Raw genomic sequence first — 70,176 nt, 5'->3', positions numbered from 1 at the left:
TGTGTGTGTGTGTGTGTTCTTGTACTTGCGGCATACTGAGGACCAGTGAGGGTTTTAAACCAACAAAGTGAGGACATTTTTACGGAGTGAGGACATTTTTGGTCGGTCCTCACTTTGTTTTCATTGAAATCACTTCCTTAGGTTGCTATAACATGCTATACTCTGTTTGTCAAAAAAAAAAAAATTATCAAATTTTGGACGACATAGTATATAGTATGACTTTTTTTGTCAAATTTTGGACCAAACATTTAGCGTCAATTTTTTTTTCAAATTTTGGGTCCATTTTTTTTTTTTTTTTTTTTGGACCAAAAATTGTGCGTAAATTTTTATTTCAAATTTTTTACCAAACGTTTTGGGTCCAATTTTATTTTTCAAATTTTGGACCAAAAATGTTGCATCAATTTTTTTGTCTAATTTTTTTTCAAATTTTAGACCAAAAATTTTGGGTCAATTTTTTTTTAAAATTTTGGATGACAGTATAGTTTGAAGTTTTTGTCAAATTTTGGGTCAATTTTTTTTTTTTAATTTTGGACCAAACATTTTGGGTCACATTTTAGTAGATGTCATTCATTAAGTAGATATTTGTAATTGTGTTGATTTATAAAGTGGAAATGCTGGTCCTCAGCTCTTTTACCCGGTCCTCAGTATGCAGCAAGTACAAGAATGTGTGTGTGTGTGTGTGTGTGTGTGTGTGTGTGTGTGTGTGTGTGTGTGTGTGTGTGTGTGTGTGTGTGTGTGTGTGTGTGTGTGTGTGTGTGTGTGTGTGTGTTCTTGTACTTGCGGCATACTGAGGACCAGTGAGGGTTTTGTAACCAACAAGGTGAGGTAATTTTTACGGAGTGAGGACATTTTGGCCGGTCCTCACTTTGTTTTCATTGAAATCACTTCCTTAGGTTGCTATAACATGCTATACTGAATTTGTCAAAAAAAATAAATACATTTTGGACGACATAGTATAGTATGACTTTTTTGTAAAAAATTAATTTCAAATTTCTTTTTCCAATTTTTTTTCAACTTTTGGTCGACATAGTATACCATTACTTTTTTTCTCAAATTTTGGACCAAAAAATTTTTGTCAAAAATTTTTCACATTTTGGATGACATAGTATAGTATGACGTTTTTGTCAAATTTTGGACCAAAAATGTTGGGTAAAATTTTTTTTCAAATTTTGGATGACAGTATAGTATAACGTACTTTTTTTTGTCAAAAAATTTTCACATTTTGGATGACATAGTATAGTATGACGTTTTTGTCAAATTTTGGACCAAAAATGTTGGGTCCAATTTTTTTTCAAATTTTGGATGACATAGTATAGTATAACGTTTTTGTCAAATTTTTGGATTTTTTTTTTTAAAGTTTTCCAGCCCTTTTGCTCTGGGGCTCCACCTGCAGACATTTTATGGTACTGCAACCAATAGTTCTTTATAGATGTCATTCATGAAGTAGATATTTGTCATTGTGTTGCTTTATAAAGTGAAAATGCTGGTCCTGACTTTGTCAGCAACCCAGTCCTCAGTATGCAGCAAGTACAAGAATGTGTGTGTGTGTGTGTGTGTGTGTGTGCGTGTGTGTGATGTTTGTGTATTCATCTCCAGCCCTGCTGACACTGAGAGAGAGAACGGTGTCAGGATCATGAATATGGAGTAGACTGAGATTGGGAGGGTGTGATCTGTTGTGTTTCACATCAATTCTGTCTTGTTAAGCGGAGTCAGCAGAGTCATCCAACTCTCCTCCAAGGACACATCATAGACGCACTTATGCACCTCCCACATCCACCTTCTCCTGGCTCTTGTGTTTTTTTCATCGCCTCCCTCTGGCTCTCCCAACACTGCTCCTCGTCTTTTCGTGCCCCTCATCATCGCACCTTAACACTTTTTTTCTTGTCTTCTTTTTAAATAAACTGTACTAAACACTTGCTTATTTTATTTCTTTCTCCTCACCACTCCTAATGTCCACCCTTCTCGTTCTTCCTCTTTCCTCCTTCTGCTTCTACCCTTTTTTCCTCTGAAGGCATGGTGTGTGAGAAGGGGATCCAGATCCTTCTCACCACCGTGGGGGCATTCGCTGCCTTCGGCCTGATGACGGTGGCAATAGGGACGGATTATTGGCTGTATTCCCGCGCCCTCATCTGCAACAGCACGGCCAACGTCACCCAGGATGACCCCCACAACAAGGACAAGAAGGACCCGGGGGCGCTCACCCACTCTGGACTGTGGAGGATATGCTGCCTTGAAGGTATAGAGGAGAAGCCGTGGGAGACATTTTGGGTCTGTTGGACTGATGGGGGTGTTTTGTGAGCTCAACCATTAAGTAAAACAACTTTTTTTTTCCTGCTAAAAGAGAGTAGATTTGAGGAGTATGAGGACACAGTTAGTCATGTGACTTATATGTTTATTTGATGTATAGACAATACATACAAGGGCGTAAATCACAGCTCCCATTGTGCACAATAGCCAGAAGCTTAAGGCTGTATTTTTTGAGCTAAGTAAGTTTAATTAACAGAATTTACATTTTGATTCAACTTTTGATTATTTGGCGACTCACAATTTGACTCTTTGACTTGTGCCTCTGCCTGTTTTCTTCTCCAAGGCAACGGAGACAGTGATTCATGAAGGTTGTAGTGTTCAGACCCGTCCACCGATCTAGAATGAAAACAAAGAAAAACTGAATAGTAAACTGCTCCAGACATTATGGCAGTATCAGCTACAGCTCAACCTAAATAATGCAAAACTAAAGATACATTAATGACAGTCACTGACTTTTTCTTTTAATGAAGGTGCTGCTAATTCAGCCAAGTGGGACCACAAAGAGTCATCCTTTTACCAGAACCTCGGAAAACGTTGATTAGCAACCTGCAGCTCACCTCACCATCTTAGAGTCTCCAAAAGCAAGGAAATGCTGCTGGCTCCATTTTACTTTGAAAACTATGTGGCTGCACTTTGGCCAGAAATGGAGACCTTTAAAAAAAAAACAACGCACTTACCCGCAGTCACTTCCTGATTTGTTCTCACCGGCCACGACTCTGTATTACTATATCAGCTGTGCACAAAAACCCTCCTTTTAGGTGGTGGCACTGGGGGAAACATCAAAACAAATGTTTATGGTTCAGTATAATTACACGATGCCGGAGCGTAACCTTCACTGAAAACAATCCATTAATCATAGTCTTTGCCTCAGGTTTGCGATGATTTAGCACATGTGCTGATACCAGAGAAAAGAAATCCCCCTGACACTCATCAGCGCCACGAGATCAAAAAAAACAAAAAACTGGCTGTAGCTATCTCTCATCTCACTTTCTCACTGCAACACAAACCGCTAATTCATTATACACGGCACTGACGGGCTGACGCCTGACAGTAAAGGCTGCGCTGGAGCGGCGAAGGCAGCCGCTGCCAAAGTGGGTGGTGTGAGTTCCCGATCTGTGTCTTTGCTCACATGAGGTGGAGGCTCTTCTGTCTGCAGGAAAAACCTCCTGGCTCTCCTCACGAAAGCGTCCCCCCCGGCCCGTCCTGGGCTTGTTATTGTACAAAAAACTAATTTGTCCTCATCTCTAGCTTCCTGATAGCAAAGCAGCCAATTAGAGATAAGCTTTAGTCCTTGCAGCTCCACTGCAGTGCACCCCCACTCACTCACTCACTCACTCACTCTTTCAGCCCCTCCTTTGTCTCACTTTACCCCCCAAATCATTGCATTTCACTCCCCCTTCTTCGCCTCTGTCTCTGTAGTCGTCGTTCTCCGTCTCTCACGCTGCGCTGCTGTAAAGCTGACAGTGTCCTGGCTCGGCTTAGAGGTCAAGTATCCTTAATATCTGCGAAATGTTCAGCCAAGACGCTCAGTCGTCATGCAGTTATGCAGTGAGGTGTAGCTGAAGTCGAAAATGCAGGACATGTAAGCTCTCTAAAAGATTTATGCCTGCGGGTGGGTGGCACTGTGTGCTGCTGTGGGTAGAGAAATGTGTCCTCGCTTCATCTCCGGCTCTTCTGCAGGTTTAGTGATTTGGGGTTTTGCTATGAATTACCTCCCAACCACTGTGTTTACTTGTAACGCAGTAGTTTGATATCATTCAAGTCATTCAGGGAATACAGGACCACCAGTCCTCGAATGAGGAAATGTAACTTCATTTCATCGTCTTTTGTACACATTTTTCACATCCATCCATCTTCTACTGCTTTATCCTCCTCGGATGACATAGGACGATAGGTGGGGTCATACACCCTGAACAGTTCGCCAGTCCATCACAGGGACACATACATAGACAAACAACCATCCACTCTCACAATTTAGAGTGTCCAATTGACCTAATTCCCATATTGCATGTTTTTGAACTGTGGAAGGAATCCAGAGAACTTTAAGAAAACCAACAATTTATCTATTTACTCGTTGAAGGAGCATAATTCCCGCTAGACTATCGGCGTGTTTCCACCGCCTCGCCTCGCCTCGGCACGGTTAAGTTGCGTTTTCAGACGTCCGACACATAAATCAAGCTGAAGAGTGCCGAACTGTAGATCAGTTAAAAAGACTTAAAGGTGCCATATGTAAGAATGTGGCCAAAAACAGTTACTACATTCAAATTCAAAATACCGAGGTCTTTTTGGTTTAGTTTTCTGACGTAACTGGCAACCCGTGGTTGCTCGGCAGCTGAGACTCTACTGACTGCAATGATTGGTAGACGGCGGTAGGTGGCGCCACATGCCAAAACACGATTTCAAAACATAAACATGATTTGCAGTCTGCAAAATATTTTTTTTTGATGCAAATATTTTGTCTGTACTGTTGTTGTTGGTGAGTTCAGTTTGTTATATGAACATTACTCCTGAGTCTCTGTGACATATTAGGAGGATTTTATGGCCAGTTGCTTTAGATTTATTACATAATGCACCTTTAACCATCCTAAAAACGTGGGTTAATCTCCAATAATTACCAGGAAAAATGTCTAAAATCTCAGTATTTAACAGAGGAGTCTGGTGTATTTAGGGACAGAGTTTCAGTTACACTGAAAACAGCTGCTTTACGAGTCACTAGTCACTCGTCTGTGTGTTTCACGTGTAAAACAATGTCACGGCAGTTTTCAAGCAGCCGTGCATTGATGACCCACGTCGAGTATGTACTATTTTGTAGTGGTAAAGCTGGGACTGTAGTGGAAAAGGGTCATAGGTTACTTGACTGTATGTGAATGTTATGTTGTAACAGTGATATGAGGGTAAGTACATTTTCCGTTATAGTTTTAGAAAGTGATCTATAGCAGAGAGTGTCCACACACCACTTGTTGTCCGAACAAATATTAGAGGAAAGAGGAAAAAACAGCATATTATGTGCACCTGCACCAGGTCACATGACGAGTGATTCTAAATATACCTCATACTGTACTGTGTAGGGAAAGTACACGAAAGTTCATGGGCACCTCTGCTGATCTAAGGGACGGCGATAATGAAAACGCGTTGTTAAAAAACGCTGCAGCAACGAGCAAAAGGGCAGATGACACCAAAAGCCTGAGATGTGTATATATCGTTGCCCCTAGTGCTTATTCAAAAAACACCTTGAAGCAGCGTTAGAACATGTTTCACCTCTAACCGTCTGACGTCTGTTGAGTTTGTGTCACAACACCGACCCTCAGCCTCGGCTCACGTCCCCGCTTCCTTTGTTCCTTCCATCTGTTTCTTTGCAGGCCGACCTGTGGAAAACGTTACGAGCTGTGAGACAGAGAGAACCGGCTCGCTCCTCCACGTCCGTCCATGTCTCCCTCCGTCTGTGTGTCTTCATTCCATCACTCCATCTCTCCCTCACAATCCATCCATCAGCGACAGTGCGGCGCGCCGTCACCAGCGTGTGTGCGTGCGTGCCTCCTTTTCCGTCTGTCTGTCGACATGCAAGACCCATCGGGTAGTTACCTGTCTGCCTGTGCCTGTGTGTGTGTGTGTGTGTGTGTGTGTGCACTGTATGAGTGGACGTTACTAACTTTTCCTGAAAGAACCGTTGACCTTTGTGTTGTTTGTCATCAGTGTGTTGTGATTGTGATAATGAATGCACAGATATGATTGTGTTCGGGAGTTTCTCTTGTTTGTCGCTCAGGAGGACGTGTGTTGTTTTTGCTTTTCTTAAGGTTGCAGGTGTGGACTTCTTTTGTGTCTCGTCGTGTCTGATCACCGCTGTTTTCTCCCCGTTCTGTTCCTCAGGGGTGAAGAGAGGAGTGTGCTCTCAGATCAACCACTTCCCAGAGGACGCAGACTTTGACCACGACGGCGCAGAGTATGTCTTACGTAAGTCAACTCCAACGAGCCCGATCGTTCTTTCCGTTACCTGTTAAACGTGGTGTTTATAGCGTGCGTTCCTCACGTAACAATGTTCGGCAATAGAAATAAAATGTGAGGATATTTACGGGAAGACGATGATTGACGGGTCTCCTTATTTAGCGCTCGTTGCGCCTGCAGTGGTATTTTTGTGCTCTATGATATGCGACATGTGTGCGCACGTGCCAAAGCCTGTGTTCTGTTTACAATGTTGCGGAGACATTTTGCTGGCATTTAGGTGGCATTTTCTCTCTCGTGGCCTAGTTGTCCTAGATGAGAGAGTAGTGTTAATGTGTGTGTGTGTGTGTGTGTGTGTGTGTGTGTGGAGCGTGTGTCCATGGTTGGCTGAAGGCCACATGGGAAGGGTTTGATTCAATCATGTGCCCAGAAATGAGTAATTAAGTTCCTTCACCAAGTACAGTGTGTATATTTTTAATGAAGTCACTTCAACCCCCTTTTATTTGTGTCTATTATTCAGCCTCCGACATTGTCAAAAGCTCATTTAAACCTCATTCCCGCTGCTCAAAAAAACTGTTATTTCCTGAGTTTAAAACAGGTTCAGTGAGCCACTCTGCAATGTACAGTATGTGGGCTTTTATTTGGGTTTGTCCAGGTTCACAAATCCTGGGTGTACCCCCTAATTTTAGTGAGAAAGAGGCTTTTGTTGAAGGTCCAGTGTGGAACAGGAGGGTTTATTAGCAGAAATAGTACAAATAATTATATTTGTATAGCAGTGGTCAGCAATTGGTGGCCCGTTGGCCAAATCTGGCCCGCCAGCGTCAGTATTTGGCCCCCGGCAGATGATTTAACAAATCTGATCTTAAATTATTTGCTTATCTTCTCAAAATAATTGAAATATCATATCACGTTCAGAGCTTTTATTCTGAAAAAAATATATTCAAACAGATTCAGTTGCTACAGTTAACCTAAACTAAATGTTTGGTTTGAAAAATACAAATAAAAACACTGCTGTTGTCATGGAGACAGCCAGGTTTGGGGAGTAAATGTCCGTAACGACTTACATATGTTAGAATCAAAGAAGAAGCAGCAATTCTTAAAATTGAAATGATGCACATTAAATATTAACAGTACGAGTCTCGCGCACATTTGTCTTGTTAACAAGCTGCTGATTAAAGACAACGTCCACAACAAAGTGAGGTAATTTTTACGGAGTGAGGACATTTTTGTCGGTCCTCACTTTGTTTTCATTGAAATCACTTCCTTAGGTTGCTATAACATGCTATACTCTGTTTGTCAAAAAAAAAAAAAATCTAATTTTGGACGACATAGTATATAGTATGACTTTTTTTTTCAAATTTTGGACCAAAAATGTTGCATCAATTTTTTTTTCAAATTTTGGACCAAAAATGTTGCATAATTTTTTTTTCAAATTTTGGACCAAAAGTTTTGGGTCAAATTTTTTTTCAAATTTTGGATGACAGTAGAGTATGACGTTTTTGTCAAATTTTGGGTCAAATTTTTTTTTTCAAATTTTGGACCAAACATTTTGGGTCAAATTTTAGTAGATGTCATTCATGAAGTAGATATTTGCAATTGTGTTGATTTATAAAGTGGAAATGTCATGTTTGGGAAAGAGGATGAGCAGAGGAGTTGTAACCATGTGTCTCACCGTTAGATTGTCACTAATTCTTATACACTGGACCTTAAACAATTACAGATAGTGTTTCTTGACAGTTGTGTTGCCTGTCACTGCGTCTCAGTCAACTTATTGAGCCATTTGCGCAGCTCCATCCACGGTATTCAGTTCAGCTCTGACAGGATGAGATAGAGAAGAGAGAAAACAGTCAGCAGTAACATAAAGATGAGACAATGATTAGAATCATTCAGGAATACACCTTAAAATATTGTGTTTTTTCACATGCTTGTACTCCTTTTGCTTTCTAGCATTTACTCTTTGTCATTATTTTTTTTCCCTCTGTTAAGGGGTAGTCAGGGCTTCCAACATCTTCCCGATCCTCAGTGCCATCCTGCTGCTGATGGGAGGAGTGTGCATCGCTGCTAGTCGTTTCTATAAGAGCAAAAGAAACATCATCCTTGGGGCTGGAATACTTTTTGTGGCTGCAGGTATGTAGATCTCAACGTACATGTGGTTATACCATTTTTTAACAGTGCCCATTGTACTTTTGTTCTCAGAAACCTGATAAAAGAAAATTAAAAATTGAGAAAGTTTTATCTTTTGATGATCTGTTTCATGTATTTAAAGGTGAATTATGTAATAAATCTAAAGCAACTGGCCATAAAATCCTCCTAATATGTTACAGAGACTCAGGAATAATGTTCATATAACAAACTGAACTCACCAACAACAACAGTACAGACAAAATATTTGCATTAAAAAAAAATATTTTGCAGACTGCAAAATATTGTGGCGCCACCTACCGCCGTCTACCAATCATTGCAGTCAGTAGAGTCTCAGGTGCCGAGCAACCACGGGTTGCCAGTTACGTCAGAAAACGAAACCTAAAAGACCTTGAATTTGAATGTAGTAACAGTATTTGGCCACATTCTTACATATGGCACCTTTAATATTTAGTATATACATTGTTTTATTTAAAATGTGTGTTTGCACTGCAGTGCAGACACAAACTGCAGACTGTAGAGTGTTGAGCATTAAAGCAGCAGTCGTGTTTATCATTAGTTAAACTGTAATGAACGGAGGAAGAAAATAAAATGTGATGCATCCGCTGCCCTGATTTGTAAATATGTGATGCATCAGCTTTAGAAAAACCCATATTGGTGTTTGTGTACGTGTGTGTGCATATATGAGTGTGTCTGTCAAACATAATAGTCTTCTAACAAGTTTACCACTGTCACGCATAGTTATGTTATGTTTAGACTAATCCTTCAGAGGATTTTTTACTGCCAGTTGTCTTTCCTGACAGTCACAAATCATTGTGAAATGTTATTTTTAGCACCGTATATAAGCTTGTTCCACTGAGCGAATTTTATAAACACCGCGTTTTCCATGCTTCCTCAGGTCTGAGTAACATAATCGGGGTGATCGTGTACATCTCTGCCGCGCTGGGAGACATCTCCCCGAAGAAGGACGAGGACAAGAAGTGGCAGTACTCGTACGGCTGGTCCTTCTACTTCGGCGGCCTGTCCTTCATCATGGCCGAGATGGTCGGGGTGCTCGCCGTCAACATCTACATCGAGAAGAACAAGGAGCTGCGCTGCCGCTCGCGCACCGACATCTTCAAGAGCACCACGCACGCCATGCTCCGCCTGCCCAGCTACCGCTTCCGCCGCAGGTCCCGCTCCTCGTCTCGTTCTACCGACCCCTCCCGGTCGCGGGACCCCTCGCCCGTGGGCGGAGGCGGGGGCAAGAACTTTGGCCTGCCCCCGTCCGCGCTGCTTTCCCAGGGTCCCATCTCAGTGTCCACTTTGCCTAACCCGCACTCTCGCTCGCACACGGCCTTGGCCGGAGGCGACATCTCCCTCTACACCTTGTCCCGCGACCCCAAGCTGGGGGGCTTGCCGCCCATGTACGGAACAGTGGACCGGGCCACGCTCTACCAGCTCCACAACTGCTTCCCAAAGGACGGGGGAGGAGGGGGAGTGATCATGAGCGGTACACTTCCCTCGCTTAAGTCCCACAACCCCTCAAATTCTTCCAACTCGAACGCGCAGATGCCCAACTCTGTGGGCTCCGGCCCGCCGCCCTTCACCTCATCCACCGTCGACAGGGAGAGAGGGATGGGAACTCTGGACAGGCTGAAGGGAGACAGGGAGAGCAACTCCAACACCCTCAATAGGAAGACGACGCCCGTGTAGAGAGAGGTGATCAGAGGGAAAGGCAAAGAGGAAGGGAGGAAAGAAGGATGTTAGTGATGTGAGGAGACGGATAGAGAGGAGCACTGTGTTTGTGTGACTCAACAGGAAGTGAATAGGAGAGCACACAAACGAAAATGGTATATCCCGCCCTCCCATGTTCACTGTTACTTAGTCGACTCGAGCTCAACGAGAAACAAGAAGAAGTGTAATAACAGAGCGATAATAACAACAACAATGAACTTTCACAAGAAAAGTATTTTGATATTTTAATGTGCTAGAAATGATTTATTTTGTTAATGATCAAACGCATTTAACCTTGGGCTATTATGAAAAAGTGTCTCACACATTCTTTGTGCAATATTATCGCTAATTTAACCTGATCAGCATTGATGTAAAATTGTTGTTGTGATTATTCTTAGCGTTATTACAGGCTTAGCTATCTTTGCAAAACGCTGTAGATCGAATGAAGTGTTGGTTTTTTTCCGCGTTCGTTCGTTCGTTCGTCGTTTGTTTGACTTTTCATTTTTCGATCTTGACGATGTTTACTGTGAATTCTTCCATGTGCGGCCGCTGCCACTGTCGGCGAGCTGTGTGAAACTGTGTCAAAAGTGTCCAGCATGAGTGTGCACAAAAACGTGGGAGAATGTGAGCCTGTGTTCTTTTTTATAACCCCCTATATTTCATTTATAACATGAAGTCAGATGTGAATACTGTAAATTGTCTTCCAATATTGCTACAGAGAGAAATGCAACAATAACGCGAGCGACTGAGACAACTGACCAACTCCATTGTCCTTTGGAGTCTGTGTTTTTTCGCAGGCTTGTGTTCGTCTTATTTTCATTCTTATCAGTGTTAACAGTAGTACTTGTAGCTATAGTCGTGTTGAAGATGTTTGTTCTTGGGCATTAACATAAACCTCTGACCAGAGGGAGCAGAAGAAAAAAAAAGGGGACATAATAGAATAATACATGTGTACAGAATCAGGTAAAGGTTGCTGCCTGAGCAGAAAACAACAACAACAACTTTAAAAAAAAAAAAAAAAAAAATCAGAGTTATGTTTTCTCTATGAAAGAGTCCCAAAAAGTGACACATGCAACTCATCATTTTTCAGTGGCAAAAAAAAAAAATATATAATATGTATATGTGGGATGAGAGGGTTCAAAACACTATAGAGAAAAAACGTTTAAAGAATTCCTGTACATTGTAATTTAAGCATACATATATTTGTGAAGTCTACACATACGTCTTCGGGACCACTGTTCAAACTGGTTATGCATATGCGGGTTTGGATGAAGTGTTTTTGTTCCTGATGCCTTCCTTCGGACTCATGCTGGGTGATTTCATCCCCCCCCCCCCCTCACCTCCTGCCCCCAGGGTGCCACTCTTGGCCCCTCCCCTCCTGATATCAGGTCACATGATCAGTGTCCCCCCCCCCCCCCCACCCCCACCCCTACTTTGTCACATTACCCTTAACCTTTTCACTGTGCTTCCCCCCCCCCCCCCCTGTGACGGCTGACTCTCGAATCTGAACTCTGAGGCTGTTCTGTTTATGTTGATGAGAATGTAAACACGTCGAGTCCAAACCCTCCTCCCTCCCTCGCGTCCACTCTCTCTCTTCTAAACCACCCGGTGGTGACTGCAGACCACCGGGACCCTGCAGAACCATGGACACACACACCTGCTACACGATATAACAAAGTCAACAAAAAACAAACGACCAGATGCTTCCAGATTCTACAAGTTTTTCAGTTTCTTTGAGTTTTGTTTTGAGAAAAAGAAAAAAAATGTGATAAAACTGCACACAGATAGCATTTATGTGGGCAATATGAAATAGTATGTAGTTGAGATTAGATATATCTAGACAATGATTATGGTTTATCTAAATGTGTGATAAACTTAAACACTGTATTGCACGAAGTTTATAAAAAAAAAAAACAATAACAAAGATATTCACAGAGTGCTGTGTTTTTGTTTCTTGATCTGCTCAGAGGAGTTTTCTATAAAGGACCGACTGAGGTCACCAGCACTCTCACCTGTTTTACGGACAAAGCGGAGCTCCGCGAGACAACAATTACATGAATTTAGCGCATTGTGACGTCCAAATGAGCACGGAAGTTAACATCGCGTCCTCTGCGTAGCAGAGTCCTCTGCGTAGCTACGCAGAGCCTGTCGAAGAGCCTCTACGTCGTCTCCGACTGCACGAAATATTTTTTAAGTGTCCGTCACTCCGTCAAGGGACAACGGAGACGGCAAGAGCTGCGATTGGTCCTCAGGACAGGCCGAGCGAAGCTGCTCTGTGCCGACCCACAGTGCGCACCGAGCGTCCACAGAGGCGGAGCTGATCACCGCCGACAGCGTCGCTGCCAAACTATAAATACGTCATATCTTAACACACACAGCACATGTTTAGACTCTAAATGGCCAATTTCTCGCCTCAAATTATCTTAAAACTGCGTTCCGTGACACAGAAAAGTGACAAACGGCCACTGTTTCAACAACAACAGTCTTTCTCCCTCGGACGCCATTGCTCACTGTAGCCAAAAGCACAACAACCTTGCGCAGCGACCCCTACTGATCGGGCGGGAAATTGCAGCGCGTGTCCGTCACCATGACGCAGAAGTATAAAGGCTCGAGGCGTCTCCGTGGTGACGCAGACGGATAACGCATACGCAGTCGGAGAAGTATAATGTGGCCTTAAGGAGGACCACAAAAACATGAGTGAGTCATCTTTTTTCGCACTTTGGCGACTGGTAGGACCTCCAGAGTCCCAAATATAAGGATTTGAAGGATTAAAAAGTTGATTTTGCATAAGATGGGACCTTTAAAGGTGCATTATGTAATAAATCTAAAGCAACTGGCCATAAAATCCTCCTAATGTCACAGAGACTCAGGAATAATGTTCAAATAACAAACTGAACTCACCAACAACAACATTGAAAAAAATATTTTGCAGACTGCTAATCATGTTTATGTTTTGAAATCATGTTTTGGCATGTGGCGCCACCTACCGCCGTCTACCAGTCATTGCAGTCAGTAGAGTCTCAGCTGCCGAGCAACCACGGGTTGCCAGTTACGTCAGGAAACGGAACCTAAAAGACCTCGGTATTTTGAATTTGAATGTAGTAACCGTTTTTGGCCACATTCTTACATATGGCGCCTTTAAGTTCAGGTGAAGAAACCTGAGTTTAAAAAAGAAACAGTAAATTAAAGTGATCTAAACCTACAGAAAGAGTGTGAGAGTGACAGTGTGTGGGGAGTTTGATACACTGTGGATAAAACTTTAAGAATGTTAATTTAAACAAAAAATGACCAACTGGTAGTTTAGTTGAACCAGTTGGCAAACAGAATGTTTCCCTCTGTCACGTATGAAAGCATCAGCTAAAATTAAAAAAATGTCCGCCCATAAGAAGCTCAGTTTTAGTTAAGTGCTGAGTAAATGTACTTTACATCACACACAGAGAATTCAAATATTGTTCTAAGTCATTACTTAAACTCAAGGTCTCTCTGGTGTTATGTGTGATCCTCAAGTCTTTGACCTTCTCTGTCAGACCTGAGGCTAATATTTGCAAATATATGGAGATGGTGCCAGATGGGTGATATTTGCCACATAGGATAATGAGAAAAGCAAGTAGACGTTAAATTAGTGTGGCATTTTTTTTTTTTTTTTTGTTAAACGTTGCACTTCCTGAGTACATGAAGTTTCTCCCCGCTCTGAAGGGCCCATCTGGTACACGCATGACTTTGAATAAACATTTATATTAAAATCCTGTCAAGGTCTTGCTTTGGGCACTTGAGCCCACTGGGCAGGTTTTGCTCGACCTCAGAGGGATTATCGCTGACAGGAGGCGAGAATGTGGGAATACGTCCAACGTCAAGCTGGAAGAATCCGCTCAGAGACGACATGTGATTTAGACGCACCGGGGACAGCGTGAAGTCAGTGTTAAATCACTGACAAGCAGACGGAGATTCCTCACTGTGCTCGGCGCTGCACCTTGAGGATTACTCGTCGCCGTTATTATAATACCCGCCGCAATCTCGATAGAGTCACGGTGGAGGCTGACAGCACTCACAAGCACCAGGCAGCGACGTTCTGTATCGTCTGGAATCTTCAAATAGATGCGATATACGAGGGTTTTTCCCTTGTTCGACGCGCCCTCCAGTGTGTCAATCTACAGGTCTATCAAGAATTCTGGGAAGTCCACTTCCATTTTACAAACAAGCACCTCCTGCCCATGCACCACTTGTCACTTGTCCCAGTAACTATTAACAGCTATATATACAACCAGGATAGTGTGTCATGCGGGTTCAGTTTCAGTCCACCGGGAGTTTAAAACAGCATGTGCTTGCGAGTGCGTGACGGTTTAGCATGTGAGCAAAATGTGACCGTCTGGACTCCACCAGACTTCCTGGGTCACTGGGACGTCGCTGATTTTTTTAACAGTTGTCTGTGTGAATGAGGCCGAACAGTGCAGTATTAGGGACTTTTTCCACAGACAGCAGGGAAAGTGACGCAAGGGGGGGGGAGGGGCACGCAGGTATGAGGATGTAGGGTTGGTGGTGGTGGTGGTGGTGGTGGTGGGGGTGGGGGGGGTTACATAGTTGAAATTCAAGGGTAAGGTTTCCCAACCTCTGCAGTGAAATGCATTGCGCTAAGCTCGGGGCCTAATTTTAGCGTAGCGGGGTACGAGGGGAGGTGGTTGTTTGGCAGAACGGTTACGAGTCGCCGCCGCCGAGAAAGGGTGAAAATTTGTCAAAGTCTAGCTGGACGCGTCGGATATAGAGTCGCGTAGAAAAAAACAAAAAAAAAAAACAAAGGGAGACAATTCTCTTATGTCAAATCCCTTTAATGAAAAGCAGACGCCGTACGATGTACTGAATTTATACATATATATATATATATATATATATATAGAATTTGAATAGAAACAAGCACAGTGTATTCTGTAAAATAGCATGAAATGAGCTTATACTGCGTGACACAGTGCAGACATTATTGCAAAACAAATCGACAAACGGTCACCATTCACCAAAAATAGACACATTTATGTTATATACAGATCTTAGCTTATTAAGTGAGTCCATACAATACTTTGATATATATATATATATATATATATATATAAAAAATGGTATTTAAAGCTCCTCTCACAGTTGATTTAATTCACCCCATATTCATTTACTGAAGCAGCGTTCATCCAATAATTTTGTACAACAGACGCGGGTAAATAAATATTAATAACCTATTAACAATAGGACTGACTGCTAGAATATGTGGCACACGTGACATGACACTTCTCTGTGATGGAGACATCATTCACACTGACTGCTAATATTATCGTGAACATGTTTTTTTTGACTACACTGATGGTACACAAGAACCCTCATTTCTGCCAGGAGGAGGAAGAAAAAAATAACACAGTGAGTCAGAGTTTTGAAAGCGTACGTCAAAAAAAACCTGTAGTATAGCAAACACGGTGGCAGTGGATGGATGAGTAAACCAAACATGAAATGAACCAGTTGTCTGTCTCTTGTCAAACTTTCCTCGTGTTTTCTTATTGTAGAAACGACGTCATAAAGATCCTCAAACCGACGCAGCCGTTACAAACCACAGCATTTGCATACGTTAACTCAATCCCACTAAACCTAACCAAGTTTAACTAACGCGCAAACTAAACTTTAGTATCATAAAACAGGAGAATTCCTCAACTGTGACTTGTGATGTTTTTTGAAAGAAACAAACACGTAGTTTCATCTATTTCATTGATCTAAAGAAAAAAAAAAAAAAAAACTTTTTATTTATTTTTCCTTGGCAGAAATAAGCCTTCATGTTTAAAGCCCCCTAGAAAAAGTTAGATAGTATAAAAATGAATTTCTTAAACTTGAAAGTAACTGAAGTAAACTGAAGTGAACACACACCGCAGGCGGTTGTAGCCGCGTTCACTTCTTCCAACCGTTTTCTACCAAACGTGCTAATGACTTTTCCTCCAAACCTTTAAGATACTCGGACAAATTAAATTCCAAGAGCAAACCTCAAAGTCACTTTGCACCTCAGCAACTGTTAAGCAAAAATCACGTTTGTGGTGTTAATGTATCACGTCTCAGTGTTTAAGTGCTAGGTGCTGCTGTTTTTGTGTGGGAAACATCTCTGCCACGGGCTGAAAGGGAGAGAGAGGATGATGAAGAGGACGCCACCGAAAATAAGAGTGACCCCCGCTGCGCCCACGCAGGCCACTGACCAGGACAGTTCGTGGTGTAAAGGTACGGAGTGGTCACTGGACAGCAAGGCCAGCACTGACTGATGGAATATCAGGATTGAGAGAAGGACCAGTGCACCTGCACAGAGGGAGAGAGATGAACAGGTCAGTTATATCAACAGTTAAAACCAAATCGTTCACTATTCTAGATTCCTCCTTAAATCCTGAATCTGGTTCCAGATAACCACAAAAATCTGTTTATTTAAGAGATCTAATCTATGGAAGTATATTCTGTGCCATCTGAGTTTGAATTCGAATTTCTAACACTGAATTTTTCTGCATCGAAATTAGACTTTGAATTTTAAAAACCATCAAATTTCAAGCACTGTTTTTTTTTTGCCATTGATTTTTTTTTTCAACGTTGAAATAAATTCAGCGTAAAAAAATTTGATGTCTCAAAAAACGAATTGAATTTTTTTGCGACTGAATTTTTGCAAGTGAATTTTTTGAGACTGAATTTTTTGAGACATTTAATTTTTTGCAACGGAATTTTTTGAGACATCAAATTTTTTGCAACTGAATTTTTTGAGACATCAAAATTTTTGCAACTGAATTTTTTGAGACATCAAATTTTTTGCAACTGAATTTTTTGAGACATCAAATTTTTTGCAACTGAATTTTTTGAGACATCTAATTTGTTTACACTGAATTTATTTCAACCTTGATAAAAAAATGAATGGCAAAAAAAAACCAGTGCTTGAAATTTGATGGTTTTTAAAATTCAAAGTCTAATTACGATGCAAAAAAATTCAGTGATAGAAATTCGAATTCAAACTCAGATGGCACAGATTTACTTCCATACCTAATCTTCCATCCAACTTCTACCGCTTTATCCTCTCACACGAGGTTCGCCGGGGAGGAGCTGTGCCGAGCTCAGCTGACATAGGACGATAAGATAAGAGGGGTAAAAACCTGGATAGTTCGCAAAGTCCATCGCGTCGACACACGTAGAGACAAACAACCATTCACTCCAAATATTGCATGTTTTTGGACTGTGGGAGGAAGCCGGAGAACCTGGAGAAAACCCACGCAGAGTTTGGGTCCAACGGCAAACTCTATGCAGAAAGACCCTTGGGGGCTCGAACCCGGGTCTTTCTTGCTGCAAAGGCGAAAAATGCTAACCACTACGTCAACCGTGTGGCCTAATTTCCTCCAAATCTGTCCCTGGCCTTTTTAACTAGAAAAGCACTCGGAGAGCGCAGACCTCAGCCAAGGCTGCTCAGTGCCTACAAAATACACCCTGCCGGCGCACCTGGAGGTGGAAAAAGTACTAAAATCCATCCATCCATCCATTATCTACCGCTTTATCCTCCACCAGAGGGTCGTGGGGGGTGCTGTGCCTGTCTCAGCAGACATTGGGCGATAGGCGGGGTACACCCTAGACAGTTCGCCAGTCCATCACAGGACCACATATAGAGACAAACAACCATTCACTCACACACCTACGGTCAATTTAGAGTGACCAATTCACCTAATCCCCATATCGCATGTTTTTGGACTGTGGGAGGAAGCCGGAGAACCCGGAGGAAACCCACGCACACACGGGGAGAACATGCAAACTCCTTGCAGAAAGGAAGGCCCTTGTTCCGAAGATGTTCCAAACGGGGCAGGAACCCAGGAACCCGGGTCTTCTTGCTGCAAAGGCAAGAGTGCTAACCACTACACCAACCGTGGGCCCAACCGTACTAAAATATTGTACTCAAATAAAAGTACCAATACTTTGATGAAATATTACTCAAGTAGAAGTGAAAGTAGTCATCTGAAAATGTACTCAAGTAGAAGTAAAAAGTAGTTAATTTGAAATGTACTTTAAGTAAAAGTTACTTAGTTACTTTGCGTGTGGGGTGTGAGGGTAGTAGAAATATGACAAGGGCTCAGAAATCCAAAACTATTCTGGAGCTCACGCGTCCGGCGTGACACAGGATATTACGTCACTTTTGGCGTAGCGCCCTCTATGTTCACGCGTCAGTGCTGGTGATAATCACATCATCATTCGTCTGGTTCTGGTGTATATTTTCTCCCTGTAGGTCTTCATTGTGCTGAATGTTTATTTTTACTCAGTAACGGATAGGATTTATAGTAAGTTTATAGTAATAGGATTTTATAGTTAAGTAACTAAGTACAATACTTGAGCCAATACGTACTCCACAATCCTGATTTTAAATTGTACTTAAAAAATACAAAATACACAAAAAAAAGTATTCAATACAGTAACTTGAGTAAATGTATTTCGTTACTTTCCACCTCTGGTTGTAACCAGTGATAGTGATCACTAGTTAATCACTTGTTCCTGGTCCCATTGTGGACATTTCCTGAACATCCATCCATTCATCCATCTGTGACTTTTCCAGTTTTGTTGCTAACAAGACAAACAAACTCCGGCGAAAACATATACCTCCTATAGGTGGAGGTCAATTATGCTGCTCTTAAAAAAGAGAGAGACAAGCCCACAAACGTAACGTTGGCAAAGGTCATCAACTTCAACAACTCTTACCAAGTTCCAAGGGGTTTTACGCTGCACTATAAAGCTCAATTGTATCAGCACCTTGTAAAAATTGTGATTATTGTGATAGAAAATGATATCTGTTCTAATTCAAGTGGATCTGTTATCCCTGGACATACATTGTTTTCCATTCTATACGATGTGTTATATAAGCTTCCTGGTTAAACGTCTTGTGTGTGCGATATCGCCAAGTGATGACCCCGATGTCACATCTCACCTGATAGGATGAAGCAGAAGGAGGCCGGCTTCAGGAAGAACTGCACTCCTTTGCTCAGGGACATGGCGATGCAGATGGAGCCCATGACCATCATGGTCAGACTCAAAAGAGCCAAGATGGCCGCTGCTAGATTCAGAGCTGCAAACGAGAGCAAAGAACGTCATGACGAGAAGAGAAAAAAAGAATACATAGAGTTTGGATCTATTATTTTATAAAATCGACAATACTCTATAGAGTTATTTTGACTGTGTGCAAACTGGTGCATTTTAGCAACTTCACAAAGAAAGAAGTGCATCAAATAGAAGACGGGACAACGTTGTGCCTACTCCAGCGCTGGCTCTGTTTAAAACATATTTTATTGGCATTGTAAACCGGAGCAGGTGACGCCGCCAGACAAACATCTAAAAGAGTTAGAGCCAGTTTATTGTTTCTGACACCAGTTCAACGAATGATTATTTAATCCAAGATATACAACAGAGAAAGGCTTCGCTGATAAGAGGAAGAAACAACAAAGAGGGGGATTTATTTATTTACGTCTCTTTGTTTTGGAATTATTTTTACGTCTATCACCTTTAATCTAGACATCATTTTAGTACACAAACATGCTCAACCAAATGGTGAACATAAGAACTGGAATATTACCACAAAACTGTTTAACACACCTTACTAGGGTTGTAACTGAGTGTTAAATAGAGTCAAAACTGTATAATATAAATATAATTGGTTTAATTACGTCTACAAAACAAAAATAGATTTACATATGTTTTATTTGGCCTGTTGATGAATATGGACAAAAATGTCCATATACTGTATATTACGGTGGCCCTGAGGTGCAAAACACAAACACAAATCAAAAACACAAACGCAAATCAAAAACACAAACGCAAATCAAAAACACAAACGCAAATCAAAAACACAAACGCAAATCAAAAAACACGAAAACTTTCACTCAAAACGGAAACGCAAATCAAACAACACAAATGCAGAAAACACCAAAACATTAACTCACAACACAAACCCAAAAGCAGAAAACATTAACTCACAATGCAAACACAAATCACACAACACAAAAGCATAAAATACGAAAACATTAACTCACTTTTGTGTTTGCGTTGTGAGTACATGTTTTTGTGTTTTCTGCTTTTGTGTTTGTGTTGTGAGTTAATGTTTTTGTGTTTTCTGCTTTTGTGTTTGTGTTGTGAGTTAATGTTTTCGTGTTTTCTGCTTTTGTGTTTGCGTTGTGAGTTAATGTTTTCGTGTTTGCGTTGTGAGTAAATGTTTTCATGTTTTCTGCTTTTGTGTTTGCGTTGTGAGTTAATGTTTTCGTGTTTTCTGCTTTTGTGTTTGCGTTGGGAGTTAATGTTTTTGTGTTTTATGCTTTTGTGTTTGCGCTGTGAGTTAATGTTTTCGGCTTTTGTGTTTGCGTTGTGAGTAAATGTTTTCGTGTTTTATGCTTTTGCGTTTGTGCTGTGTGATTTGCGTTTCCGTTTTGAGTTAATGTTTTTGCGTTTTTTGATTTGCATTTGTGTTTTGTGATTTGCGTTTGTGTTTTTTGATTTGCGTTTGTGTTTTGTGATTTGCGTTTGTGTTTTTTGCGCCTCAGGGCCACCGTAGTACGTCGATAAAATCAAACAGGACCAAAAAAAAACGTGGGTCGCCAAAAATAAAATGAAAACACAACAGTTTACATTAAAAGGATTTTCTGAAGTGCGTTTCCGAGACACTTGATGATGAGTTTATGTTCTCCGTGATGTACGAGCAGCTCATCATCAGCCTGTGCTGAGACCAGTGACTTCCTGAACACTAAGGTAAACACATTAATCAGCCTGATAGCTTATGGCTTTAACTTTGGAAACCGGGTGGCAGCAGAAGTTAATGGGCTAAAACATACAACAACAACAACAACAAGAGAAAAAAAAAGAAAAAAGCCCCGTTTGGGAACTGTGAGCACAGCAGTGAACGGCTTTATATTTAGAGCAGCTGTTGCGAAACTGTAACTTTGTATGTGTACATCAGAAAATAGCAGGGGAAGAAGGTGTGATGTCTCACTCTTGTTAGTCGTCTTCTTGAATATGACTGCGTTCTCCCCAGAGGTGAAGAATTTGAAGTAGGTGCAGTTGGATTCTGTGGTGGAGAGGGGAGGGGGGGGGGTGAAAAAGAGAGACAAAAGAGATCACACATGTGCACACACACACACACACACACACACACACACACACACACACACACGCTCTCTCATGGATGGCTGCTGGTCTTCTGCGATGTGCCTCCTATGCATCCATGCACTCTGTCCTTGCAGGCATCATTCCTATTCCTATTTATATCCATGTGGTGAGCATTAGTTGGAACACCCAGAGACACACACACACACACACTGCTGCACACACACACACACACACACACACACACACACACTGCTCAACAAGGCACACATGGTGCCGCCAAAGAGGGTGAAAGACAGCAAAACGTTGAGGGGGTTGCAAGACAGAGAGGTAGACGAGAGAGGAAGGGCAGATGGAAGAGGGAAGAGGTGAACTGAGAGGAAGAGGAAGAGGGTGAGCACAAGAAGAAGGGGGTGGAAGAAATATATGGACAGAGGTTCAGAAGGCAAGATGGCAGATGGAAGGGGTGGTGAGTGAAGGGGAAGAGCAAGGGGAAGCCACAGATGAAGAAGAGATTTCAAGAGGGGGGGAAGGAAACAGAGGGTTTGTTTAAACACTGCGTTAAACACTCTCTTTCTCTCTCTCTCTCTCTTTCATTCCCTTAGTCCTTGCTCTGTCTCTCTTCCACGATTCCCCGCTCACTATATTTAGACAAAAACTGTGAAGTAGTCAGATTCCACTTGGCTTCACGAGCACACGATGACCACATGCTCGTACACACACACACACTCCTCACACGTCGCGTCTCAAACGTGTTCGCAAACATGTTTTTGCCGAAGCAGACACTCGATTTATCAGCCTTGTGGTTTTAATGTGACGCTATCGCGGCCAATTTTTTTAAATTTCGCTCTCACTGCTCCTGCCCAGGCTGCGATTGTTGAGCCAGTTGATGTTCCTGACCGAAACAGACGGGCGAAGACGGACGAGCTGGTTCTTCGAGATGACGCGCTTTGATCGGTATCAGTGGGACACATTTTTGATCGGGACAAGAGCCAGAGGCGCGTGAATCGGGGACGTGAAATACAGAAGCAGAGACGGCAACAACAACAACAACAACAACAACAACAACAAAAAACAGTTGTTTTTTCTCCAAACGTAGCCCACAGCCATCTGCGACAGGCGGCGTGGGCCAATAGTGTGAGGGAGATAGTCAGAAAACATAGTGGCTCTACACACACACACATACACACACACACACACACAGGTTTGTGCAGCAACTCTTCTCAGGACACTGCATTGACTTCCATTCATTTGGATTAGTCTTCATGTTATCAAAGCATTATACGGAACCTTAAAGGTGCCATATGTAAGAATGTGGCCAAAAACGGTTACTACACTCAAATTCAAAATACAGAGGTCTTTTAGGTTTCGTTTTCTGACATAACTGGCAACCCGTGGTTGCTCGGCAGCTGAGACTCTACTGACTGCAATGATTGGTAGACGGCGGTAGGTGGCGCCACATGCCAAAAACATGATTTCAAAACATAAACATGATTTGCAGTCTGCAAAACGTTTTTTTTTAATGCAAATATTTTGTCTGTACTGTTGTTGTTGGTGAGTTCAGTTTGTTATATGAACATTATTCCTGAGTCTCTGTGACATATTAGGAGGATTTTATGATTTATTACATAATGCACCTTTAACTTAGGCATAATATTGTTCAAATTGCACTTTTTTCTCTCAAGAGATTTCAGGTTGTAATGATATGTTACTTCATTAAATGTAAAGCAAAGGGAAACATTTGGAGTTGTTGTTGTTTATAGGTTATAATGCCATTATTTTACTGGTCGGGGGCCGTACGTGGCCCCTGAATGAAAATGAGTTTGACACCCATGTCTTAAGGACTACAGGTACTGACAGAGTCAGTGTTTATGTCATAAAAAGATCCTAAAGAGGTAACAAATAAGAGCACATGCACACAAAGCATCGTTCGTCTTGGATGCAGGGGAGACAGAGGCCATTTGACAGGAACTGAAAATCACACAAACACAATACTACTGCTCTACTGACACTACTGGAAAGTATGTGAATAGTAGTTGATTAAGTGGTCGTTATGTACATTTTTCAGTGCTCATTATTAGCTACATTATCTATAGGATGACCTACATACGTATACTGTATATGCAAAGAGCTTCACTCTGTATATTGATGTGCAAGGTTAACGCGCAAAGAATAATAATAACGTACAAATTAAAGATTTAAACTATGGCGATGGCACGGTTTCCCTGCGTCCCGTATGGCTTCAGATAAGAACCTACAGATGTACACACGTTCCCAGGGGCTTTATATCATATTAGTTATGCCCGCGCCCTCTGTTTTCACATCAGCGATGATGATGATGGCACAGAGTTTGGCGATTGCTTCTTTCACAATGACTGATTCGCAGCCTCTCAGAAGCATCTTTTTTTGTAATAAATTCAGTTTTACACTGACAGTATTTTACATTGCATTGTTTCCCAACCCTGGTCCTCAGGGAACACTGTCCTGCCATGTTTTAGATGTTGCCCTGCTCCAACGCACCTGATTCAGATGAAACATTACATTTTTGAAAAATAATGGACAAAATTTGGAACATTAAATTAAAAAAAATCGTGTTTTAACAAAAGTTGAAATATAAATTTTTTGGAAAAAAAATTTTTATGAAGTTGAATTGAATTAAATTTTTTGTGAAAAAAAAAGACAAAAGTTGAAATATAAATTTAAAAAATGACAAAAGTTGAAATATAACATAAAAAAAAAAGACCAAATTTGAAATATGAATAATTTTTTTTTAAATGACAAAAGCTGAAACATTACATTTTTGGAGAAAAAAAGACAAAAGTTGAAATATAAATTTAAAAAATGATATAAGTTGAAACATTGCATTTTTTGAAGAAAAAAAAACTGACACAAAATTTTAGATTTTTGATAAAAAAAAATTGCAAAAGTTGAAACATTCAATTATTTGAATTTTTTTTTTTACAAAAGTTGGATATCAGGCTTCTGCAGAGATTGATGCGGAGCATTTATTTGAATCAGGTGTTTTTTGGAGCAGGGCAACATCTAAAACATGGCAGGGCAGTGGGTTGGGAAACACTGTTATATTGCATGGCTGCGCTGTTTGGTCGTCTGCAGAGTGAGAATGACCACACACACACACACACATAGGTCTCACCTCCAGGTAGTTCAGCAGGGCCGCAGCTCAACCTCTCTGGGTCTATATCAGCCACCCATAGTGTGCGGATGCAGCCCTTCCAAAGGCCATAATGGGCCATCTGGCACGTCTGGTTGCCGCTGAAATTCTTGGGTTGGGCCAGCACTGCCCAAAACTCTGTCCCCATTCCCAAAACTGTCAGGGTCACACCTATGATGGCGACAAAGAAGGCCAGCTTGATCTTCCCCTCCTGGCTGTCGCTCATCTTGGGTGGTCGCCTCTGCCCTCGTCCTCCTTTCATTCCACCCATTCCCCCGACTTGTCCGGCCCCTGCCACACCGTGACGACCGTCCTCATCCTGCTGCACGAAGAAGTTGGACCACATAGTGATCTCAACTGGCCTGGCCCCGAAACCAAGAAGGGGACCGGATGGGACTACGGGCTTCGATCAAGTTTAGATGAGGATAATGAAGGGAGATTAAGAAGGAATTGATAGATTTGGAAGCGATTTGGAAGCTTTTCACACAGCTGTCACCAGTCCTGTGATGGATGTAATCAGAATGACAAGAGCATTGAGCGAAAAAGACTGAAATTTGACAGAAAGCGATACGAATGGAGCTACAATTAAGTGGAGGGCAGATGACGATAGGTAATGATAAAACGGGGAGGACGTGGAGGCAGGTCCAGGACAGCTGATGTCTGTTTTTCTTCCAGTCGTCTGAAAGAGAGAGATGAAACAGAAAGTTGAAAGAGCAGCCAGCATATGCTTCACAGGAGCAAAATCCTTTCATCGCCAGCGCAATATTTAATTTCCCACAGCTTTATCAGCATCTACAGTATCCCCCTCCCTAAAAGTCACATGACGTGCTCTCAGCCAGCAGTAGATAAGCACATAGGGGCATCATTTTTCCCTGAAAGGCAGATTTTTTGCTCCAGATGAAGAAACAATTGTGCTGGATGAACTAGTGGTGAGTTGGTGCAGGGTCAAGGTGAGACAGAACACTACAGATGCCGGACTGGACCGTACCATCTTACATTTTGACAACAGACCTCATCCTGGAGCAGGTACACACTATCTGCAGCTTATAGGCGCAGATCCCGCTTTGATCTGAGGGGATAATAAGTTGCCACAAACACCTCCCATCCTACATTACATGTGCCAACAAACACTGGGAATCTGCAGCCATTGACTGTGTTTTTCACTGCGTGTGTGCGTGTTCTTGTACTTGTGGCATACTGAGGACCAGTGAGGGTTTTTAACCAACAAAGTGAGGTCATTTTTATGAAGTGAGGACATTTTGGTCGGTCCTCACTTTGTTTTCACTGAAATCAATTCCTGGTAAACATGCTATAGTCTGTTTTTAACTAAAGTCCTCACAGTCTCTATGGTACGATATTTATTGCGATATTTTGAGAGTCTATGGTACAATATTTATTATGATATTTTGAGAGTCTATGGTATGATATTTATTATGATATTTTTAGAGTCTATGGTACAATATTTATTGTAATATTTTGAGAGTCTCTATGATACAATATTTATTGCGATATTTTTAGAGTCTATGTGTGTGTGTGTGTGTGTGTGTGTGTGTGTGTGTGTGTCCTGGCTAATAAAGTTGTTTCTGTTATCTCAGACTGTGAGTGAGGGGCCTTTGCAGCAGTTTAAACGGCGTGAGTGACAGCGCAGACCGGCGTCGCCACTCTGTGCAGGGTGCATGAGAGGTGATAATTCATGCCTGAACCTCCTGATACGGTGTGTGTGCGAGTGTGTGTGTGTGTGTGTGTGTGTGTGTAATTAACTCTGCTGTGCAGAGCAACAGGTCACATAATGAGGGCCAGGGGCCCGGTTAGTTAGGAGGGCAGCACCAGCAGGCGCGCACACACACACACAGTTGGTAGATTACTTAATTCCGAGCTTTGTGCTGACTGCATCAGAGGTTTTATATAGTCGAGGCACCGCTTGAACCTCAGCAGAAGAAGAACTTTGGATTGAAAAGTGATCCATCGATCTATCTGCCACTTTATTAGGTACACAGGGTTCCTGCTCCGAAGTTTGACATGTTGTTGACGAGTGGTTATTTCATTGACTGATGTGTTTCTATTTTTCTAAGCCAGTCTGGGCTTTTACCTTTAACCTCTGGGAGAACCTGTCACTTTTATGGAGCATTCTCTGTAAACTCTACACGACGGTTGCATGTTAAAATCCCACATTATGAGCCGTTTTTGAAACACTCACACCAACAAACGACGATGTCACATTCAGAAAGCAACACGAATCACGTTTCTTCTCCATCGCGATGCTCAGTTTAAACATTAGCCGGTCGGTTTGACCATGTCTACATGCCTGAAGACTGTGAGGTGCTGCCATCTCATTGGCTTAATATAGATATTTGTGTTAACAAGCTGTTAAGCAGCTGTACCTAATAAAGTGGCTGGTGTGCAAATCATATATGAAATAATGAGTGCACTGCAGTTAAAGAAGTTACTACAGGACAGAAAAAGTATTATATATGTGTTTAAAAAAAACTGAAAAATCATTCTTTGACAACATACATTTGTGGCTCAATATAAAGTTTTATCATCATGCTATTATCCTGTCAGACGTAAGTAAACTATATAACGTTATTGTGCATCAACAAAAACACTGTAAAAAAGGTTATAGAGCACAATGTCCATATGCAAGAGTTTAATTAACCAAAGGTTTGGAATATCAGCCATTGCATTAGAATACATTAACCACTATTAAGTGTAATGAAGAATATGAAGACTGCAGCTGCTGACAGCCAAGTTAGTAATCGTAGAATTACAAACCTCGATCACATTACATCCATATTAACCACAGGATGATCGTAGGCGTTAGAGTCTGCCAGGCGGGGGGATAAATCAGACAGATGCTTTCTTTATGATTAAGGATTGGTGTAAACTCTTGTTTGTGCTTCAGAATGCAGAACTAAAGCTTGTTGGTGCACGGGGGAGAAGTTTTGCACACACGGGCTTAGATCGATCAAAGTGTGGACCTTTTTAAATACAGACACAGTATCACACTAACAAACAACTGTCTGCAACAGCCCTGCTCATGCGCCGGAGTGAAAAGTAAAGAATAAATCTGACCTGTTTGCTGTGTTGCTCAGTTCAGGAGGAAGAGACGTGTGAAACTTAATAGACGGGGAGAGTGAGAGTGGAGAGAGAGAGAGAGGGAGAGGGAGGGAAAGAGAGAGGGAAGGAGGTACATGAGAGTTATGGAAAGTAAGTGTAAGAGGGGAGGGGGCAGCAGTCTGGTTGGTTTATTTAACCATTAACACTGTTGATGGTTAAATGTGTGCTTTTGTATTGGCGTGTGTGTGTGCGTGTGTGTGTGTGTGTGTGTCACACTCTGCCCTGCAACACACGTCCAGTCCAAACAGCAGCAGCAGCACACACTCCCCACGTCTGAACTCTTAAATCAGGGGGCTGAGGGGGCTGCAGGGTGGTCCGCTCGTATGACGACAGTCCAGCAAGCGTGAATAAACGCATGTGTTATCTGTGACAGCCAGCGTGAGGGAGTGTGTGTGTGTGTGTGTGTGTGTGTGTGTGTGTGTGTGTGTGTGTGTGTGTGTGTGTGTGTGTGTGTGTGTGTGTGTGTGTGTGTGTGTGTGTGTGTGTGTGTGTGACTTGCAGCATACTGAGGACCAGTGAGGGTTTTTAACCAACAAAGTGAGGTCATTTTTACGGAGTGAGGACATTTTGGTCGCTCCTCACTTTGTTTTCATTGAAATCACTTCCTTAGGTTGCTATAACATGCTATACTCAATTTGTCAAAAAAAAAAAAAAATACGACATAGTATATAGTATGACTTTTTTTTGTCACATTTTGGACCAAACATCTTGCGTCAATTTTTTTTTCAAATTTTGGACCAAACATTTTGGGTCAAATATTTTTTTTCAAATTTTGGACCAAAAATTTTGCATCAATTTTTTGTCAAATTTTTTTTCAGATTTTGGACCAAACATTTTGGGTCTAATTTTTTTTCTTCAAATTTTGGACCAAAAATGTTGCGTCAATTTTTTTTTCAAATTTTTTGACCAAACATTTGGGGTCCAATTTTTTTTTTCAAATTTTGGACCAAAAATTTTCCGTCCATTTTTTTTTCAAATTTTTGGTCCAAACATTTTAGGTCCAATTCTTTTTTTTCAAATTTTGGACCAAAAATTTTGCATCAATTTTTTTTTCAAATCTTGGACCAAACATTTTGCACCAAATTTTTTTTCAAATTTTTGACCAAAAATTTCAGTTCCAATTTTTTTTTGTCATTCATGAAGTAGATATTTGTAATTGTGTTGATTTATAAATTGGAAATGCTGGTCCTCGCTTTGTCAGCAACCCAGTCCTCAGTATGCAGCAAGTACAAGAATGTGTGTGTGTGTGTGTGTGTGTCTATTTTAGAGAGCCACCTGTTAATGACATTAAGTAAGGGTAAAGGAGGAGCCTGTGTTTATATGAGAGGGGCCAGGACAGCGTTTTTTACGGCAACACAATACACCGGGACAGGACACGGAGAGAGCGAAAGTGAAAAAACGACGGTGGAGCATGCAGATGTAGGCATATAGTGGGGGGGGGAAAAAAGAGAGGAAGAAAACAGGTAACAGGACACTAAGGTGTGATGACGATGGAGGAATAGATAACACTGGCTGAAAATGGGGGCGAGGGGGCCGGGGGGGGAGAGAGAAAATGTGCAGCACTGCTTCATTCCTCACTAAAACTAAGACTGGGCCTGATTTTGTGGAAATCTGTGCTCGTGGCCCAGCCCCTGCTCAGCTCTTCCATAGTTTAGGTTACATACGTGGCACGGTGAGAGAGAGAGAGAGAGAGAGAGAGAGAGAGAGAGAGAGAGAGAGAGAGAGAGAGAGAGAGGCCAAACCCCAGCAGCCACATACACTGTGGAGAGAGAGAGGGGGAGTGGAGGGTGGGGGTGAGTTGAGGTAAAGGGGGGGAGACAGAACAGGAGAGGTTCAGCGAAAGAGGACGAAACAGGCTGTAGGGCTGTGACAGGAAAATAAACACCTACAATGTCCAGAACGATCGAGCCCATGTTCTCTTCTACTTTCTTTCCATTTTTTGTTTTTCCTTTTTTACGGGAGGAGAGAGATTCACATGGTGGATGGTGGTTTTGGTAGAGGAAAAAAAGATGACACGACAGCCATGATGCATCGATTCAGCAGGAGGGGGGGGGGGGGGGCACGAACAGTGAGCATAACTTAACCCTGCCCCTATAACCAGAGGCGATTCTAGAGTCTGTAGGGGCCCTAGGCAAACATTCCCAGGGGGCCCTTCCTTCCAACCAGTGTTCATCACCATTATGTTCTAAATAATCTGACACCAACGAAAAATGTATGGCTTAAAAAAAAAAAAAAAAAAAAAATGAATGAAATAACACGGAAAAAACTTGTAATTAAAAAGTATGTGAAAATATAAATGTAAAGAACAATAAAATACTGTAAATATTTTTCTAAAAAACTATATAAACTTAGTAAAAAAAAATAAAAATACATTACACTGTAAAGTACGGAAGCGTATTGCATTCACTTGAAAAAAAAAAAGAAATCCTGTTTTTCTCAGTAATTAATTTTCGGTTTGATTTTTTGAATAATTTATTTTCTGTTTTTCTGTCAAAATTTTTTTCTGTTTTTCAGAGTAATTTTTTTTTTCTGTTTTTTGTGCAAATTTTTTTCCCCTGTTTTTCGGAGTAATTTTCCGTTTTCTGTTTCTAAAAACAGAAAAAAAATTATTCAAAAAATCAAACCGAAAATTAATTACTGAGAAAAACAGGAGTTTGTTTTTTTTTCCAAGTGAATGCAATACGCTTCCGTAGTAAAGAACCCACATTATAAAACAATATAAATATATAGAACAATAAAATACTGTAAATAATTGAAAAAAACATATATAAACTGAGTAAAAAAAGATATGCATTACACTGTAAATAATCCTCTTCATTTTCCAACTTGCAGAACGATAACTTCACAACGGTTAAAGTGAGGTGGGGCCCCTTTAGGGGGGGTTTACTACTGAGATGTCATTGCAAATCGCCAATTGTTGTTTAAGGGGGACGGTGGAGGCGGCTGGTCACTGCACATTTCAGTAAAAACAGCCCTCAGGCTCCGAGTGTCGGGGGGCCCCCCTATCGGCTCGGGGGCCCCAAGCAGTTGCCTGCCCTGCCTGTTCACAAGCTGCGCCTCTGCCTCTAATTACACAACCTACAGAGCAACTACTGAGTTGTTGGTTCAGGTCAAGAGCTGCGGTGCACACGAGCAAGGCGTCGTCCAATCCCAGAGGTCAAATTCACTGTCACTAAAAAAGAACACATTCTAATCCTAATTTCCACATCCCTTATATCCCTCCTCCATCATGTGAGATTGATGTGAGGTGTCCGCGCATCACAGTCTGAGGCCATCAATAATCTACAGTATGCTGATGCGAACAATCTCGTCTCCACATCGCTCAAGTGCTTCCGTCAGCAAAACTAATTTATGCTTCAGCACATCGAGCCGTGGCACATGTGTATGAAGCCAGGATGCACGTACAAGCTGCATGTGATGTGCTGCAACGTCCATTTATTTTTCTTGCCTCACGTCCTTTCTTACTTGAGGTCAACAACAATTCTGGTTGCTGCTGAAGCTGAGCATGAAGATGCTTAGTGCTGTGTGAAGGTGATCAAACTATACAATTAATGTGAAGTGTGTATATGTAAAAAAAAAAAAAAAAAAACAGCCAGACCACAAAACCTTTCTCTCCTTTAAGTAATCACATTATATTACACATGGTCCACATTTAAAGATTTTACCGTCCTTGGATACAGACAATTACACACCATTGCTGTTGGTCTTTAAAGGCGCCATATGTAAGAATGTGGCCAAAAACGGTTACTACATTTCAATTCAAAATACAGAGGTCTTTTAGGTTTCGTTTTCCGACGTAACTGGCAACCCGTGGTTGCTCGGCAACCGAGACTCTACTGACTGCAATGATTGGTGGACGGCGGTGGGTGGCGCCACATGCCAAAACATGATTTCAATAAAACATAAACATGATTTGCAGTCTGCAAAATATATTTTTTTAATGCAAATATTTTGTCTGTACTGCTGTTGTTGGTGAGTTCAGTTTGTTATATGAACATTATTCCTGAGTCTCTGTGACATATTAGGAGGATTTTATGGCCAGTTGCTTTTAGATTTATTACATAATGCACCTTTAAATGAAAAACACATCTCTGATCTTACTCACTAACCTTTATAATATTATCTGACGCACAGGAAGTGAGAAAAATAAGCACTCTCGCTATTCAAAAAAGGGCTGCAACGCTAAAGCGATTCAATCCCTGTTGCAGAATACAGTACAACTCAATAGCGTAATAGAGGCCTTTGTGTGCGCAGCTGTTGTTTCTGACTGCAGGTACGGTTTTTAGAAACCACAGCGACTTCCACAAAGCTCCCTGCAAAACCGTAGTGCTGCACCCAACCTACTCCAGTGTTGCACTCTGCTGCCACTGCTGCAGTGTTGTATCTTTCTGAATGAAGATCAATGGCGAGGCACTGCCCAGAATGACAATGATGATCACCGACGCCTTACATTCCACCACTAGAGGGGGATGACGTAGTCACAAGCTCCTCACAGTGCCGCAACAGGCCCAGGGAGGGCTGTGGTAGTAACGTTTGAACAGGTCTCATGTAAAGCAGCCTGGATGTTGTGACGTACGAGAGAAAGCACGGTGCATGTTTCCTCTGGTGTGTGTGTATGTGTGCGTGTGTGTGTGTGAGGCTTCTTCATCAGCCTGAGAGAGCTGCTGTTTTATCTGCAGCCTCAGGGAACAATAACACTAACATCAGTGGCTCTACACTGCTGGCTTTTGTGCAGCGATGCAGATGGAGATGGGCAGTACAGAGCTGACACAGGACATCATTTCATGGCAGGGATTTTGTTGCTCTCTTTTAACAAGGAACTCCCAAATGATGAAAGTCCCAGGTGGATTCACAGCCTTTGTGGCGGTTAATGCAGCAGAACGAGGTTGCACTCGTGGGATCTGGGTGAAGTGTGAGGGGAGCGAGAAAAAAAAAAACACAGACAAATTAACTGCAGTGGATTTCAGGGTGGATTTTGACGCAGGATTTATGTTGCTGCAAGTGGACAATATGATGATTCCTGAGCGAGTCATATTTACCTTTGAGTTGAGCTTCAGTTATTCATTTAAAACAGAGCATCAAACATATTACTATGGACTAACAGGCAATGCAAGGATGAGAATATTAGTTTTCTGAGTATTTCCATCACCTATTAATCAGGTATTTTCTCATTATGTTTATATATTACACAAAATGTAGCTTTAAAGTGATGACCATAAATACTCTGTTTTGTGCATAAAACAAATATATTTGGCTTATGGTCTTAAAAGAGCAAATAAACCGAACAATCACATTTAAGAAGCTGCAACAAAATAAACAAAATAATGTAACCCAACACTTTGCAACCTCTGCAATTGGCTAAATGCATTTTGTCACGGTTGCTATTTTGATTTAAGAACGATTAATTGTTCATCCGCCATTCATAGTTAGCATGTTTATGTGGCTTTTGCTATTTTGCACAAGAAAAAACGACAAATATTAAGAGTGGAAATGTGAGCGAGCTAAAGGAGAGCTCTGTCTGCTTATCAGACCTCGATTTAGCTGTTCCTTAAATGTGTGATAGCAATGTTATTTTAGTACATTGGATAAAAAAAGAAATGCATTTCCTTGAATAAAAAGCGGTAAGAGTTGTTTTTAAAAAAAAAAGAGAAAAGAAAAAAAAGGTTTTTCTCCCACTAATCTACAGAGCATGTTCTGACTGTAAAATGGCTCCATCATTTGGATGTTACCATTAACTACAGCACTGTGATAAATTATGCCATCAACTGAATGAAACTGACTACACATGACTCCGGTCGACTCCATCTCCATAATTAACTGTGAACATCGTCCCTCACTGGCTGGAGTAAAACCGTGTCGCACTCTGGTGGCTGCTGGTTGAAAAAGGAAGCAAAGAAGTAAAAAGATGACGTCATGTAAATTCAGTTTTTAATCAACATTTGAAAACAAATTGGACAAACCAAAGACTGTTTCTTCTTTTATAAACTAGATGTTTTTGTCTTTTTTTTAAGGTTTTAAATCATTTTACGAAATCACATTTTTTTTTTCCTAGAGAAAAAAAAAAAGAAATTAAATGACAGAGAGACACTGAAAAGCAGACTTTCAGGAAAGCAAGAAGTAACATCTCAAAAGTGTTATCACTGACACGACCTCTCTGCAGTGCTGTCTAAAGCAACCCAAAGTATCAAATGAAAGCAAAGTCGCAAGCCCCATTCAGAGTGAGTATGTGGTCCTCGGAGAAACAAGGGCAGAAGATGAGGGAGATTAGAAAGCTGGTTTTAAATATTAATAACGGTTTCAAACATCCTGACAAAAAGCCCCTTAGCTAAAAAATAAATGAAAATACCACCAACGCTGAAATAAAACCACCATTTAGGTTTTAACTTATGCAAGTGTATAATCGGAATTCATTGTCTGCAGCCTTCCCTTAACAAGTCCATCATTTTTTTTCATTTTTATCGGTTTATGCTTTAGGCTGGTAGTTTATAGAAAAGCGGTAGTGTTGTTGCAATGATTTCTTTTCACTCTGTAGAACAACACGAGTCGTGAATATTAGTCACATGTTTATTTGGTCTTGTCAAAGAGGTGAGATGTCGCACAAGAAAATGGATTCAACACACAACAGATCCTGAATCTGCAGGGAAACAATAATGAATACTGGTAATGCAAAGCCAACAGCATGAGAAAGTGACATGTATGAACAAAGAGACATCTTCACTGGATTGGCCAAATTTTCTCCTTTTTGTTTTTTTTTTTTAGAATTGATGTGTAGTAGCATTAAGGCTTTTTGGTAAGGAAGTGATAAATCCCCATTAGATACCAATCTGTTTGCCTCACCCAGTCTTTCTTTATTACCTCTTAAATTAAACCAAGACTAAACTGCTGAGACAAAAACAATCACCTGTTAAAATATGTGCACAAAAGATGGACATGAAGAGGTTACAGAAAATAAAAAAAAACAAAAAAAAAGAAAACTGAAAAAATAAACTTGTCATGTTGAAAACGTTCTTTTCTGCAGTTCTTGTTAATGTGCAGCCTGATTACAAGACGAGATTACAGCTTAACTCAGTGAAGCTACACACAGAATCATAACAATTACAGCTGACATTCAGATAGAGTCCAATTAGACAAACAGTCGTTGTGACGGGGGGGAGGGGGGGGGGGCAGTAGTCTGATGGAAATGAAGAACAGAGGGAAATGTTCAAAACATAAAAAAACCAACTGAAATGAAGAGTCTCCTGCGACTTTCTAGTGACGACGGCAAAACTGAAGTGGATGTTACAGCTACTGTATCTGTATCTACATTAGATGGTCAAAAAGGCTCATCTTCCTCTCAATCTCCCCCACATCTCCCGTTCACAAACAAACCTCATCCAATCAAATAATCCAATTACTTCCCTACTGCAACGCTTTCCTAATGTACTTAAAACAGGCTACTTCCAATTAAATATAAACCTTGAAGTGTGGTTGCCCTCCCACCGCTCCCAACCCCCCCCTCCCCAAATGACATCCCAGATCCACAAAGTATAAAAATGGTTGACCTGGACCTATTATTACACATATTTCTCAAAAATCTTATCGTTGATGCCCCCACCCAGCCAGCTACCCCCTCCCCCCCTTCTTTAACACGAGTGTAAACCCTCTCCAGTCCAGGTTTTCAAACATCTGTCTTACACGGCCCCCACATTTCACGTAGATCCGCAATGATAAATCTGATGTCACCATAACCATTAGTCAACTGCTTAATAATCTCAAATCTACTTGAAATGTCACTCACTGATTTGGAAATAGGCGGGTACATTTTCCCTCCCTTGAACCCTCCCTCCCCACCCCTCCCCACCCCTCCCCATCCCTTTACTCTCGACTTCATGCTTCCTCTACCAGAAGTCCCGGCGGTGGTAAGCGTCTGGATCGCAGTATTTGGTCACCACCACCCTGTTGGCAAACTTCCTCCCTGTCAATCCTTGCATGGCCTTCTGGGAGTCAAAAACTGACGTGAATTCCACAAAGATCTAGATTGTGGATAGACGCAAACAAACAAAGCGTTAGAGGACGTTAGGTTAATCACTTGACATATTAGAATACAGTTATAACACTTCAGAATTTCCTCCCTCCACACCAAAGTCCATAGGGAGTGTCAAAGGAGCTGGTGATCCACTGCTGCCTCCACCAATTCAAGCCTAATGACAGGAATTCACCAACGGAGGCAGTAGAACAGCAGCTCCTGTGTCCCCACAAGTTAAACACTGATTTATTTCAATGAACTTTGGTTCAGGAGAGTGACAGGCTGAAAAAAAAGCTGACTATAGGGATATAAAGCAGCAAACGTATCGTAATGATATATAATACTTGAGCAGGCATAGCATTTATTGTGTAAAGTGACTATATTCTGTTTTTTTCTTCTAAACCTGCTTCAGTCAGAGAAACTACATAATGAGTGTTGAAAATGTGTGTGAGATAAAGGTTCCCACCTTGCCAGTTCCAGGCACTTCCAGGCCATCCACGGGTCGGGGGATCTCGATGCTCTTGACTTGACCGTACTTGCTGCACTCGTCCCTGACGTCCTCCACGATCTCCTCGTACTCCTCGTCGTCCAGCAGCTCCTCGGGTGCCACCATGTTCATGAGACACAGCACCTCGGTGGGCAGGCCTCCCATCTGAGTTACCGAGCTGTTCAGACCTGGCACCTGCAGCGTCACCGGGGTCTGGTTCATACTTGACTGAAAGGACAACTTGTTTTAAGTATATTGTCCAAAGTAGAGTGACATGTAAAAGGGCATTAGTCAACAAAAGTGGGGGGAAATTGAACACGTCACATTTATTCATCTTATCTACTTAAGTAGAGAGGGCATTTCCCAGAAGTAATCAAAATCAAAAACATAAATGTACGACTCCTCCACAGCTAAATGTCAGACAGCTTTGTAGGTTGAAAGCTGAATGATATTTTGTGTGAAACACTGGCTATTATTCAAATGACTGTGTCCATAATAGACGACACATGATGTTTTTTCACATATATTCTTGCACAAAATCAACTATTAACTACTTTACTCAAAAGAATAAATCCCAAAGTACATTTGTTGCTCAAAGATTAGCAGACTAATGGCTGTAGTGGATCTGATCAGGAATCCATCTTTATCCATTACAGAAAGTCTATAAGAGCCTCTAGCCTCCCACCACACACTGCTGTAGTCTGTCCAGCTCCTGGACACTCACCAGAGTGGCGTTCTTGGATCCCACGCTGGCTCTTTGCACCAGGAGCTTCTTGTCTCCCAGCTGCATGCCGTTCAACCCAGCGATAGCCTGAAAGAAAAAAAGATTTGAAATTTTACTCTCGAAAACTTATCGTAATACACATTAAAAATCGGTTTCATTATCAAACAGTTGTATGCCTCTATCATATATTTTATATCATTGTCTGTTCACAAGATGCAGTTGATTTGCAGGAAATTTAATAAAATGCATTAATTAAATCAAACTTTCATTTGTGTATCAGAAAAATTGGTATTGGTTACAGAAAAATGTGTCTTTCATTTGTAGTGTCGAGAAAAATATCTATACGGCTCGATCCTTGTGCTACTCCTTTGTTATAATACTCAGTTATCAGGATAGGTTCGGGCGACTATTGGAGACCTTGTGAGATAAACATGTGATCAAGGTTAAGAATTTCCCAGGAACAGGAAGCACAGCATCAAGGACTCAGTGATGTACATAAGACTGTGAGACATGAGACCACAATTTATTTTTTGTTGTGTTTTCTTTAAGTATCAGTATGTTCTCTGGTCAATTTGCAAATGCATGGAAGCCAGATCTCTGTATTTTGCCTCTCTGATACTAATTTCACCACAGTCAAATCCTTGATGCATGTGCACACATACTGCAATAAAGCTAATGAAACAGTTAAAACCACAACTGTTGACGCATTAAATTAGCATTAAATTTAAATCCGTAAATTTAATCTGCCAATTCTTATGAGCAGACAACCTGAAAAAATAATGCTTACTGCTGCAGCTGCCATGAAGGAATAAAAAGGGGAGTGGTGCATGTTATAAAATGTCCTACTAACATGTTTGGCCAGTTTTTAAGGTTGTACTACTTACCTGATCATTAAGGTTGACATCCACATATTCACAGAAGGCATATCCTTTAGATAAGCCTGTGGCGCTGTCCTTCACCAGGTTGAATGCCTTCAGGGGGCCAAATGACGTCAACAGCTCCTTCACCTGAGACACACGAGACCAATGAGTGATTGACTGTTCGATCACGCTGACAACGCAGCTCATAGTTTAACATTACTGCAGAACCACGCATGGTACATTCACTGTAGAACAGATTGGAGCTGTTAGATGCAGAAATGTTTACCTGGTCATCATTCAGGTAGTTGGGCAAACCACCAATGAAGAGCTTGTGAGCCGAGTCAGGCACCACTGTGGACACCACACCTATATGACGGGAAAGGGACAAGAAAGGGAGACATAAATGGAGAAGTGCAGGGCAGGCTACCCCGGAGGCTTATTTTGTGATTGTAAATTTTGCCACAAGTACTTAGAGTTAAAAACCATTAATTGGCTGTGTACCAGGCACATAGACACTGGGATTCTCGCTCATGCCCGGCAATGGTTGGTAATCATGTGGACGACGAATTTTGAGGCTCTGGCCTTGAAAGATGATACCATCAAAGGCCATGGCCTGAGTCGTTTCATCCACTGAACGAAACTACAAAAGACACAAGATTACAGGTGATTCGTTCCAAAAAAGGTTTAAGTGTTAGACCGGTGCAGCCAACTGAAATTACATGTTTATCTCACCTCAAGGAAAGCAAAATTCTTATCCTGATTGATTTGAACAGCAAGCACAGGGTTTCCAGGGGCCTGAGTAAGGCCACCCAAACGCATCTGAGCATTGAAGAAGTCCATCATGGATTCCTACACAAAAGTGATGAAATTAGTAAATGTACTACTTGTTAGAAAAGTATTATATCAAGACATTCACAAAATAAATTTCATTTACAGGCCACAACCTGTGCTCATGTTTACAGCCAGTAACACAGTTCATACCACTTCAACACATGGGATGCCAGCAGAGCAAGCAGAGAAGCTAACGGCTAGGCATTGGAAATACTGATACCACACCTAAAAAAGACTCACTAGCCTTTGGAAAAAGTCTCAAACAGAGGAGAAGAAAGATGGAGATGTGCTAAATATATGTGGCTGAAAGCAAAGAGGAAGTTGATGACAGAATTAACCGTTATTATTTTTATTTAACTATTATTGGTGAACAGATAAAAACGGAGTTCCCTGATCCTAAGTCAAGTACTGTCCCGTTCCCTCACCTCTGTGATGCCAAAGGGGATGTTGCCCACATAGAGCCGACGGGCCTGTCGGGTCATCTGGCTGCCCACTACAGGTACAGGTGTGGGAGTAACAGCCAGGCCATCTGGAGTCATTGTCGGCAACAGGGCTGTGGCTGGGATCTGGCCTGCAGCTGGGGAGCAAAGACACAAACATTCAACAAAATAATGACATTTATTTTACTCAGTAAACAGTCACTTTAGGGTTAAGTTTAACGACTTTAGAACAAAATAGACTATCTGAAGACAGGAGACGTATCAAAAAAGGATTAAATAATAAAAGGCTATACGAACAGCAACTAATGATTATTTTCATTATCTTATTAAACTGTCAATTACCTTCTCAATCAATCTATCAGTTGTTTGGTCCATAAAATGGTGATTTTTGTTGTTGTATGAACACTCACACACCAATTCATCGATTCTCAAAATAGTTGATGAATATATAAATATCTGGTTAATTGTTACCTTGCATGGCTTTGTACTGCATGGGAGTGATGTGCTCGAAACCAGGTGGAGGAACATCCCAGTACTTCTTCACCTTCTTCTTCTTTTCACGATGGGGTGAGCGACTGTTGGGAGTAGGAGAGAAATTAAAAAAAAATGCCCATGGACACACGAGCTTCAACTGTATTCTAAAATATCAAGGAGACTGAGCGGACTTGCAACAATCATCAAATTGTACAGAAAGAGAAAACCCAATCCAGGCAGATTCAACACAATGAATCAATAGTGTTTACAACCATAGAAAGATCATTGAATTGCAGTTGATGCACGAATGCATAGACCGTCTTTGTGTTAGTTTTCTGTATATTACCTTCCAGCATTGTCCTGGGGGTAGCTGGCTGGTGAGCTGAAATGACATTGGAAGGGTTTCACATTTCTCTCAAATCATGACATTTAGCAACATTCCCACTTCACATATCTGATCCCGTCAGCAATCCTTTACTGAAACTGTAACGACCCCTTTCAAATTCAGGAGACAAACTGGAATTTTCAGTAAATCATGCAATGATTTAATAATGATGATAGATATTGGAGTACATTGGGTTAGATATCAATAGATTCGAGCTATTCAATATAACTGGGTAATTGTATTTTCATGTTTATGTGTGTGTGCTATGTAATGCATTAACAATGTGTTGTTGGCCATATTCTGCAAGGAGGGGTTTGTATGGAGTGAGCTAAAAACAAAGACACATTTTGAAATAGACATCAGCCACAACATTAAAACCAGTAACTGCTTTTACTGTTGTGGCAAATTTGTTTAAGTGAGCTTCCAAAAACCTTAATATAAAATACTGGGTTAAGAATGACTTTTTACCAAACAGGACAGTGATGTTCATAAATGGCCAGTTTTTGGTTTTAAAGTTGGGGCTGAACTTCCAATGCCAACATGACCTGTGGCTAAAAAATGACCCAACCCTCTTCCGTTCAGATATTTACCATGAATCAGCTGACAGCCCGTATTGATATCAGACTGAAAAGGCTGCATTGGTTCGTCCCTAAATTTTGTGAAATAGCCAGCGTGCAATAACACTCTTAGAAACAACTAATGGTATAAAAGCAGAGACGACATTCTCAAAAACACAGCAGCTGCAAAGGGAAGGAGTCAAATATCACATCTTTTGAGCAAGTGCTCTGACTTGGTGCCTCTTGGGAACATGCTTAAATTTTGCACCGACGGATGAGACGCAACAGTATTTACAGCCAATAAGGGAGAGGGACGGTGACAAACTACACAAATGTATGCATGTTAAAATAAATGTATTGAAGTGATCACTAAAGAGCCATACATACATTTCACTATCAACATATTTTTTTAAAAACTATTATCCAACAACTCTAAATGAAGTGTGGTGCTTAAAAAAGTAAGCACGTGGCCCAGACAGTAGATTGTCAGGCAGATGGCAGGTAGTTATCGCTAGTTCTGGTGCTGTTCATGAAAAAAATTATGCCTATCCGAAAATGCTCCCACTTTCACCAAACAATGCAACTCTGGCTAGTCGTGGGATCAGTATGCAGGGATGTGAGAAAAGGTTGCACCAGCTATCAGTTTATGTTTTCAAAACCTTGTCCTGCATGTTTTTACATTCCAGGGGGTGACAGGACTGTGGGCTGAGGGAAGGAAAACATTTAAATAAAAGTAATCTAAAAAACACTTCAATCAATTTGATAGTAAAATGTGTACGTGTGTGCGTTTCATTAATATTTTAGCTCTAGGAACCTAGCTAATTGATAGAACCTCAACAATAATATACAATCTTGCACCTTGCCATCTATAAAACTAACAAAAAATTCAAAACAAACTACAATGAATAATTCTCATTTCATTTATTTACATTTGTTAACACTATGTATATCTCCAGATTGTCTACTTTTATTTTATTGTTTTATTTATATCTGTATATGTAGCTCTTGTTTCCTCGTGCTGTATTTCTTACGCACTTTGCACAGAGCATCTGGAACAAAAACTATTCCCCCCCTGAAATGAATAAAGTATTCTGAATCTGAATACAACGGTAAACGACAGATGTGCTTTTGAGTCCTGTTTTAGTTACTTTTACATTTTTTTATGTTTTTAAGCTTCTCAAGCCTTTTGATGCTAATAATTTATGCACAGATTAACTTTGTTTCTTTAACCATTTTTAATGGATGCTCGGTGTAACCTTCTGTGTGCATATGGTTTTGTTTGGAATATACAACCACCTACTGTTCAGTAGATGCCAAGACCAAGTCACTGGTATGAAAGACACATGCTTATGTGTCAAAATGTGTGCATACATGTGTATCTCTGTGACTCACTAGAGCACTTAAATTCACACAAGCATTTTGAAGCTCTGTGATTCCAAGGACAGCTGCATAAAGTACTAACCTGCGTCTGTGCCGGCGCTCCTTACTGTCCCCACGACGGTCTCTGCTGCGTCTGTCCCTGTCTCTGCTCCTCCTTTTCCTGTCTCTGCTGCGGCTGCGGGACGAGGACCGGCGGTGATGACGGTTTTCTTTGTCCCTTTCAGCTGCAGGGATAGGTTTTGAATCGTCATTGAACAAAGCGTGACATTAAAAAAAACAGTTACTAATCAAAGATATTAGGAGTTTTCCAATAAATTTCTTCAAGATGCACCTTGGAGTAGGAATGAGCTGATGCAAAACTATTCAGTTAAATTCACTAGACTAGTTATCGAAAAGATAAAAACGCCAAAACCCAAATGTCACACCAATGCTTCACTGAGCACAATCTTTAAAAATATAAACAAATTAAAGTTATGTTGTCGTGTTGGGACTGACGACATGTTATCTTGAGGTTTGATGGGTTAGAACTGGCTGGTTATGTGTAGGTGGCAAATGCATCAGCTCCAATGCATTCTTAATAGCTTAGTGCTTTCATTTGTGGTTAAAGATGTAAAATGACTGTATCAGAGTGACATCAGTATTGGCTGATGCTCAAGACCAATAATGTATTGGACACACAAAAAAGCCATCCATTCCTCAAATCGAATTTCATTGGAAACATATTCAAGATAGGTTGCTACTTGATGTAACAAGAAGACACCTTTCAATACTTGAATAAATAAATAAATAAATAAAAATATATCCATGCAGTTTAATATTGGAAACAAGACAGAGTAGATGCATTCAACTTTACACGTGTGGTTCACAGCTTCGAAAAAGCAATTTGGCTCGTTCTTTCACTACGGAAGTATACAATATTACAACGCGAGATTTGGAATACAGATTGTAGCACAATATCAATGATTAGTGGTGTTACCAGCTGGAAGTTAGTACGCTACACAAACAAAAAAGGTAAATGACGCTAAACTTGTTGCAACAGCTGCAAAGCATGAACGCTAGCTGCCCCAACTAAAGCGCCAGGCGGCAGAAGCCAGTACCGTGATATAGACTCATAGCAAGAAATAATGTGAATTATCATGCATCATCATTATCATGTTAGCAAACAGTAAATCTAGGCTTTAAAACACAACAAAAAATACCGCTACTTTACAGCTTTTACAACTCTATCACATCTTGCATGGTTCAAGGGGGTAAGCTAATCAGCATTGAGCCTGCAATGTCCCGTTAAATCCAAATATCCGCAACTGGTTTAATAATTCTGATTTAAAAAACTGCTTGGTGATTTTTTTTTTAAAGTGTTGATGTGAAATATCTTACCTTGTTTGTTCTCAGAGAGCTGCCTTTCGAATTCGTCGAAGTCCGACATCTCTGTGATGCGAGGGCTGCTGCGCTCTCGGTGACTGCGTTGTTCAGTTGGCGGTGGCTAGCTTTAGCTAGCAACAAAGTGAATACTTTGAAAACAAGCGCCTCGCGAATGCAGGTGGAGTAAATTAGGTTAAACTCGCGATATATTTAACAAAATTGAATACCAGCTATAATTGAATGCACGGGTATTCGCCGGGTGGTACTTACTCACAACCTATCTGGCAAAATCTTTACGAAAGAAAACGTGATCGCATGGGTTAGCCTAGCCTGCTAACGCTAGCTAACTGGATTGTAGCAAAGTCCAGAAGAAGGGGCCTACTGGTGTGGAGCCTCGTTAGCCAGCTAGCGAGCACGACAACCGAATGAATGAGACTCCTTTCTGAGATAAATGCTAATCCCCGTGGATCAGCGGCCCACGAGGCGCAATCGTTTAGCTCTATAAGCCAAATATATTTGCTATCAAATGTTTAAAGGCTGACGAATACAAAAAAGATTTCGGTATGCCCGCTTTTTTGCCCCGTCTCCCTGGTACCCCGTGATACCGGAAGTTGATAAATGACAGGTTTCCGGTGGGAAAAGAAAGAAAGCTTCAGGGTCGCATATCATTATTATTTTGTATCGTTCTAATTATTATTATTATTACGTATTTCCAGCACATTTGATTGCCTGTTAAATTAAACTAAACTGAAATGAAATCCCTCAAAAGTAAAAAAGCAAAATCTAACAAGATAACTGGTCAAATATGGTTTATACGGAAGGGGATTAGGACCACATGTGAGATTTCTTTGAAAACAAAAAAAGACAGAATTCTGACTGAAATATCAGAATTCTTTTTTTTGTAGACCTAATCCTTTTCCATGTGAATAATAATGTCTGATATCACGTTCACAAGAATGGTTCTTCAGATCTAATAATTTAATAGCCCAATCATCCATCTTCTACTGCTTTATCCTCCACATGAGGGTCATAGGGGGCGCTGGTGCCAATCTCAGCTGACATAGGGCGAAACGCAGGGTACCCAGGACAGTTCACCAGTCCATCACAGGGCCACATATAGAGACAAACAACCACTCACCATCACACCTTTAGTCAACATAGTGCCTAGTGTTTGCATAATCCCCAAATCTGCATGTGTTTGGACTGTGGGAGGAAACGGGAGAATACAGAGAAAACCCACACACACGACAAGAACATGCAAACTCGATGCCAAAAGGCCCTTGTTCAGACAGGTTTTCTTACTAATTTAATAGTAATTTGATGAAAAAAATAATATAATCAAAACCTTTTGTTTATATGAGTAATGTTGATCATTTAAATCCATCCCAATAGATCATAGCAGGACAGTTCAATCACAATCTTTACTGAGAGTTAATAATAAAAAATAAAAAAACAGTATTTTTTAGAAATAAAATGTTTTAATTACATTTTGTCATAACAGCACAGCCTGTGACTCATAAGCACTTGTTTTCAGTGACTAGTGATGTTGGGTTTTTAGAGTTTAATAAATATACATTTTTCGTAAGAAATCAAATGCATCAGTAAATCTGAGTGTCAGTATACATTTGGTGATTAACTGCCATTGTGCGAGATTACACATTTCACTTAATATACATAAATACGAGACATACAAATTAGCCATTGTTCTGTAAAACACTGCAGTCTGGTTTGATTTGTAGTCTGCTTAGAATTTAACCTACCACACACACAAACTGGAGTATTAACGGTTAGAAAAATTGTCTTTTTGTCACTGCATTCCACAGTAACCCTAATTTGTTCTGTTAAACACGATCTCATCATCGCACTGTACTGGCATAAACACCACACACTATCATACGACATAATCAACTTGTCTGCTGCTTTGAAAACATTTGACATGCATTTGCAGCAGGACGCTGGGAAGCAACAATACCTCTGCAATGAGTACAAGCCAGCTGCTGTCACAGAACTCTAAAATGTACAATAGATTGTAAGTTTTCAACGTTTTTTTCACAAAGAACAAAAAGTTTCACAATGTTACAAAGTGTCTTACCAATAGTGTAAATGTTCTGTACCTCATTTTACAAAGGGTTTTACTATCACAAAGTATTTTCAAGAGCTTGAGTATCAAGGAAGTTACATTTATTTATAGTGCAGAAAATTACAAATGGTGCTGATAAAATATCTAGTGTAAATAATGCAAACAGTGATGCAGTAGTATTCTTTTTAACCAAAAGTGTCGGTTTTTGATTTTTGATCAAATTTACATGGCTCAAATACATTTGCACTACATAATGTTGATCCAGTCTACTGCAGTCAGTTTATGATCTCATTCATTTGTTCATAAACTCAACACAACTCACATTTTCTAATGCAGGGAATTACAAAAAACTGCATTACGATTGATAATATAATTACAATGTGACAAATAATTGAAGATGACACAACGAGTTATACGAAGAATTGCTGAGCGTTTCTTAAAAGTATGGCAAAATGTATGGGGTGCAGCATCACGCTAACATACCCAGATTGCCATTAGCGTACTTATAGGACACTAAAATAATGCAATAAAATTGCAATGCATATAAATAAGTTAGATTGACAGGTCCCGAAATGATGTAGACAATCAGTTAATGAATATCTGGCCTCAAACTGACTCTGACATACAGGAAAAGATGCCTCTGTAAACCTAAACTCTAAAACACATATGAGCTTCTTTGTTGACACTCATTTAAGGACGGTGGAAAAAACTGAATAAACCTAGATGGTAAAACACATTCTCCTTCTCAAATATTATCTTTTGCTCTTTTTTCAGCTGCAATATAACGACAAAAACAGTGAGTATTTGTCAAAGAAACATGACGCACGTGATGATATCGATAGTAAGTAAGTGAGGTGGGACAAGTTAATTTATCTGAAAAGGAAGATCTCAGCTGGAGATCCAGGAATGCTGTGTGAAGGAAATAATACTTCATCCCTCTGCACATCTGTGTGCCTTGGGGGAGAGCTGGCCTGCTGCATTTCCTCTCCTCTGTTAACCAGCAACATTTTTTTCTGTTTTCATGAGACACTTCTCGTCCCTCTGTCTTTCTCTCTTCAGTGTCTGAACCTGTAGGAGATGGGCAAAAGCAGGTTATTCTTCTTCAGGGCCTGCACCCTGCTGAGCGTCTCTTCATCCAATGCAGTGTAGCAGCGCCGGGCATAGTCCAGAAGCTTCTCCTTGGATGGGTCAAACTCACCCACCTCTGCCACCTTTTCTGGGGCCACTAGAAGCAGTTCAGCGATGGGTGTAGTGGAAGCCACCGTGTTCCGGTCTACACCGTGGATTTGAAAGGCTTTGGACATGTTTTTCAGACGCTGGTAAGTGAGCAGGATTTTCTTGTAGCGAAACAGCACTCCAGCTGCATCTTTGACTGAAAATAACAATCGACAGAGACTTAACAACCGCCACTCCATCACAGAGTATCATTAAAGCTGTAGTTTGTAACCCTTAAATATAAACAACTCTCTGTTACATTTACACCATTGTCAAATAGGTTTACACAAAGCTGATTAAGTCCATCAGCTCCACAAGACTGTCTCTGTTTTTCAGTGTGGTGGTGTTTATAGATTGTGTGATCGTGCATTACCCATGACACACAAGAGCTGATTTGTTTCAAGTCAATTTTTCTGAAGTAAATTTGACTGCTCAGAAAAAAATGGTTAAGTAATTTCATAGAATAAACCCCTCTTGGACTAGCATACAAATTATAGTTATAAGTTACTGTGAAAAAACAATACATTATTTAAGTAATAAAAAAAATATATTATAACTAAAATTTGAAGTGTGTCATTTACCTCTCTGCCGCTCTCTAGGAGCTCGGAAGACTCGTCTTCTCTTTAGCTGGTGTCTGCTGTTGTTAATGGTTTCTGGCAGACCATCTTCCCCTGATATCATCTCCTCCTCCTCAAGGAAGCCATCTTGCTCCAAGTATTCATCAGATTCTCCCAGGAGTGAAAGAGACTCTATTAAGAAACAAATTAAATTATTTCCTAAACAAAAGACAATAGATAAAATATCCACATGTATAAAACAGCAATTACAAAAAAATTAATTAAGGTATCACAAAAAAACATTATGCCATTTGATTCATATTACCTGTACCTAAGTTTCCATGTCCACTCATTTCATTCATGGCTGACCTTGTAGCACTGTTGCCACTGCTGCCAGCTGTTGTTGCTGTCGTACCATGACTGTGGCTTTGCAAGAGGGCCTGTGATTGTGTAGAGCTGAACAATGCATTCATAGAGGCAAGCTGATTGGTTAAAGAACTGGAGACGTGGTTTTTGGAAGGCACCATCGTCGGAGGACCTGGCCTTCGCTGGATAAACTGACGTGGAGGGAAATGTGATGTGTCCGACTTCTGTTGCTCTGTAAGGAGAAGACAGCCATAGTAACTGAGAATCTGAAATCTTAGATGATTAGACGATAACGTTGCTAAGCTATATCTACTTTAGATTGAAAAGTCATATTTTATGCATAATAGCATTAACATGTTTGTTTTTACCAGCAGGGCGTTCTTCCTCTCTTCTTGGCCTCCAGTTAAATCGCCTGGACTCATAACCTATAGAATTATAAACAAAAATATGTAAGAGTTTTTTTTATATATATTCATAAACAACCACAACACAAATTGGACAGGTTATAATCTCCCACCTGTCCCCATCCCTCACCATTATTGTACTGACTCTGGCTCTGCTCCTGTCCCTGGCTTTTCGTGGAAAAGATGAAGCGGTCCAGCTGGCACCGGAGGAAATCCCTCTCCTCTTCTAGGTCTTCTATCCTTTTCTGAAGCCAAGAGTTTTTCTCTAGAGAGATCTGCAGCTGGGTCCTCAGGTTGGTGATCACCATGTACGAGTTGTTGACTGGAGACGGGCCACCTGATGGGGGTGAATCTGAGGACAGATGGGCCAGAGGTTAAGTTTACAAAATGTGTGGGGAAAAATATATATTAGTGTGCAGTTCCAAATGAATATTTTAGCATTCATCTGTTAATTACCATCAAAATTCTGATCACCCTGGTTGAAAAATCCTTGCTGCTCAAAGTTGCTCTCCTCATAAGGTATTGCAATTTCATAGGCATCCTCATTTTTTGGAGCTAGGGAACAAATATGCACAGTCAGGACTTCATGGGCTTGATTTAAAGACAAAACAATACTTGGAGCTTTGAAAAAAACCTTACTCTGCAGGTGGAGTGAGGCTGCGTGGCTCTTAGATGTGGAGGCAGCATCACTCCTGTTTCCGTCCTCCATCTCAAACCCAGACAAAATGTTAGATTTTTTGTATTATTATTATATATGTATATATTTTTTTAATAAATATCATCAGGCTATCAATATGGACTGGAAAAATACAATCTACACTAACGCAGTGCAGAAAAAGAAATACCATATTTATTTATTATTGGGTAAAGCTAATCATTGTATGTTTCATAATAACAATCGCATTTTATGCAACCACAGAGTCAACAAACCAAAGCTAACATCAACCTTTGCTTCTCCGGTTACATGTACATAGTGAAACAGTTGTTGTTTTTAGACAGAGAACTATCGTGTAGCGGCCTGGTATCGTGCTCACAAGAGATCGACATTAGCTTCACACTGTGTTAGCCTCCTGTAATGTTAGCACAAATTGTAGCTGCGAATTTAATATTGAACAGTCCACATTCTTTCTTTACAACCCATTCCTAATTCCGTCTTTCGGACACCAACAGAATCGCCGTGCTATATGCATACTCTGCAGAAAATTGGTACATACCACTTTACGTTTGTAATAACTGAATCGTGCACATGTAATAAGTCGTTATTACTCTGTCATATCTCCATTTCTCGGGTTCATCTGCTAGCTAACAAGCTAACAATAACAATTATCGCTTTTTTTTTCTTTTTTTTCTCTTTTTTTCTTTTAAACAACTTCCTGCGTCATTTCCGGGTGTTATCACATTAATGACCGTCCACAGAAAGAAAGACACTGATGGGAAAAGAAGCACTTTGGAGGCTTCGGTTGTAAATATGGGTGTTTTGTTTTTGACAGACGAGTTTAAAAAAATAATAATAATGCATATACGTTGTATATGTAAAATATTTTAATTTCTAACCCGGAGAAACAGTGGTGCGCTTGCTATAATAAAACTAACAACAATTGCATTGTTTAATGATTTATTTTATGTATACTTCACATAGTATCCTAACCGTAGGTATTATGAACAGCTTTGTTCTATTCTAGCCAAAGATATGGGGGGGGAAACACATTATTTCAGACTGTTTACCTGTCTGCCATAATTTGTATCCCCCCCATATCTTTGGCTAGAATAGAAGAAAGTTGTTCATAATCCCAGAGGTTATAGAGTCGTATGTGAAGTATACATGAAAATAAATCATTTGATGATCAGGTTTCATCTGTCCATTTTGAGGGGGGGGGGGGGGATACAAATTATGGCAGACAGGTAAACAGTCTGAAATAATGTGTTTCCCCCCCATATTTTTGGCTAGAATAGAAGAAAGCTGTTCTTAATACCAGAGGTTATAGAGTAGTATGTGAAGTTTACATAAAATAAATCATTAAACAATGCAATTGGACATTTTCAGATATCATGATACAGTATATATAATTAGTGTTGCGACACATAAGTGAGGAACAATAACGTCAGTGTTACCATTTTATTCCTCCCCCCTCCTTCTCTGTTTTGTTTTGCCGCTGTGTTTAGTCAGTGTTGCGCCAGTAAAAGTGCAGGACAGGTAGAACAGGTGAAGAGCTGGTGTCAGGTTTCAGTGTCGGTTACTGGGCTGATCAACGACCTCAAAGCTTGTGTCATACACAGCAAATATAACACGATTTTTTATTGTAATCACGTCAACATTCGAGATATTTTGTGGACCAGAAACACACAGGTAAGTGTTTGAAGTTGTTTCCCAAAATAAAATGTCCTTATTATATGTAATATAATATAATATGAAGACTTTGCTGCTTTGTTGACTTTAGTTGGGAAAGGTGCGGGAACCTGTTCCTGTTTTGACGAGCACTAGTGTGTGTGTGTAAAGAAAGCATAGCACAGTAAATGTGTGTGTGTGTTGTGTGTTATTTTTATTTTCTTTTAGTTTATGCTATCGAAGTAAAAGTTCAGTCACCTGTGAATGGAGCACATTATTTTGTAAATGTCATGACTGTAATTTAAGATTACAGCAGCCCAATGTAAAATCTGAAAATCTTCTGCATGCTACCAAAACGTTTGATGATATAATCCCTCACTAATTACAAGAGATGTGTTCCATTGTGATATATAGTTCCATAGACTACATAAAGGGTCAAATACTGGAACAATAACACATACTGTAATTTAACTCCACCTTCAATGCCTCTAACAAAGCTTCAATATATACTTTTTGAGATATAATATTCTAAATATATATATTTTTTTTTTTTGTCTAGGTCCATAAAAACATTGAATTTTACTTGTTTCTTCAATTTTCACCGAGCAACCGACACTGTAATTTAATTATCAATATCAATTGATTTGAAAATGTTTTATCATAACCTTTTTTGGCTATATCACCCATCCCTGGTTTCAGTTTTTTTTTTTCTCAGTATTTTCATTGTTTGACATGAAGAACAAACATGTGCATAAGAAAATCACCCTCACCCTTTACCTTTATTTTTCAGCCATGGCACCAAAATATGACGGGTTGTCCCACTGTAAACTGGCCCTGGTGTTTGCTGTGCTCATGGACCTGCTGGGCGTCATATCCCTGCTGCTGGGTGTCTTCGCTCCCCTTGAGGTAAAAGGGCAAGACTTTGGCGATCTGCTCGTGTACTCGGGAGCTCTGCTGGTGCTTCTGTCCCTTGCAGGCTGGGTCATGTGGTACAGTGGCAACATCGAGGGTCTGACCTCCAAGAAGGAGTCGGGGATGATGGGTGGAGCTGTGGACCGCCTGGCTCGCTCCCTGAGTCGCAGGATACGTCTTCCCAGGACTCACAGCAGTCCGACATAAGAAGTGGAGCAGAAAAGCTGACTGAATTTGACTGTCTCATTCATGACTGTACCAAAATAAGCAGCAGGCAAAACTGCCTGAAGCAAAGCCTGTTGCTGCTGTTGAATGCTGCCGTCACCTGTCCTGTAAAGTTGACACAAAACATCATTAACAGACACAAAAAAAACCTGCCAGGGACCCTTTGTTTTCATTGGGAAATCTCTGGGATTTTCCATCCTTTTAATTTATGATGTACGTAGACAGTATTCCAGATTATAATGTACTATTCACAATAATAGATTCCAATATATGAAGATTAAAAAAATGAAAGCAGAGTTTTATTTTGTTTATTTATTTGTGAATCATACCCGCATGTCTTTTTCTATCTATGTTTTGCATCTCTGTACCAGATTATGGCAATAACACTCATGGAAGTTACTTCATTAACAATGGAGACCAATTTTAATGATGACAATAAGAACGTTTGAGGCACTGCAGAGTCAACACCAATACTCAAGTCTTGAGTATTGTGACACAAACTTGTAATTGCACATAAACACAACATAGAACACTTGAAGAATTTCCCTTCTTTATATTACAAAAGATAATGCAAGACACCAAAGACATTTTATGCAATTCAGAGATGATCAAGAGCTGATGGAAAAAAATAAATAATCTTTCAGGGCAGGAGCTAAAACTCTTAATTTAGAAGACGTACATACATTTAGAATGTGGTTATTTGTAATTACACCACATACAATGTGGAAGTGTATAATGTGAGATAATACTCATAACAGAAAATGCAAAAATACACATTACAAAAGGTATCGCCAATCTCAGTGCAGTATCATCAGATTAGAGATTAAAAATGTCTGATTGTGTTTGAGATGGGACAAGAATGAGTTGTTTCAGTTCACAGTTAAAAGCAATCAGCACACAGCAGCTTCAGGAGCAGCCACTAAATTACACTCAACTCGATGACTGAATGATGTATGACAGGCAAACCTGGAGCAACTCTGTAGAATGATGATATGAACCATAGCGCTGCCTGTTCTTCAACAAATACAAATGTACCAGAGAAATCTACATTTTTCAAATTTATTATAAGGAAAAAATTATCCATAAACAACCCAGGAAATAAATCATAAATCCATTCTATAGGACTGATTATAAATAGATGAAGGCACATACTGAATATATTCTATTCAAAGTATATTCACCAAATGAATGGGGGGTAAACAAAGATGAAAGTTTAAATCCTACATATTCTTTTAAAGGATACTTTCTATTGCTGCCACATTGAGATGTTGGTTAATTTCATTTCCTGAAAGCACCATTTCCAGTATTGTGTGTGTGTGGCTCATCTAGTGTCCGGTCTCTACACCTGTGTCAGAGGGCAGGGCTGGGTATAGACGGGGTGTGATTCTGCCAAATGATCATGTGACTGCGCTCAGACCGCTGAGGTGTAGCCTGGGACAACTCATCTGATGCGTCACCTCCATCGTCCCCTGGAAAAGCAGAGGGCTTTGTAATGCAGTTTGTAAACTAAGCACTTCTAAAAGTAATTAATCTAAACAAACAAACTCAACAAAGGCAAACAAACTTCCCATTTTTCAACTCACCAATACGGAAGTTGATGTAGCCCTCTCCTCCGCTGAGTATGAGCTGAGAGGTAGTAACAGTGCTGCTGCCAGGAGAGGTCATCAAACAACCTTTAAGGCACAGATTACACAGACGCAGCAGTCAAGGGCAGGTCTGAGGGAGCGGGCTCACCGAGTCTTAAATAATGTTAAGCAAACTCAGTCATTTTCCATATTCAATTCTTACCAGGTGCAGCAATGATAAATCTGACAGCTTGTCTGTGTCCATGGTAACACAGTTGGGCTGATGCAATGGAGCAATATGGAATGGAAACAGCTTCTGATGCTAAGGACAGTTGTGAATGAATGTTGGTGAAGACTTGATGAAGCACATTTCACACAATGACATTTTTAAAAGCCAATCGAGTCCAAATAAAACATACTTATTGATAACGGTATGGAGAAAATGGCACCACCTCCGGTGCCTACCCACAGACGGCCAGAGATGACGGCGAGAGACGAGATCTGGAGAGGCGACAGCGCCAGGAAGTGATGGCCTACACAGGGAGACAAAAATGTTGTTTCAATTAAGCTTGAGCATGAATTACATTTCTGCTCTTTTTTCATATTGATTATAAATTATTATTATTATTATTCACAATATCATATTGTAATACAGAAAGACAGACCATGATATCCTCACCCCCATGGGTGATGAAGATGCAGAATTTTTGTTTTCACCCACACTATCACCCACATAAGCCATGAAACTGACAGTTCATTCATTCATTTCCAAACTGAATCTTGTGAAGTAAAAAATTTGACAATAACCCTGAAACAGCAGCGATGTCAGTGGTTATCACCACAGTAACAAAGATAATAAATTGCTTATTTTAATATAAATTCAAAATAAAAAAAAACTGCTTCGGCACCTAATGTTTTAGTGACCAAAGCTGTGAAATCAACTTCCTGTAGCGGCCGTCCAGTGAACCAGTCGAACAGCCTGAGGATTGGGTCAAGCCGACAGGAGGTCCACACACCGCTCCCACCAGCGCACAGGAAACGGACCTGCTGCTCGCTGCGTTCAGACACTGGGAAAGTTTGCTGTCGAGTCAAATGTGGGATAAATGTTGCTGAGTAATGAAACGGTGTGAGAATGTGACACAAAAAAAGGTTAACTTCATTGTTTCTCACCTCAACCTTCTTGCTGTTAATGTCAACAACATGGACTTTGTTCCAATATCCCACCCATAGGCGGCCATCTTTTGCAAGGCAGCAGCGAATGGGCTGCAGAGGGTTTGAACCAAGGGGAACCACAGAGTGTGACTGCAGATTCCATCCACCTGTTTATATATGTATATGTAAATATAATAATATACGTGTATATATATATATATATGTATATATTTATTTGCTAGTTTTTGCTTTTGATAGTGTAATTATTAATTTAATAAAAGGTGCCACGGCGTCCATCTACATAAGCATAGGAAACAGAAAAGAATTACCTGAGCCGTGTGAGAAAAAGGCTAATGTCCCGTCAGCTAAACCAGCTATAACTTGACTCTGGCAATACCTGTAAGAATGGATCGAGTATAAAGGGCACAATAAATGATTAAAGGCTTTGGCTGAAAGAGCACAAAGAATAGGGCAGACAACTCACGTGAGTGAATAAACTCCCTCCGAGAGGGAAACGGACTGCTGACAGCGCCTCCTGCCAGCAGAGGCTGAGTGTATCAGTATACTGGGAGAATAAAGAGTTGGGGAAGAAAAAAGAGAGACAAAGACAGTGGGTCAAAAATGCTTTGGCGACAAGTATTTCACTTAGAGAGCTGCTTATTCAGCAGGCACTACCTTCCTTCCTGAGTTCCAATCCACACAGTTCCTGTTGTGCCACCTGACAAAACAAGACAAGAAAGACTGCGTCAAAAAAACATTTTAAGCATCCAGTGTTGACCACTACGGTATGAAGGGGAAAATGTAAGTAAGTACTAAATACATTAGATTAGACATGTTGTCTGAACGGAGCCCATCGCACTGGCACTGACCTATGGGAGGCACAGCACAGAGGCAGAGTGCAGGAGCTGTGGGAGGGAGGCTGAACTGATCCAGGACTGTGTTGGACCGCGCTGGATCAATCACTGTAATGTCACTGCTGGAGGCGGGGCCCGAAACTACCCATACTGAACACTAGCAGAGGGATGAACATGGGAGTTTGGAGAGATGAGTGGCGTGAAACTCGTGCCTGGACAGTGTTAGTTATGGTTTGATGTGCGTGTACGTGGTGATTAGAGTGCTAGTACTACAGTTGATGTTTAACCACGATAATGACAGACTCACTGTGGCCTCTCCCGAGACTTCAGGTGCGACTGAAACTGCACAGTTCAGCTGAAACAACCAAACGGATAGTGTTTAAGTGTGGTCACTGGCAGAAAATGAAGGTTTACATGAATAAGGTGGTGGAAAGAGTTACCTTAGCAGTGGAGTCTCTTTGATCCAACAACCTGAGCTGCACTAGAACGGGCACATCTTTGGGCTCTGGAGCAGGTTCACTGGACTCCTTTAAAAAGACATTTTATCACCTTGATATTGATAGGACTGTGGTTGTGTACATTATGTCTGGGTAACTTAAATAATCTGTAGTAAGTCTCCAGTGGAGCTTGCTCAATATTAACAGCAGAATGGATTAAGTGCAGCTCCTTCTCTTTGGTTTGGTAAAAAATAAATGGTGTGAAATAACAGAAACTTTAAAGCGGACCAAGACCGGAAGTTCCAATTAAGGCTGTTTTTTGGTGTGCATCTGCGTCATTACCTTGTTTACGAAGCCCTGAAGTTTCAAAACAAACAGTTCAGCCACTGCTGAGAACGCGGTGTTTTATTGTAATCTCGGGCTCAGCGAGATCTCTGAGAAAACCCGGTCCGGTTACGAAAAACAGCATTTCTCCTGAACAGCAGATCGTCCTGCTCCGGGCACTAGTCCGGGCACATCCGGTTGCGTACATTGAACCGCAGAAGAAGAAGAACATCTGTTGTGGAGGTGTTTCACAAGCGACAGTGTCTTCTGACTCTGGGTCAAAGTCATAAAAGGGACTGCGGCGGGGAGTCGTGACGAAGCTATTTTTAAACACTGTTAAAACAATGTTTTGATAATGAGGAGCAGTGCATCCACCGTTCCAGAGGGGGGAGCTGCGCTTCTGAGAGCGGGTGTGCTGAATATGTCACTTCCGGGTATTGGCTCTACGCTGGCTGGCCAATCACAACACACTCTGTCTTCTGGGTGTGAGATTCATGTCTGAAATATCGCGGCTGAGCAGAGCGTCAGAAAAGACAAGATTTCTATCGGCTCGTTTACAGCAACTAGGAGGTTATTGACCATAAAAATAAGTTAATGTATGTAAATAGACCTCCATGACTAACATACATGTGCAACAGGAGCACTCTATGTGAGCTTTAATCAAAATCATGAAAGTCTTCAGCTCATTTGTCTGATGTAACAGTCCACCCTCAGACCATCACCTTCCATCGTACACATTACTATTACCTGTGTGTTTGCCAGTGGCAAGCTCCAGCCGTGTAACTGCCGTTTTCCCAGAGTTCCCCAAATGTGGGAGCGAATCTCCTTGTAGAGCTCCCTCCTCCTGGCACGAGGTGAGATAGCAGCAGGAGCAGCAGGCCTAGAGCGAATGATCCACATGTTAATCAACTTTACTGAGCCATTTCTTATGATTCAAGTGTGACATGGCTAAAAAAAAAAAGAAGCTGCTTACTCATTCTGACTGACAGCCGGTAGCTGAGGAGACCTTAGAGGGGAGCGAGTGAGTGATGAAGCTGGTAAGGTGAATGCAGAGGCAGGAGGTGGGATTAAAGGTTCCTTGGAAAGGCCAAACAGGCGATTGAACCTTAGATAAAGAAACAAGTAACAATACTGTTTATAAACCATAAGACTTTTCCCTCTCAGGCATATATTGCTCATCTAACATTGATTACTCTTTAAAACACTTGCAACCAAACAGTCCTTTTGTCTGTGCTTTCATGACAAATGTTCCTGTTCCTGTTCTCTTTAGGTTTTTATTATTAACAGATGGTCAGGACAACCCAAGGAATGTCCTCGTTTCCAATTTACCTGAGAGGTTTAAAGAGTCTCTATTCATAACCACAATATTGCAGTGTCTCAGTACAGCTTTGTTTGGGTGGTTTTGTCTTCTAGACTCAGAACCAGACAACTGTGGTACAGTACATTACAATGAGATAATGATAACACAAACACTTACCTTCTCCAAACACTTGAACTTTTGTCCCCTGTTAACTTTTCTTCCTTTGTTGCCCTATATTAAAAAAAAGAAACAATAAATGAGACCAACATGGCTGTGTTAAACCAAACCGTTTCTTAGATTTAACAGAACAGCAATAATAGTTGTATTTATTATTTAGGCAAACATTTACCTGACTGTCTGACTATGTTTGATTGCTTCCTGCAGCTCAAAAAGACGGTGCTTATACTGGTTCCTCTCCATGACGACACGAGCCATTTCAGAGCGAGAGAATTGGCGCATGGACGTGACGGAAGCCTGAGTGAAAGATTCATTCTATTAAATGGGGAAACGTACACCAGGTGCTTCACAGCACACGTGAAGGAGTCACCAAGGCAGTAAAAATGACAATAACTTTCTCTTACATCAGAATCCTCCGACTGACATGTTTCCAGTTCTTTCCGAAGTCTGTGAAAGACAAAGGATGAAAAACAAAAAAGGTATTTATAATAGTTATGACCAAAACTTGACATTTTAAAGAGGCACATTTTCAAGAACAGCAAGCCACACCTCTTAGTTTCCTCCTCCTTCTCCTTTATCCGTCCCTCTAATCGAGAGACCGTTTCCTGAAGAGAAGTCACTTCCAGTTTAAAAGCAGAGCGCTCATCGGTCAGCTCGACCACCCGAGATATCAAAGCCTTGCGGGCAGCTTCTACTGACCCACTGAAAAGAAACAAATCAGAAAACAGCAGTATTTTTTTTTTTTATTATTTTGTGTGTTTCTACAAGAGGAAACAGTGTCAATGTTTGGGAAATCACCTGAACATCTTAAAATCGCAGAGACAGGGAAATTAAATGAAATGCATGACTCACAAGTTGACTTTGAGTTCTTCACACTGAGAAAGAATCTCCTCAAACTGGTCTGCGCTGCCTACACAGGGAAAACAGAATTTAAATGCGAGAACTCTGCTGGTGCAGCTCTGCAGAAAAACAGAGCGAGTACCAACATCAGTATTTAGCACATGGTGAAAACAGTAAAAGAGGAAACCTCAAAACAGAAACCTTTTTCACTGCCCCACTTTTTATAAGCAGTGTATAAATAGTTTCCTACTTTTGCCGACTGATTTTCAGAAATAAACTCATCACCTCCTACATCTGCAGTCACTTGTGTCTGTGATCATTTTAGAGCTGCAACTAACGATTATTTTCGTAATCGATTGATCTGTCGATTATTTTCTCGATTAATCGAATAATCGTTTGGTCCAGAAAATGTCAGAAAATGTTAAAAAACATTGATCACCCTAACCCTAACCCTCTCGAAAGTCTTATTTTGTTCACAAACCAAAATGATTCAGTTTTAATGATTTCTTTGTTATGTGGAGCAAAGAAACAAAGAAAATATCCACATTTAAGAAGCTAAAACAATCAGAAATCTTGTTTTAATAATGAAAAAAGCTTCAAATCGATTATCGATTATCAAAATAGTTGCCGTTTAATTTAGTAATCGATTAATAATCAATTCATCGATTAATCGTTTCAGCTCTAGATCATTTAGTTTGTGCTTCATGAGCTTCAAAACACAACATTGGTTTAGTTGTTTGCATCTGCGGCCACAGGAATGGTCAAAATAATAATAAAGGCACTCTTTACGGGGTTAGCATTTAGTATAATCCATAGATCGAACCATAGTTTGAGAATGTTCATCAACTACGTTATAATAAACGTCTGTAAATTACCTCTGACACTGACTCCACGGTCCACGCTCTCCGCATAATCCTGACTCAGCTCTGACAGTTCCGAAAACACAGAGTCTGTGTTGCGAAGCTCCCACTCCAGACCATCGTCTTCCTTGTCCTCCTCCTCCTCTTCCTCCTCATGCCTGCTCGTTACATCTCCGTTGTGTTCCGTCTCCTCCACCTTCATCTTCATCTCGTCCTCCAAGCTGGTCTCGGACTCGCCGTTTGGAGACTCCTCGTCGTTAGGTCGAACAGGAGTACTGACGATGGTAAATAAATGAATAAGAAATGTGACGCGGTATAAGAACATTTGCTGCGCCATGTACATACAGTTAGGCCCATAAATATTTGGACATCGACACAGTTCTCTTTATTTTGGCTCTATACACCACTACAATAGATTTGAAATTAAACGAACAAGATGTGCTTTAACTGCACACTATCAGCTTTAAATCAAGTGAATGGTGTAGGAATTACAACACTTTCTATATGTGCCTCCCACTTTTTAGGGGACCAAAATTAATTGGACAATTGACGGAAAAGCTATTTCATGGACAATTGTGGGCTATTCCTTCATTATTTCATCTTCAATGACACAGGTAAAAGTTCTGGAGTTGATTCCAGGAGTGACATTTGCATTTTGAATATGTTGCTGTTAACTTTCTATATGAGATCCAAGGAGCTGTCACCATCAGTGAAGCAAGCCATCATTAGGCTGAAAAATCAACACAAACTCCTCAGAGAAATAGCAAAAACATTAGGTGTGGCCAAATCAACTGTTTGGAACATTCTTAAAAAGAAAGAACGCACCAGTGAGCTCAGCAACACCAAAGGACCTAGAAGACCACATTTATAACTCAAATTAAAGCTGAAAGTGTTCAGTTAAAGCACATCTTGTTCGTTTCATTTCAAATCCATTGTAGTGGTGTATAGAGCCAAACTAAAGAGAACTTTGTCGATGTCCAAATATTTATGGGCCTAACTGTATGTGAAGGATGTAGATCTAGAGCATTAACTAACACACATTGGTTGACGTTACCTTGCATCCACACAGCCATGAAAGCCTGCCAGCTCTGGAGTGGAGCTAATGATATCATTGACAAAGTGATCCGTGGTGGACTTTACTGCAATATCAATCGCCTTTTCCTTCTTATTTTTGAGTTCTTCCAGACAGGGGGGGCCAGAGTATGAATACGGTCTTTGAATGACCTGCTGGAGAAAAGAAGATCAATGCAGCTAATTTCTATGACAAAGTCTTGTGTTTATAAATATGGGAATGGTTTACCTTTTCATTAACACGGGAATCTAATAAAACTTGATCGGATGACGAGTCGTGATTCTTGGGACGAATGTGATTCCTAAGTAGAACCGTACAGCGTTAGTTGTAAAACATATCACAGTATCAAGCAGTATTAGCGTATGTTCCACTTTCTTGCAGCACCCTTATTATTACGGACATACACTCTGTGAATTATGGTCAATAACCACTAATAACAAACAAAAGATTCCATTTCATCTTAACCTTTTACACAATACAAATGAGAACAGAAAAAATGTCTCAAATTGTAGTTTTTAAGTTATAGCATACTATAGTTATAGCTACAGTACATTATTGTACAATCATATGGTTTGTTTTGTTAAAATGTTACTTTAAGTTTTAAGTTTAGTGTAGAATTTCTTGACTGTAGTCATAATCATAACCCGTTTCTGCACATTTCTGCACTCCTGTTATATGAATATTGGGCGTTAGTTCCCAGACATAAGCAGTAGATGGCACAAAACTTTGAGTCACCACGGAAGGATATGAAGGTGTAACTTGATCATATGAATGAAGAATGAATTTACTTCAGAAGATGTTGAAGAACATTGTCGTGTTTTGTTGCTGCTTCCCGTTAATTATAGTACCAATATATATTCATTGCGATAAGTTGAGAAATATTATAGTTTTTGTATCAGTTCGTCTCCCTCTCATGCAGCCGGTCTGACGTTTCAACAGTGCAGGAAAAATCTTAAGCTTCATTGACATTTCAGTAGCATGAGTTTGAAACATTATCCTTTATTAACTGTTTTCATTGCGTGTATTTACATCTCATTTTGCACCTCCTTCAAGCATAAAAAAAACCTATGCTTGTATAGGTGTATATGTATAAAATAATACCGTATAAAAAATAGATTTCTATTAAAAAAAGAAACTATGAACAACCTTAAAGGAGAGTCTCTTTCAGAATCCTTTCTCTTTTCCAGAAGTTCTCGATATGTGTTGGTCAACTGAAGGAGATAACGGAAACAGAACAATGACCAAAATAAATATTGACCGTCTGTGGAAACAACAGCACACCGTCGTACGCTACACAGCACTCACTGACCTTGTTGTGCGTAAGTCTCAATGTGCTCAGTTCTCGACTCAGATTGGCTTTCTGCTCCTCCAAGGTCATCACTGTAAAAACACAAAACACTTTGTCATCATCGAGAAAACAGGAGTTTGACTTACCCTGGAATTCCACTGGACGTGGAACGGCCGCGGAACGGCAGCGGAACGGCAGCGGTGCGGTCGCCGTTGCAAATCGCTTCCATTCTAATCAATGAGAGCATTCCCACCGGCCGCGCTGTGGCGCGTCTCAGCAGCGGCCCAGAAGCGGCTCGCAGCGCTATCTATAGGAATCAGTTCTATTTTTTCCGTTGCCGCTGCTGAACCTCGTAAATTTCAACGAAGCAGATCGCACAAGACAGGAAGTCTGACACAGAATCAAAGTAAAACATTTCCGCCCCCCTTTCAAAATAAAAGACAATACGCAGGTAATATCGCCTGTCACAACTTCACATCAACATTACATCGTGACCGGTGCTGCCAGGTCAACAGTCAATTAATCAGAGCGTCTCGGAGAGTCATAATGAACGACGAGAGACTGATTGTTGAAGTGGAGAAACATAAAATAATTTATGACACCAGATCAACAGTTCTTCCACGTCGGAGAATGGAAAGAAGCTGTGTTGTTGTTGTTTCCTTTATACACACAGTCTATCGCTGGATCTCGCGAACTCGCGTCCGTTCGAGATTATCGCGCGGTCTTCCGTGAATACCGCCGGCTCCCAAGGCTCCGCCCCGCTGCCGTAACGCGCCCAGTGGGGTTAGCCGCCGGGCAGAGGACGAAGCAGAACCGCGCCTATGCCGTTCCGCGTCCAGTGGAAATCCGGGGTTAGTATCAGTGAAAACTGAACGAACAGCAGCGCCCCCTTCAGAGAGATTTAAGCTCGTCGTGGGATTTGTCACAGTTGCTTTCGAAACACTCACACTGATCAGCTTGTTCTCTCGCTTTCCTCTCCAACTCTCTCTCTTGTCGTTCTTTCCCTTTCTCCCGCACCTTCATGGCTCTTCTCTCTTGTTCAATTTGGTCATCCAGCTCCAGATATCTCTACAAAACCAAAAAAAGACAATCTAACGGCACGCAGCCAAAATCGTGCAACATGACATGACATATCTCTTCATTTTAATCAATCCCACACCTCTTGACTTTCTTTCCTTAGCCCTTTCTCTACTTGGTATCTCTGCAGCAGTTCTTCTCGCTCGGCTTTCTCCCTCTCCGCCTCCTCCTCTCGGTCTCTGAGCTGGGTTTTGCAGCTGGCCAGCCCCTCCAGCACCCACACAAATATGGGTACCAGCGACTCCACCACAGCTTCACCATGGGTCTCAATAACTGTCTGGGATTGTGAGAAACAAAGTGTGTTTAAACACATTTAATAGTTATATACAGACGCAATAGCGGTATAGAAAAGAAACGGTCTTACCTGTAGTTCTGAATACAGTTTTCCAGCCTCTTCACTGACAATATCGGGGTCTAACTCCACCTCCCCTGACCCACACAGCAATCTCTCGTTATACTCCATCAGCAAAGTAGGATTATCTGCTGTACTAACTGCCAAAACGTTTTTTTTTTTTTACGCCAAAGGTGAACAGTTTTACAATCGTGTGTGGAAAGGTAGCTCTTCTGACTGCACCTTCTCACCAACTAATACAACTGGTTTATACAGATTTCTAACATTTTTGCCAACACCGGCACCATCCATCCTTATTTATGTCCCATTTGTACTCAACAAGAGCAGCATCCTCTTAGCGTTCATCTGTTGTCAGGAGGCATCTTAGCTGAATCCATGCTGCAAAAGAAAATAAGAAAGTAGAATTATATTTAAATCTCTTCCACACACAAACTAATGTTTCCCTTTGTTTCCCCCAAATGATGCGTGTGGCCCTGTGGTTAATTAAACAGTAAATAAAAGCAAAGCATCTGCTTATTAAGGATGACATTTCAATACCAATGGCTTTTAGTCATGGTACACACAAAGAAGTCATTCATTAAAGATTGGTAATTTGTGAAGAGTTCAGGCTGAGCAATACAAACATTCTTTAAAGCTGTAGAGTTCAGTCAGTCATGCTTCACATGCCTGGATTTATTTCCCCTTAAAACCAACGTGGTCATCAAACTAAAGAGAAGTTAGTTTTGACATCAGATGTTCAGTGAATTAATTGTCTGCCATTAATGGATTTTCTCACACGCCGCACATTTTCTTCAGTCAAATCAGTCATTTAACGATCCAAAACACGCAATCTTGAGATGCCACCCCAATTTTCAGTTACATTTGATGGGATAATTTACTTTAATTATTCAGAATAGAAAAATGACTATATTTATACGTCTTGTGGAGGTTTTGACGGTCCGTCACAGATGGTTCGTCTTAAAACAGTTAATATAATCACTGACAAGTTTTAAAATGCCCTTTGACATTTGACCTACACATGAAAGAAACAGTAGATCTTTAGGTTAAACATTTCTGTGCCTCTGATAAGCACTCTGATAAGTTTTTGTTTTGTTTGGTAGTTTGTTGTTTTTTTTAACATCTTTAAGACCTTGTCTATTATAAAAACGGACTTTTTCAGGACCATTAGTCTTTATGGGGACCAAAGGGTGAGGATGACTGGAAATCCAACACTGACGCCGTCTACAAGACGGGTATGAGCTGACTCGAGCTAGGATCCTACAATGTGTGCAGCAAGCTGTTCGAGATCTTTTATCAGTCAGTTGTTGCCCGCGTACTGTTCTGTTGGTTGGGACTAATGAAGAAAGCTGGCTCTGTGATTGGACAGGAAACATTTGAGGTGGAGACGGGGACATCATCATCATCATCATCATCATCATCGTCCAACAGACTGTTGGAGGGACCATGACGAGTCTAACCTTTCCTGCCTCAAGCCATCACACTATACAATAACTCAACTCTGTCTGAGAGAGAACTGGTCACTCTGCATTTTAAACACGTTTGCATCCCGGTCTCTACAGCTGCACAACTACTTTCTACTGTATAAATACACATAACATACATTCAATTATAATTGTATATTTTACAGTATGTAATATTATGTATGAGTATGTAGTCTTCAGTTAGCAACAACAATGTTTATTTAGTGTGTCCATTGTAAGTTATTGAGATTATTTACCCTTTAAGGTATGTACCATGAAAAAAGCAAATAAAAAATTATTTCTTTGCATTTTGCATTATTTTATTTTTATTTGCTTATGATAACAATAACGACAAACTAGACCCTACAGTATTTCAGACACAGGCCTCTACCAAACGGTTGAGACGTCTGTTCATAATAAACCTGGTTTTCATAATTCATAAAGTACAACATTCAGAACAAGTCACATTAGTTACTCATAAGTGTTAGTGAGTTCAGCTTGATACCTTTTTCAATGAGATATAGTGACTTAAAGTGTGCTCGACCAAATGGTTGAGTAGCACAGTAGTATTTCACTTTTAATTTAATGATGAATGAATGGTTTATTTCGGACTAATATACATTGAGACATTTACATGTTCATTTCACAAATAATGGTAAATAAAAATGTCCGAAAAAGGAGAAGGCTGAAGCCGAGGGCTTATTATAGCCTATCCTTTGCTGTATCCTGAATTATATTCAAACAATATGGCATCCGATGGATGATAATACACAAATAAGAAAAGAAATATATAAAAAAGGAAACAAAGATAAATGTATTGCATTATATAACAATAATAATACTATATTATATACTAATATGGGGTCTATTGTGGTGCTATTTTAATGTTAATATAGACTACCAAAATAATTACTAAATAGCTTTATAACTGTTTATCGTTTTATATTTAAACATTTTTTTGAAAACAGCTACAAAAGAGCTACACATTCTTAAATCCTTATCACAGCAATTCCATAGTTTGACACCTTTCACAGAAACACAGTTTTCTTTACTTTTAGTTCTTCCCCATGTCTTTTTAAACATACCTGTGTTTCTTAGTTCATATTTACTCTCGTGAATTTCGAACAGCCTCTGAGAACATCTTGAGAGGAGATTATGATGTGCTTTGTATATAATCACTAAAGTTTGAAGATTGACTATATCCCAGAATTTTAATGTATTCAAATGTATAAATAAAGCATTGGTTGGTTCTAAGATACTCTGCTCCCATAATTACACGTATTATTCTTTTTTGTAGTAGGAAAATGATTATTGATATGATATTGACTGATAATTTGAGCCAAATGCAAACAATTTCACCTAAGTTTCTCATACTGGGACTTTAAGGTGATTTCTTTGGGGGTTAAAAACATGGTTTGTTTCTTCATGTTGTATTTTGGGATATTGTTTTTGTTTACTGTCCAAATCAAATCCTTGCAGTGTCCTTACAAGAATAGCTGTGCAAACGTGTGTGTCCAGTAAAGTAGACTTATAGCACACACAGACATTAGCATAGATACACACACACACACATAGCATAGCCACAGTTCCAGGTAAACACACAAACAGGTCAACCAAAATACAACAATGTAAACGCAAATAATTAGCCTTATTAACCCTAATCAGCCTTCTCGACTAGGGCAAAACGAAAGGAAGACGTTGAAAGCTGAACTGACAGACAAGTATAAATAAGTAACACAAGTGACAGTGGACACCTTGAAAGTATTCTGGCTGCAAGTTTACGACGTTGAAACTTGGCCAAAACACCCGGCAGAGATGTCGCGCTGCTCGGCTTCCGTGTAACAAACTCACCTTCACGCCGCTCCGGCTGCTAACTTTCAATTCTCTGCCTGAAAAACACACAAAGTTCCGCCGTGTTTTTTTCCTTCTTCAGGCACGATATCAATTACACATACGAGAGGTTTCAGAAAGGGGGAGGAGTTTGGTTCGTGGCGTGACGGGCGTGCTGACGTCATTCATCTGACCAATCAGAGAGCCGATGCTGTCGCCTGTAGCTAATAGGCGACACGTGGAGGCGGGACTAGTGTAGTTTTGTTTTCACAGGGGAGAAAAAAAAAAAAGTTTCCTGAAACTTGGAACAACATGTGACCAGTGTCAGGTGATCAGACTGAAGCCCCGCCCACTCAACCTGTCCAAATACCTCACATACCTGTGAGGAACCTTCCATCTGTAAAGTCATATGATTATGATAACGACGTCAGCGAGTTAAAACGTTAACAGTGTTTGCATTGTGGCGCCAGAAGTATTCAAATTACTCAACAGTCGTGGGTTTATAAGCAGAAAGAACTTTTTAGTTGACCGTTTTCAACTGTTTCTAGGACTGTAGTTGATTAATTCATTTGAATATAACGGCTCATTGAATAGTTTGCTGGTGATATTTGTATTAAAATGTTGCTCACGATTACCAAAAATTGCCATCTTCCTCTTCTTTTGTCCAAGTAACAGCGCAACGTTTTGAAAAAGAATTAGAAATTAAAGGTGCATAATAAATAATATAATAAAGTAATAAATCAACTGGCCATAAAATCCTCCTAATATGTCACAGAGACTCAGGAATAATGTTCAGATAACAAACTGAACTCACCAACAACAACAGTACAGACAAAATATTTGCATTAAAAACTATATTTTGCAGACTGCAAATCATGTTTTGGCATGTGGCGCCACCTACCGCCGTCTACCAATCATTGCAGTCAGTAGAGTCTCAGCTGCCCAGCAACCACGGGTTGCCAGTTACGTCAGAAAACTAAAAGACCTTGGTGATTTTAATTTGAATTTGAATGTAGTAACTGTTTTTGGCCACATTCTTACATACGGCACCTTTAACTAAATGTTTCAACTCTACTATATACACCTCTGGGTTGTCCAATTTACTGCAAAGTATATCATCATCTATAGCTCTAATGCAATCATACATAATCTAATTGTAGGATTTTGGTTTATATGATAATCAATATGAAACCAGCTCAGGCAGAAGTTGAGGTGTGACTATTTCTCTCTGCAGGAAACTACATTTACATTTAACAAAGTGAGGAATGTCCCTGGTTGAAGTACAGTCTACTGTTGTCCCAGCAGATGGAGATGTTAACACAAACTCTCCCCCCTGTTTAGATTGTAGGTTTGTGTTTTGTTGGATTGCACTCGCCAACCTTTGATAGATATGCTGCCCCCGTCACACGTTTGTCACAAAAGAACATATTAATAAATTCCAGAATTTCCCACTTAGGCGCTTTTGTGTCTCCACTACCAGAGAGGCCTGGGAGCCTGTGGTTACAGAGTGTGTGTGTGTGTGTGTGTACGTGTTTTAAGGAACCAACCTTGTGGCAAACTTCTGTATTTCCCTTTATTTTCACTTTCTATCTTTCACTTGGCCACACACAAATGCATGCACATTTCACATAAAGTCCTTTATTGCATACATTACATGATCTGTCAGTGTTCCTTGTTGCTTTTGTCTGTTAATAATTAGGACAAAAGTTAAAGTCAGTGCTCTTAGAACTAATACATTAAAGTGCAAACATCATTCTATGTATACATATATTGTAGCTGTGTAGATTATATATATATGGATCAATAGCAGGATGAACTGAAAATAAAAAAGTACTCATGAAGTAGAAGAATGTCTCAATCCAACGCATTATACTATTTGTATATATGTATATGATACTATTCTACTGGATTATGAATATAATCATTTGTAACCCATTGATGCTGGGTGACTATACACAGATTATACACAGTTTATTGCGTCACAGAACAACAAATCACAATAAATCATGTTTCATATGAAGCTCATGTGTTAGGAAATTCCCTTGAATTGTAAGTGGGGTAGTGTAAAGTAGAATAACATTGAAAGAATACTTTATTTATGATATAATATATATTGAAAGAGGAAGAGGAGAGCAGGGGTTAGATTGGTACTGGTGTATAGTATAGTAGAGAAAAATCTTATTCATCAGTTTATCATTATATTGTGCAGAGGTGGAAAAAGTACTAAAATATTGTACTCAAGTAAAAGTACCAATACTTTGATGAAATATTACTCAAGTAGAAGTAAAAAAGTAGTTCATTTTAAATGTACTTTAAAGGTGCCATATGTAAGAATGTGGCCAAAAACGGTTACTACGTTCAAATTCAAATTCAAAACACCGAGGTCTTTTAGGTTTCGTTTTCTGACGTAACTGGCAACCCGTGGTTGCTCGGAAGCTGAGACTCTACTGACCGCAATGATTTGTAGACGGGCGGTAGGTGGCGCCACATGACGCCAAAACATGATTTCAAAACATAAACATGATTTGCAGTCTGCAAAATGTTTGTTTAAATGCAAATATTTTGTCTGTACTGTTGTTGTTGGTGAGTTCAGTTTGTTATATGAACATTATTCCTGAGTCTCTGTGACATATTAGGAGGATTTTATGACCAGTTGCTTTATATTTATTACATAATGCACCTTTAAGTAAAAGTTACTTAGTTACTTTGCGTGGGGTGTGAGGGTAGTAGAAATATGACAAGGGCTCAGAAATCTAAAACTATTTTGGAGCTCACGGAGATTACGTCACGTGATAATCACATCATCATTCGTCTGGTTCTGGTGTATATTTTCCCCCTGTAGATCTTCATTGTGCTGAATTTAAATGTTTTACTCAGTAACAGATAGGATTTATAAAGTAACTAAGTACAATACTTGAGTCAATACGTACTCAAGTAAAATACAAAATCCTGATTTTAAATTGTACTTAAAAAATACAAAATACACAAAAAAAGTATTCAATACAGTAACTTGAGTAAATGTATTTCGTTACTTTCCACCTCTGATGTTAGTGTTACGTTTACACTGTGACCTTTTTAATAACCCTGTCACTCTCCACGAGCACTTCTTTCCCTTCCTCTCTCCGCGCTCGTCTCATCTCTCTGTCCTTCTTGGTCAGAAGCTCGTACGCCACGATGCTTCCCACCACCGCGAAGCTGACGGCCAGAATCACGAATCCCAGTCCCAGCAAGTGAGAGGTTCCCTGTTTGGTGTGGTTGAGTTGGTCGTACAGACCCACGGCTACGCAGCTGAATCCGATGACGATTTTCCAAAAGCAAAACGCCAGCATGCAGGATCCGCAGGAGAGCTCAGCACCTCCCGTGACCACGGTGATGCCCGCCACCGAGGTGACCCCTTCTGGTAAAGTCAGTGTCTCGGACTTGAGGTTGTAGGTGACAGAAGAAGTGAGGTCCGGTAGCGCTGAGGGGTCAAGGGTTTCCATCTTGGCTGTCATGGTTGGTATTAACTCCTCCGTCAGGTGGTCGGATGTCATTTTGGAGGCACAGCAGCGTCGTCCTGTTCGTTACTCCTATCAAAGAGTGTTGATATTTAAGACAGTTACATCGCAGTGCAGGAACAACATAGTAGTAGTGTGGTGATAAGTTTTAGAGCCATTTCTAAAGTAATCACCAAGTCAACACTTGGTAAGTGTAACAGGGTCAGTTACTACAGCATATTTGTAACATACTGTAATTCATTACACCTGATATTTATTTTATATTTCCTTTTCATGTTATAATTACACAAAACGTGTGTATAGTTTTATTTTGTATATTTTATCCTGACACAGTAGGTAAAGTTCGCATGTGGAACCTTTGTCACTTTTCTGTTCCCCACGTTCACTTTTTCCAGTGCCCATCAGGTATTTATGTGCGTGTCTAGCCCTTACCTCTCCCCTTTTGCCGCTGCACACTGTGGGAGAGGTACGTAATGTGCGCTTATGTGACTTCCATATTGTTTAGCATTGTCATTATGCACGTATGGAGATTGTCATGCTAAACTTGACATGCTGTATCTGTTTATTTTATATAAAGGGCACATTTTCGCTGTGGTTCACATGCTGATGGAAGTTTCTTTTATTTACCCTGTGTCAGAAATAAACGGAGACTGCTCCAAACGATATCCATCGAGTGACAAATTCTTCACAACGCAGACAAAACTACACCGGTTACATAAGCACAATGGAAAATGTGCATGTGAAATGAAAGGCAGTTTATTATTGTGTTTAATTTACAAACATTTTCACGTGAAGGTATTACACTGATGATAGCCGAGAGTAATTCTAATTACCAAGCTATTAACTGGTTATTACTTTGGAAATAATATAATATTACTGTAATATTATCCCCTCATTACCACCCTATTGTCATTATTACCATGCTTTAAAATGCATGAGAAATAAGATGGAATTGCCATAATATGACCTCCTTTTACATATTACAAAATCATT

General features: G+C 40.4%; 6 protein-coding genes and 1 long non-coding RNA gene across 10 annotated transcripts; 1 reads left to right on the top strand and 6 right to left on the bottom strand.

Annotated features, from left to right (window-relative positions):
* Positions 1-1,371: 1,371 nt before the first annotated feature.
* Positions 1,372-10,083, top strand: cacng8b (calcium channel, voltage-dependent, gamma subunit 8b; the record flags this gene model as incomplete). Its single annotated transcript, XM_083910655.1, has 4 exons — positions 1,372-2,236; positions 6,175-6,258; positions 8,233-8,373; positions 9,287-10,083. The coding sequence occupies exons 1-4, from the start codon at positions 2,014-2,016 to the stop codon at positions 10,081-10,083; spliced, it is 1,245 nt and encodes a 414-aa protein (XP_083766781.1). The 5' UTR covers positions 1,372-2,013.
* On the bottom strand, positions 2,118-3,115 carry LOC310944829. Of its 2 annotated transcripts, none has more exons than XR_014593135.1 (3): positions 2,985-3,115; positions 2,546-2,643; positions 2,118-2,229 (listed from the first exon to the last, which is right to left on the bottom strand). It is a non-coding gene; the product is annotated as an uncharacterized lncRNA (long non-coding RNA). The 2 variants fall into 2 exon arrangements; XR_014593136.1 differs by having other exon boundaries at positions 2,182-2,278.
* A 4,837-nt stretch (positions 10,084-14,920) lies between the features above and the next one.
* cacng6b (calcium channel, voltage-dependent, gamma subunit 6b) lies at positions 14,921-27,556 on the bottom strand. The gene is made up of 5 exons (XM_083897184.1): positions 27,464-27,556; positions 24,374-25,070; positions 21,107-21,181; positions 19,058-19,195; positions 14,921-16,416 (listed from the first exon to the last, which is right to left on the bottom strand). The coding sequence occupies exons 2-5, from the start codon at positions 24,735-24,737 to the stop codon at positions 16,196-16,198; spliced, it is 798 nt and encodes a 265-aa protein (XP_083753310.1). The 5' UTR covers positions 24,738-25,070; positions 27,464-27,556; the 3' UTR covers positions 14,921-16,195.
* A 7,815-nt stretch (positions 27,557-35,371) lies between these two features.
* u2af2a (U2 small nuclear RNA auxiliary factor 2a) lies at positions 35,372-43,606 on the bottom strand. 2 transcript variants are annotated; one of them, XM_083895529.1, is made up of 12 exons: positions 43,029-43,606; positions 41,734-41,875; positions 39,676-39,711; positions 39,327-39,430; positions 38,841-38,992; positions 38,317-38,433; positions 38,068-38,224; positions 37,871-37,950; positions 37,609-37,731; positions 36,725-36,811; positions 35,980-36,228; positions 35,372-35,520 (listed from the first exon to the last, which is right to left on the bottom strand). In XM_083895529.1, exons 1-12 carry the CDS (start codon positions 43,075-43,077, stop codon positions 35,386-35,388), a joined length of 1,431 nt encoding a protein of 476 aa, XP_083751655.1. In that variant the 5' UTR covers positions 43,078-43,606; the 3' UTR covers positions 35,372-35,385. The 2 variants fall into 2 exon arrangements, with proteins under 2 accessions (XP_083751655.1, XP_083751656.1); XM_083895530.1 differs by having other exon boundaries at positions 38,086-38,224.
* Positions 43,607-45,665: 2,059 nt separating this feature from the next.
* On the bottom strand, positions 45,666-48,964 carry ccdc106a (coiled-coil domain containing 106a). Its single transcript, XM_083900618.1, has 8 exons — positions 48,850-48,964; positions 48,275-48,344; positions 48,092-48,190; positions 47,766-47,987; positions 47,600-47,656; positions 47,197-47,463; positions 46,890-47,057; positions 45,666-46,465 (listed from the first exon to the last, which is right to left on the bottom strand). The coding sequence occupies exons 2-8, from the start codon at positions 48,342-48,344 to the stop codon at positions 46,149-46,151; spliced, it is 1,200 nt and encodes a 399-aa protein (XP_083756744.1). The 5' UTR covers positions 48,850-48,964; the 3' UTR covers positions 45,666-46,148.
* Positions 48,965-51,456: 2,492 nt separating this feature from the next.
* Positions 51,457-65,821, bottom strand: LOC310929154 (C-Jun-amino-terminal kinase-interacting protein 3). Of its 2 annotated transcripts, none has more exons than XM_083891871.1 (28): positions 65,708-65,821; positions 62,409-62,774; positions 62,127-62,321; positions 61,915-62,035; positions 60,989-61,059; positions 60,826-60,890; positions 59,908-59,980; positions 59,662-59,834; positions 58,623-58,882; positions 57,760-57,817; positions 57,457-57,609; positions 57,312-57,354; positions 57,080-57,204; positions 56,908-56,961; positions 56,404-56,535; positions 56,178-56,310; positions 55,110-55,196; positions 54,977-55,024; positions 54,685-54,826; positions 54,491-54,533; positions 54,300-54,380; positions 54,145-54,212; positions 53,834-53,982; positions 53,572-53,743; positions 53,083-53,196; positions 52,887-52,985; positions 52,682-52,771; positions 51,457-52,567 (listed from the first exon to the last, which is right to left on the bottom strand). In XM_083891871.1, exons 2-28 carry the CDS (start codon positions 62,505-62,507, stop codon positions 52,449-52,451), a joined length of 2,967 nt encoding a protein of 988 aa, XP_083747997.1. In that variant the 5' UTR covers positions 62,508-62,774; positions 65,708-65,821; the 3' UTR covers positions 51,457-52,448. The 2 variants fall into 2 exon arrangements, with proteins under 2 accessions (XP_083747997.1, XP_083747998.1); XM_083891872.1 differs by having other exon boundaries at positions 59,662-59,831.
* Positions 65,822-68,745: 2,924 nt separating this feature from the next.
* Positions 68,746-69,180, bottom strand: LOC310933018 (uncharacterized protein; the record flags this gene model as incomplete). Its single annotated transcript, XM_083896441.1, has 1 exon — positions 68,746-69,180. The coding sequence occupies one exon, from the start codon at positions 69,178-69,180 to the stop codon at positions 68,746-68,748; it is 435 nt and encodes a 144-aa protein (XP_083752567.1).
* Between the last annotated feature and the right edge of the window lie 996 nt (positions 69,181-70,176).

Source organism: Microchirus variegatus (assembly GCF_963457635.1).
Source record: "Microchirus variegatus genome assembly, chromosome: 1".
NCBI lineage: Eukaryota > Metazoa > Chordata > Actinopteri > Pleuronectiformes > Soleidae > Microchirus > Microchirus variegatus.
Note: the sequence above shows the minus strand (reverse complement) of the source record. Positions and strands in the feature narration are given on the sequence as shown.

Excerpts from the sequence above, each read along its gene's own strand:
- cacng6b (XM_083897184.1), bottom strand. The coding sequence starts at position 24,737 with ATGTGGTCCAACTTCTTCGTGCAGCAGGATGAGGACGGTCGTCACGGT. Across the intron at positions 21,182-24,373 it reads CCCTGCTGAACTACCTGGAG|AATCCAACTGCACCTACTTC; the intron begins GTGAGACCTATG and ends TCTCCACCACAG. Across the intron at positions 19,196-21,106 it reads CAAGAAGACGACTAACAAGA|CTCTGAATCTAGCAGCGGCC; the intron begins GTGAGACATCAC and ends TCTCGTTTGCAG.
- u2af2a (XM_083895529.1), bottom strand. The coding sequence starts at position 43,077 with ATGTCGGACTTCGACGAATTCGAAAGGCAGCTCTCTGAGAACAAACAA. Across the intron at positions 39,712-41,733 it reads GAGCGCCGGCACAGACGCAG|CTCACCAGCCAGCTACCCCC; the intron begins GTTAGTACTTTA and ends ATGTCATTTCAG. Across the intron at positions 36,812-37,608 it reads ATGTCAACCTTAATGATCAG|GCTATCGCTGGGTTGAACGG; the intron begins GTAAGTAGTACA and ends TTTTTCTTTCAG.
- ccdc106a (XM_083900618.1), bottom strand. The coding sequence starts at position 48,344 with ATGGAGGACGGAAACAGGAGTGATGCTGCCTCCACATCTAAGAGCCAC. Across the intron at positions 47,464-47,599 it reads AGAGGAAGAACGCCCTGCTG|AGCAACAGAAGTCGGACACA; the intron begins GTAAAAACAAAC and ends TTCTCCTTACAG. Across the intron at positions 46,466-46,889 it reads TCCTAGAGAGCGGCAGAGAG|TCAAAGATGCAGCTGGAGTG; the intron begins GTAAATGACACA and ends TGTTATTTTCAG.
- LOC310929154 (XM_083891871.1), bottom strand. The coding sequence starts at position 62,507 with ATGGAGTATAACGAGAGATTGCTGTGTGGGTCAGGGGAGGTGGAGTTA. Across the intron at positions 61,060-61,914 it reads GAGAGAACAAGCTGATCAGT|TGATGACCTTGGAGGAGCAG; the intron begins GTGAGTGTTTCG and ends GTGTTTTTACAG. Across the intron at positions 53,197-53,571 it reads TTTGGTCACTAAAACATTAG|GCCATCACTTCCTGGCGCTG; the intron begins GTGCCGAAGCAG and ends CTCCCTGTGTAG.